Consider the following 70,656-nt stretch of genomic DNA (forward strand, 5'->3'; position numbering starts at 1 on the left):
GGGAGATGGAATGCTTTGCCATAGATTAAGCGATAGGGAGACATGCCAAGAATAGTCTTGTAAGCTGTTCTATATGCCCATAGTGAATCATGGCGCTTAATAGACCAATCTCTTTTGCTCGTGTTCACCACCTTCATCAATATGTTCTTGATTTCCCTGTTTGCTAGCTCAACTTGCCCGAAAGTCTGAGGGTGATAAGGTGTATCTACCTTATGCTTCACCCCATACTTGGCTAATAGGGTTTCAAAAGGTTTGTTGCAAAAATGAGTACCTTGATCACTGATTATGGCCTTGGGCACCCCAAATCTTGAGAAGATGTTCTCTTTGAGAAATTTGAGAACCACCCTGTGATCATTATGTTTATAGGGGATTGCCTCAACCCATTTAGAAACATAGTCCACCCCCACCAAGATATAAGAGTTACCAAAAGACATTGGGAAAGGTCTCATGAAGTCAATGCCCCAAACATCAAAGAGATCAACTATTAGAATGGGGTTTATGGGCAATTGATTTCTTCTTGTCAGCTTCCCAAGCCTTTGGCATCTATCACAGCTCCTACACATGGTGTGGGTATCTTTGAAAAGTGATGGCCAACTAAACCCTGATTGCAACACCTTCATGGTTGTTTTCTGAGAGGCAAAGTGGCCTCCAAATGCACTCTCATGGCAATGGTTGAGGATTCCTTGTTGCTCTTCTTCAGGGACACAGTTCCTTATTATTTGATCTGCACAATACTTAAAAAGGAAAGACTCTTCCTAATAATAAGCATGAATCTTTGCAAAGAAGTGCTTCCTGTCTTATGCTTTCCACTCTCTTGGAACTTCACCAGTAACTAGATAGTTAGCAATATGAGCATACCAAGGAGTTTTTTCTAGCAACATAAGTGATTCCTCAGGAAAGTCATCATTAATAGGTAAGACATAGGAATTGTGTGCTATAGCCAACCTTGAAAGGTGGTCAGCTACCACATTCTCCACTCATTTTTTTATCTCTGATTTGGAGATCGAACTGTTGTAGTAAGAGAATCCATCTAATCAATCTTGCTTTTGCATCTTACTTTGTCAATAAATACTTCAAGGCTGAATGGTCAGTGAAAACAATGATGAAAGACCCTACTAGATAAGCACGAAACTTGTCTAAGGCAAACACTACAACTAACAATTCTTTCTCTGTAGTTGTGTAGTTCCTTTGAGCTTCGTTCAATGTCTTGCTTGCATAATAGATCCCATAGGGTTTTCCATCTTCTCTTTGGCCAAGCACAGCTCCTATAGCAAAGTCACTGGCATCACACATCACTTCAAAGGGTAGTTGCCAGTTGGGAGCCTTCACTATTGAAGCAGTTGTCAAGAATTGCTTCAATTGATCAAAACTCTTTTGACATCTCTCATTCCATACAAACTTAGCATCCTTAGCCAAAAGTTCACAAAGAGGCTTTGAAAGCTTAGAGAAATCTTTTATAAACCTCTTGTAGAACCCTACATGTCTAAGGAATTGCCTTACTCCTTTCACAGTTGTTGGGGATGGCAATTTGACAATAAGTTCCACCTTTGCTTTATCAACTTCAATGCCTTTCTCGGAGATGATATGGCTAAGGACAATTCCTTGCTGTACCATAAAATGGCATTTTTCCCAGTTGAGCACCAAGTCCTTTTCAATGCATCTGTTAAAAACCGCTTCCAAGTTGACTAAGCATTCTTCAAATGTACTTCCATATATGGTGATGTCATCTATGAAGACCTCCATAATTCGCTCCACCATATCACTGAAGATACTTAGCATACATCTTTGGAATGTTGCAGGTGCATTGCATAAACCAAAAGGCATTTTTCTGTAAGCGTATGTTCCAAATGGACATGTGAAAGTGGTCTTCTCCTGATCTTCAACATCAATTTCAATTTGAAAATACCCGGAGTACCCATCCAAGAAACAATAGAAAGGATGGCCAGAGACTCTCTCCAACACTTTATCAATAAATGGCAATGAAAAATGATCATTCCTTGTCACAACATTCAATTTTCTATAATCAATACACACCCTCCAACCTGAAGTGAGGTGTGTAGCAATTTCTTCTCCCTTTTCATTTTGAACCACAGTAATCCCTAAGTTCTTTGGTACCACTTGAGTAGGACTCACCCAAGGGCTGTCAGATATGGGGTAGATAATACTTCCTTGAAGTAGCTTCAGAACCTCAGCTCACACCACCTCTTGCAAATGAGGATTCAATCTTCTTTGAGGTTGACGAATTGGTTTAGCTTCTTCCTTCATGTATATATGATGTGTACAAACCAAAGGACTAATGCCTTTCAAGTCAGATATTTCCATCCTATTGCTTTCTTACACCTCTTGAGAACTTCAAGTAGACACTTCTCCTGAGGACTAGTAAGAGATGAAGATATAACAACAGGGCATTGTTTATTCTCTTCCAGGTATGTATATTTCAACTCCGTGGGCAAAGGCTTCAGATTGAGCTTTGGGGTATCTTCTTTAGCAGCTTCTTGTGCCTCCTCTTTATTGAACAAAGGTAGAATCTCTTCTCTCATCTTCCAACCTTGTAGAGTAGCAAGCACATCAGAGGGTTCAGGCAACCCTTCTTCAAGATCCCCAAGACTTTCATTCAACTTGTCTTGCATTTTCTTATTACAATGCTCCTTCACTAGAGTGTCAATAATGCACACCTCTTCTGGACCCTCTTCTTCTTCCGGAGTGATTAGCTTTTTGAACATATAGAAGATATTGAGCTCCAATGTCATGTTGCCAAATGTGAGTTACATGAGTCCATTCCTACAATTTATGATTGCATTTGATGTAGCAAGGAATGACCTTCCAAGGATGATGGGAACATAATTCGTTTCCTTGATAATGGGGTCTGTGTCAAGAACAACAAAGTCTACTGGATAGTAGAAATTATCAACTTGAACTAAGACATCTTCAATTATCCTCCTTGGAATTTTCACTGATCTATCTGCTAGAGATAGAGTGATTGATGTTGGCTTCAATTCACCAAGTCCCAATTGCTTATAGACAGAGTATGGTAGCAAATTCACACTTGCTCCCAAGTCTAACAAAGCTTTCTCCACTACCTTTCCCCCAATCATGATTGAAATGGTAGGACATCCCGAATCTTTGTACTTCAAAGGGGACTTGCATTGTATGATAGCACTTACTTGCTCAGTCAAGAAGGCTTTCTTATTCACATTCAACCCTCTTTTGATAGTACACAAGTCCTTTAGGAATTTTGCATATGTTGGAACTTGTTTAATCATATCCAACAATGGAATGTTGACTTTCACTTGTCTCAATACTTCAAGAATTTCTGATGCATTTCTGATCCATTTTTTCCCATGCAAAGCTTGAGGAAAAGGTGAAGGTGTGTGTTTCTTCATCATTTCTTCCTTGATAAGTACTTTCTCCGAATTTGCATTCACTGTTGAATCATGGTCCTCTTTCCCTTCACTAATATCTTTCTTCTTTCCTTTGATTTCCTCCATCTTCTCTGTCTTTTCTTCTTCTTCCTCTTCAACATGTGGCTTGGGTGTTGGCAACTCAACCTTTTTACCACTCCTTAGAGTGATCAAGGCCTTAACATCTCTCACTTGTGAGGACTCTCCTTCATGAGTTTCCACTTCATGGATACCCTTGGGGTTTTGGTGAGGTTGAGAAGGAAATCTACCCTTCTCTTGTACTGTATTTAGGTTAGTGGGCCTTGAGATTGAGTATTAGAGATTATCTATTTTCTGAGATATGTCATTTTGCATGCCATCCATCATTTTATTCAATGTATTCTCTACACTGTCAATTCTTTGATTGAGTTGAGCATTGATGGATTTTTGGTCTCCAACAAAATCTCCCACAACCTTGCTTAGATTCACTATTGCTTGTTCAAGATTTGAAGCTTGTTGAGATGGTTGAGCTGGCTGTGCATATTGAGGTGCTCTTGGCTTCCAAGAGAAATTTGGATGGTTCCTCCAACTTGAGTTGTAAGTATTTCCATACAAAGCATTGTTGTTGGGCTTGAATTGTCCAATGACATTTGCTTGATCTCCAAACATCTCTCTAGCAATTGGAATTGTAGGGCACTCCTCCACCAAGTGCTCATAAGATTGACATGTAGGACATGGCTTGACTTGCACTGGTGTTTCAGCAACAGCTTGCACTTCATGCATCTTTTTTAGTTCTAGCTCCTCCAATCTTCTTGTCATAGCTGCAAACTTTGCCTTCATATCAACATCTTTATTCAAGGTGTACATCCCAGCCTTAGCATTGAAAGCATTCGGTTGAGACTTCATCTTTCCCACTTCTCCTTTGTTCAGTTCATCCCATCCCCTTGAAACTTCAGCCACATAACTCAAGAAATCCATAGCTTCCTCCGGATTCTTACTCACGAAATCTCCTCCACACGTTGTCTCGAGGAGTTGCTTCATTGAGGAAGACATCCCATCATAGAAATAACTGACCAATAGCCATGTATCAAAATCATGGTGAGGACAAGCATTGATGGCTTCCATGTATCTTTCCCAACACTCATAGAATTTCTCATTCTCTTTAGCTGAGAAGTTTGAAATTTGCCTTTTCATGTCATTTGTTCTGTGAGTAGGGAAAAATTTCTTGAGGAATTCAGCTTGTAAATCAGTCTAAGTACGAATACTCCTTGGCCTTAAAGAATTAAGCCAAATCTTGGCCTTATCCTTTAAATTAAAAGGAAATAGCTTAAACCTCATCAAGTTGATTGAAGCTCCTCCTTCTTGGAATGTATTACAAACATCTTCAAATTCCTTGATATGTGCATAGGGATTCTCACTCTCCATCCCATGGAAAGTTGGTAGAAGTGGAACAATATGCGGTCTGATCACAAACTGCTCTGTAGGGGGCACTATACATGATGGTGCACTCATACAAGGTGGATGCATGCGGTCCCTCATTGATCTGAATGCATTAGGATTGTCCTGGTGACCATGGTGACTATGCTGATCTTCAGGTATAGCTTCCATGATATTCAAGCTCAATTCCAACTCCTTGTTATGAGGTGTTTCACGTTTCACAAGCCTTCCTCCACTATCTCGTATCCAATTTGGCATACACAACTAGTATCAACTGTAACAAAAACAAAAACAAAAGAACACAAAAGAAAACAAGACTACCAAAAAGACTAAGATTAACTAAAACTAATTTAAAGGATATGTTAGAATATGAACAAGTAAAAGAAACGATTAAAAGAGTTAGTAAAATGAAAGAAAAATCACCAAACTTATGATGAAAATCACAAGTACTCTGAAAAGATAATATCACTGTGAAGTTGGCACCTTCCCCGACAACGGCGCCATTTGATTGCGTGCTTAGCTGGTGTACCTTGATTTTGGCCCTTAGACAGGAGTAATCAACAAAATTTTTAACCTATATCACCATGTACTAGGATAGCCTCAGCTAGCATAGCATAGTGGCTCTAGGATCGTTCACTAGGAAGGGTTTTCAACTTACTATTAACATTAATTCAAATATGAATTGGTGCTTTTTCATTTCAAGGTTAGCTTTAAAAGAAAACATAATCTTTGGTTGAAAAAGGATTGGTTTTAAGCTAACCAAAACTAATAGTAACTGAAATTACTAATAAAGAAAAGCGTTTCTTGGAGTTTTAGGATCACTGGGGTCAGGCTCCTCATGCAAAAACAGAGTTTCGATCACTTGAATATTTTCCTCGCATTAGAGAATTAACATATAGTTAATTCTCTAACCGGTGTGGTACAGATGCTTCCCTTTATTGGATTCAAACACTAAATCCCTCTCACTAATTCATCTTGCAATGGCTCATGCCTCTTACCTAGCATTTACCATTCAAGGTGATCATTAACCTTGGATTTCCCTTCTCAAGCTCGCAAAAGAAGAGATAACTAATGGATGTCTCCTTAGAGTCTAAAAGCTTACCAACTGTTGGCAATTCTAGAAAATCCTACCTTCAAGTCACCTCCCAAAGGCTCGCAAGAGGTAAACTAGTGCATCTCTATGGATGAAGATCACTTGCCTTACCAAGTGTTGGCCTAGGTGATTTAAAGGCTTTTTAAGTTAACAAAAAACATAGAAACCAATAATGGGTCACACTTTCTCTTCATTAATAGCTGAAACAACAAAACTACCAATTCTTGCATTCGGCACCTTACCCAGCTACCTTAGCTCCAAGAACAAAAAGTCTAGCCACTCATTCTCTGAGGAAACATCCTCAGAGCTTGTTGGCTAGTAAGAAAAATAGAATCAAAATGAGTAGGTAAGGTAGAGCAAAGCTCTGTATATTACTTCCTTCAAAACTATACAAAAAAGTTGTCTCTGAGAATAAGCTCCCGAGATGTTCTGGTAATGAAAATTACAAACAATATATATGAGGTTATTCACCCTTTTTTTCTTACTTATTAACTAAGGAATCCTATGATTGGTGGATTACAAGGAAATAATGGAGATTTAAACAACAAATATCTGAAGAAAAAAATCAAAAAGTGTTGGTCGCAAATATCTGGAAGCACTCAGGAGGATTTCGCAGGCATGCAAGATGGGCTACGAAATTTCGCAAGCTGAAGGTCTCCATTTCGCAGCGATCACCTTGTGATTTCGCAGCCAAAGGCTGATTTCGCAATTGCGAAATTGGTTGTTAACTTGGTGTGATTGGCTTCCAATGGCTATAACTTCTTCATTTCAACTCCGATTCGCGCACCATTTAAAGTGTTGGATTGCTGACTTCCCGAGCTTCAAAACGACATATAGTATGCATGAAATGGACTCCAGGAAGTGCTCCAAAAGTGTCCAACAGTTGCTGTCCTCTTGAATTCTTCATGTTAGATTTCTTTCTTTGCTTTCCCTCCTTGCATTCATGATTTGCTTTTGGCAAAAGACTATAAAGCTTCAAAGCTTAGGTTCTTCATAAAAATGAGCTTCCAATTGCTTTGCCATGGATTCCATAGAACTCTTCCTCAATCTCGGATTGCTTTGGTGATCAAAATACTATCAAAAACACCAAAACTTACACAAATTTGATTAGAAACGATTGCAAAGGTCCTTAATATGCTAATTGAGTTAAAAGGTAATAACTACTACTCAAAAGTGTTTAAAAGAGTTAGTTACAAGCTATAAATAACACTTTTTGAGTAGTAATTTATTACTACTCAAAATGTGTTATTTGATAGCTTGTAATTAATCCTTTTAAACACTTTTGAGTAGTAGTTATTTCCTTTTAACCCAATTAACATGTTAAGGACCCTTGCAATCAATTCTAATCACTTTGTGTTAAGTTTTGGTGTTTTAATAGCTTTTTGATCACCAAAGCTTTATGAGATTGAGGAGAGTTATTTGGAATCCATGGCAAAGCAATGGGAAGCTCAGAGGCATGAAGAACCAAAGCTTTGAAGTCCTTTGCCATAAACAAATCCAGAATGCAAGGAGGGGAAGCAAAGATAAATCTGCCATGAAGCATTCTTGATGACAGTCATGTCAGCCACTTTTTGAGCACTTCCTGAAGTCCAATTTATGCATGCTATATGTCATTTTAAATCTTATGAAGTCAACAATCCAATGCTTCAAACGGTGCGCAATTCGGAGTTGAAATGAAGGAGTTATAGCCTTTGGAAGCCAATCACTCCAAGCTGAAGGAAGCATTTTGCNCTTCGCCTCCTGCGAAGCCCACATCAAAGGAACGCCAGGCCAAGCCGACATTACAAACACCTCCGGCGAGGCGATATCTCACCAGATCAGGGGGTCGTCTCCTGCAAAAAAGAGCCAGGGTTGAAAGCTCAAAGCCCATCGATTTAACAGGACAGTCCCCTGTTCCCTCTCCAAAGCCTTCTCCGGTGCCATCTCCGGCACCGCCGGCGAAACCTCAAGCAAGCCAGCCGCCACTTTCTGAGTCCTAAATTCCGTCTGAGACAGCTCCTGAAGTGATAATCAGGCGTCCGATGCTCACTCAACCACAATTGAAGGCAATTTGGACTGCCGAGCTCGGCCATTTCACTCTGAGCTGTGTTTTGACACAGCCACCTTCCAATTGCGGTCGGAGCTTGCAGATTCATTCCAATTGCTGCGCAGATATCGCATGGAGCAGCTGCTGACCCCACGAGATTTCTTTTATCCTAGAGTAGCCATGGATTTTTATCAGTCCATGACTACTCAGCAGGTCAGAGATCCTACCTTAATCCATTTCACTATTGATGGTCGACATGGCATTCTAGGAGCTCGCCATATAGCAGAGGCCCTACATATACCATACGAGCCAAGCCATTTTGAGGATTGCAGAGCATGGCTAGTCCTCTCAGCTGGAATGGTGCATATCTTGTCCAGAGGAGCTTCTACAAATCCACATCTATTGAGGGGAGAACTTCCTCCAAGAATGTTTCTCATTAATGCACTCTTGCGTCATAATATTTATCCACTGCAGCACTGGACTCAGTGGAGAGGAGTTCTTTTAGAGGCCCTGTTCAGGATTTCTGAGGGATACTTTTTTGGCCCTCACCACCTGATTATGGTTGCCCTTCTCTACTTTGAAGAGAAGGTGCATAGGAAGAAGCTACCACGAGCTGATGTCATTCCACTCCTTTTTCCACTACTGCTGTGTCAGATTCTCAAGCATCTGGGGTATTCATCAGATCCTCAGCTGGAGCGCAAGTGCATATGTCGAGAGGTGTTTACTTTCGACAAGTGGACCAATATGACAGCGTATAGGATGGAGCAGCCAGAGCTTCCACAGCCAGCTCAGATACCAGCTGCCAAGAGAGCATCTCCACGTCTTATACCTGAGGGTATACCCATTGCTTCTCCTACCATAGCCAAAGCCCCTCCAGTTGCTCCAGCCTCATCACAGCCTTCTACTTCAACTGAGCCAAGGATGGCCATTCCCATTTCTGAGTATAGAGATTTATGCCAAGCACTGCAGACCTTGACAGCATCTCAAAGCAGCCTTGCTCAGGAGATGGCAGCTTTGCGAGCTCGCCAGGAGCAGATGATGACCACCCAGGCTCAGCACACTGCCATCTTGAAGCAGCTCCAGCATCATCTCGGTCTCCCATCAACCATTGAGCATCTCACTCCCACCACTGCAGTGCCACAGTCACAGGCCATAGAGCCTCAGGCCCCTCCTGAATCAGCTACTGAAGAGGCAGAGCCATCTGCCTAAGCCATCAGCTCCAGCATCATCCACATATCTAATCATATATATATCTATTATATATCTCTTTTATGTATTTCGTTTTCGTAAGTATGTTATGAAATCCCATCATTTTGATATCATATATGGGGATTACTTGTATTACTTTCTTTCTGATTGTACTCACATGATTAAAGTAATACAAATCTAGCATTTTTTTTTTTTTGTGAACTCTTAGCATTAATTTATTCTTATTTCCTTTGCTCACACCTTTTATTCTTTTTGAAACATGTGGTTTCTCCAATCAGTATTCGAAATTGATATCACTCAGGAGGCACCACTTCCTCCCTTTAATTTCAATCACCCATATCACATTGAGGACAATGCTCAGCTCGGTTGGGGGGGAGGGGGGAAATGAGGAAGGAAGTTTGCTAAGTTAAAGGAAGTATGCTAAGTTATTTTGGTAATTCAGCCTTATCTAGTAATTTAGTTGTAGTTTTTTTGCTTTTTACTATAATCTCCACGGATTATGAGGAAAATTTTCAAATTAAAATAGGAGAAACTAAACTTTTGCTTTTCATCTAACTTAGAGTTTGGATTATGCTTACTAAAGTGGTTCAATTGTTGAAATTTCTATTGAAATCAAGTTTAGTCCTTCCACTTTAAGCTATCCACACACTGTGCACAATAGATTCCGGTTATAGGATGAAAAACTATTTCCCCCTTGACTTAGAAAAATTTTGGGACTTGGTACCTTTGACTTCATTTAATAATATTGAGACACCTTATGAAAGGCCAATGAGCCTTAGAAAAAAAAAAAAAAAAAAGCAAAATGTTTGCTTGCCTTGAAACCCGAGCAAGGTCTGAGGGTATATGGTGAAAATCTTTAAAACCTGGTGCCCTAAGCCTTCATTGGTTAGGAGTCACCGACCTCAATGCTCGTTACAAGGGTGGATAGATGGAGTTAGCATATGGTAGGCACATGGGTATATGAAAAAGTCCGGGGAAAAATCAGAGGAGTTAGTGGTTGAAAGATCCTTAAATCTTGATGCCCTAAACCTTAATTGGTTGGGAGTCATCGATGGACCCCCGTTACATGGACAAAACAGAAAAGAATGCCCCTTAAGCCTTGTACCTTCTAAAAGAAAAAAAAAAAGGTGTGTTTTCTGCCTATTGAATTTGGTCAGTTTGCTAAGTGTTGAAAAGAGATAAGTTGGGGGGAGAGATTAGTTTAGCATGCTATATTCGGAAACTATCATCTTACACTTAGATTTTTGTGGAAGAATAAAGTTTAGTTCTTTGGAAGTGAAAATGATTTTAAAACTTCAATTTGCATAATGCATTCCCTTGATCAATAGTATTTAGCAAAGTTTTTGTTAGCTTCTATTGAAGTTTGAGTTTTATTTCTTTAATGTTCCATGTGAAAGTTTGATCAGTCATGCCACTTAAACAATTTTTTAAAGTGATTAGCATGATGTTGTAAATTATAGTATTGTTTTTATTTTTATTTTTCTCTCCTTCATTGCTAAGGGACTAGCAATATGTCAGTTGGGGGGAGTGATTACTACTCAAAATGTGCTATTTGATAGCTTGTAATTAATCCTTTTAAACACTTTTGAGTAGTAGTTATTGCCTTTTAACCCAATTAACATGTTAAAGACCCTTACAATCAATTCTAATCACTTTGTGTTAAGTTTTGTTGTTTTGATAGCTTTTTGATCACCAAAGCTTTATGAAATTGAGGAGAGTTATTTGGAATCCATGGAAAAGCAATGGGAAGCTCAGAGGCATGAAGAACCAAAGCTTTGAAGTCCTTTGCCATAAACAAATCCGGAATGTAGGGAGGGGAAGCAAAGAGAAATCTGCCATGAAACATTCTTGATGACAGTCATGTCAGCCACTTTTGGAGCACTTCCTGAAGTCCAATATATGCATGCTATATGTCATTTTAAAGCTTAGGAAGTCAACAATCCAATGCTTCAAACGGTGCGTAATTCGGAGTTGAAATGAAGGAGTTACAGCCTTTGGAAGCCGATCACTCCAAGCTGAAGGAAGCATTTTGCATAGCGTTGCGAAATCACCCTTTTGTTGCGGAATTATTTCGTAGCCTTTTTGCACAGTGCTGTGGATTTTCCCCTAAAGTTTCACAACGCGATGGAATCCAAACACCGCAAGTTGAAAGCCAACTTTGCAGCGCTGTGGATTCAGCCTTTTGTTGCGAAGTGATTTCGCAGCCCTTTTTGTGCATCTGCGAAATTTCGCAGACCTCATTTTCAACTGCGAAATGGTCCTTAGTGCTTCCCGATATTTGTAACCGACACTTGGAGATATTTTTCTTTAGATTTTTGTTGTTTAAATCCCCAAACTCTCTTGGTAAGCCACCAATTATAGGATTCCTTAGCTTTTAAGTTAGGAAAAAGGCTAAATGTCCATGTAATAGCTATTAGTGTAATTTTCATATAAATAGAGCCCAGAGAGCTTGTTCTCGGGGTGATGAACCTTTTGTAAAAGTTTGGAAGAAATTAAAATACAGAGCTTGAGCTCTACCTTACCTTATCACTTTGATTGTATTTTTCATTTACTTAGTTATGCACTCTTTGAGGAATTTTCCCCGGAGAATGAGTAACTAAACCTTTTAGTTCCTTGGAGTTAAGGTTGCCGGGAAAGGTTCCAAGTGCAAGAATCAGTAGCTTGTGGTTTCAGCTATGAATGAAGAGAAAGTGTGTCCCGTGAATGGTTTCTATGTTTTTAGTTAACTTAAAACACCTTGGAGTCACCTGGGCCAACACTTGGTAAGGCAAGTGATCTCTATCCATGGAGATGCACTAGTTTACCCCTTGCGAGCCTCTGGAAGGTGACTTGAAGGTAGGATTTTCTAGAATTGCCAACACTTGGTAAGCTTTTGGACTCTAAGGAGACATCCATTAGTTATCTCTTGCGAGCTTTTGACGGGTAATCCAAGGTTAAAGATCACCTTGAATGGCAAGTGCTAGGTGAGAGGTATGAGTCATTGCAAGTTGCATCAGTGAGAGAGTTTTAGAGTTGAAATCCAATTAAGGGATGCATTTGTGCAGCACCGGTTAGAGAATTGACTTTATGTTAATTCTCTAATGCGAGGAAATGAACCAACTAACCTGAGCTATGTTTTTGCATGAGGAACCTCCCCTGTGAACCTGAATCTCCAAGGAATGTTTTTCTTCATAAGTAATTTCCATTACTTGTTGTGTCGTTAGTCTAAGTCTAACCCTTTTTCAACCAAAGTTTGTGATTTATTTCTTAAGCTAACCTTGAAATGAAACAACACCAATTCACTTTGAATTGGTATCATTTTCAGTTTGAAAACCCTTCCCAGTGAATGATCCTAGAGCCACTATGCTATAGTAGCTTTTTCTTTGCTACCCTAGTTCATGGTGTAATAGGTTATAAATTTTGTTGATTACTCCCTCTATCAAGGAGCACCAGCTAGACATGAATCAGCTGATACACCAATTAGGCATGAATCAGTAATCAACTACACCTATACGATTGGTTATATCGTTGTCCTATCTGGTTTTCATGAAAGACCGCACCTCATATGATAGGTTCGACAATTCGGTGTTGATTTTAGCATAAACCAGACCTATATGACTGATCATGTTGTTGTCCTGTTTGGTTTTCGTCCTAAACTACACTTAGTCTGATCAATCATGACAACTTAGTTTCATTTTTGGCATAGATCACGCATGTACGATTGGTCACATCGTTGTCCTACTTGGTTTTCATCACAGACTGCACCCGTTTAGATTGGTCTCAAAGGTTTGGTTTTGGTTTTGACATACACCCCACCCATACAGTCGGTCAGGTCATTGTCCTGTTTGGTTTTCATCACATATTGTACCTGATCTGATCAATCACAATAGTTTAGTGTCATTTTCTGCATATACTGCACCTAACGATTAGTCATGTCATTGTCCTTTCTGGTTTTCATCACAAACTATACCTTGTCCAATCAGTCACGACAATATAGTATTATTTTTTGTGTAGACCGCACCTATAGGATTAGTCACATCGTTTTCCTGTCTGGTTTTCATCACAAACCACACTCGATCAAATAGGTCCCAAAAGTTCAGTTTTGGTTTCAGCATAGACCAAACCTGTACAATTCATCACACCGCTATCATGTGTTGTTTTTGTCATAGACACCACCCAGTCTGATCGAATAGGGTAACTCATTTTGGTTTTTGGCATAGAACGCAGATGTACAATCGATCACATCATTGTCCTATCTGGTTTGTGTCATAATTGGCACCTGGTCTGATCAGTCATTACAATTCAATATCATTTTCGACATAGATAGAACTTGTACGATTGGTCATATCATTTTCTTATCTGCTATTCGTCACAAACTGCACCCGATTCTATTGATCATGATAGTTCAATATTGTTTTCAATGTAGAATGCACATGTATGATCGATCACATCGTTGTTCGTGTCCCCTTCATCATAGGTCACACCCTGATTACTACCCAAAAAGTGTTATTTTACACCTTTAAGTCATTATGTTTTAAGCACTTTTGTGTAGTAATTCTCCATATTTATTTCAATTGGCATGTTAAGGACCTAGCAATGACTTCTAATCATATTTGTGGCTAGTTTTAGTGTTTTGACAACTTTTTGGATCATTAAGACAAGCCAACAAAAGGAGAGAAGTAAAGAGAAGCAAATGGAAGCAAAGAGGAAAACAGAGGACAACAGCTGCAGTCTTCTTTCGCACTTTTGGAGCACTTCCCGAAGTCCATTTTTACATGATATATACCATTTCAAAGCTCAGGAAGTCAAGAATCCAACGCTTCAAACCGTGTACAATTTGGAGCTGAAATGAGGAAAATATGGCCTTCGGAAGACAACTGCTCCAGGCTTGTGCGAAATTCGCACAACACCTTCAGCTTGTGCGAACAGTGTGCGAAATTCGCACACCACCTTCCAAATTCGCACAGCCCATGCGTGGTGCGAATTTTCCTCTGTTTCTGCCGACTCCACTTTAGATCTTTTCTTTTAGATATTTTTGTATAAATTTCCATTTTTCTCCTTGTAATCCACCAATCATAAGATTTCTTAGCTAGGAAGGTTGGAAAAACTTCTTTATATATATTCCCTTGCATCCGTTGTAATATAGAGATATATTATTGAATTATATAGAATCGGCGTACAAAGCCTTGCTCTGTTTTTCCTTCTCTTTCTTTCTCATTTTCTTAGTAGCCAAACATCCTTGGAGGATGAAATCCCCAAGGATGAGAAGCTAAAACCTTTTAAGTTTCTCAAAGTATGGATGTTATGTGATGGCTTGGATTCAATCCCATGAAAATTTCTCGCACCTGGAAGGTAAGGTAGTCGTTTTTCATTAATGGTTCATTAATGCAAAGTTTGATTTTTATTTCCTTTGGACAACTTCCAATGGCCAATACTTGATAAGCTTTTGGATTTCTATCCATTAGTTATCTCCTACGAGCTATTGGAAGGTGAGGTTTTCAATTCCAAGTTTTGCATTAATCCGTTAGAACCAATTTCAATGGCCATTGAAATGTGAGTTTATCACCTGGAATGACTTTGAGTTGCCAATATTTGGTAAGCTTTTAGCTTAGACTATTAGTTATCTCTTACGAGCCATTCAAAGGAAGTCTAAGGTGAATAACCATTGATGAAATTCAGTACCATCTGTTTGCCATTTTAAAGGATTAAAACTTGATTTGCTAAATCCATACGGTTCGGGAAGCAAGCATCACCATAATTGCAACCCAACGCGAGGAACCTATCCTGAGATTTCCAATTTGCATAAGAGCCAGAGCATAGCTATCCTATATTTGAGAAACTTGTTTTTACACCCTTTCATTTTAGTCTTTAATGTTAGCTTAAATTAGTTTAAATCTTTCTAAAACATTTACATCTTCTTTTTAAGCTAACATCCATAAGAAAATCACCTATTTTCCTAATTTGAATATCACTTGTGTTTGCGAAAACCCATCCCAGTGAACGATCCTAGAACCACTATGTTATAGTAGCTTGGCTACTTTAGTAATAGTATTTAAGGTATAAATTTTGTTGATACGCCTTTAAAGCTAAGCTACCATGAGTCGAATCAAATGGCGCCGCTGCCGGGGATGGTGCCACTTTACAGTGATATGACCTTTTCAGAGTACTTGTGATCTTCATCACAAGTTTGGTGACTTTTCTTTTCCTTTTACTAACTCTTTTTATTTGTTTATTTTCCTTTGTTCATGTTTTAGTATATCTTTTATTTAGTTTTTAGTTAATCTTAATAATTTTCTTTAGAATTTTATTTTATTTTGTTTTCTCTGTTTTTAATTTACAAATTGCTAGTTGTGCATGCCATGTTGAATACGAGATAGCAGAGGAAGCCATGAACTTCATCAGTTATGTGGCTGAATTTTCAAGAGAATGGGGTGAACCAAATGCTAGAGATATGGGAAGAATGACGTCTCAACCTGATGTTAAGGGTGAGATGTATATTTTGAATGATGACATAGACATGAAGGCAAAGCTTGCAGCTATGGAAAGGAGATTGGAAGAGCTAGAAATGAACCAGATGCAAGAAGTGCAAGCCATCTCTCAGACACCATTGCAAGCTATGCCTTGTGCCATTTGTCTATCTTATGAGCACTTGGTGAAGGAGTGTCCTACCATTCCAGTGGCGAGCGAAATGTTTGGTGATTGCAACACCTACAATTCCAATTGGAAGAAACATCCAAAGTTCTCTTGGAAACCACAACCACCTCAGTATCAGCAACCTACTCAAGCACCGCAGCAAGCCTCAAACCTTGAACAAGCTATGATGAATCTTAACAAGGTCATGGAAGACTTTGTTGGAGCTCAAAAATCCATCAACGCTCAGCTCAGTCAAAGAATTGACAGTGTAGAGAGTTCATTGAACATAAGGATGGATGAAGTGCAAAATGATCTATCTCAGAAGATAGATAATCTCCAAGATTCAATCTCAAGGTTTGCCAACCTCAACACAATGCAAGAGAAATAAAACTCTCCTTCTCAACCTCATCAAAATCAAAAGGGTATCCATGAAATGGAGGCTAAGGAGAGTAATAAAGAGGTTGATCTGCCCACATGCAAGCTAGAGCACAAGGAAGAAAGTGAAACAGAGAAAGAAAAGAGGGAGGAAATCAAAGGAAAGAAAAAGGGGAAAAGTACAGAGAAAGATGACTATATACAAGAAGAACCACAAAGGATAGTCATCAAGGAAGAATTGATGAAGAAATACATGCATTCGCCTTTCCCCCAAACTTTGTATGGAAAAATCATACAAACCAAATCTCAAGTGAGGGATGCAAACTTCATATGGGATCCGGGCAAGCTAAATCAGGATCAAAATTTTTTAATGGACTTAGTCTTTCTTAAGATAAGCTTTTGGATTTCTATCCATTAGTTATCTCTCACGAGCTATTGGAAGGTGAGGTTTTCAATTCCAAGTTTTGCATTAATCCGTTAGAACCAATTTCAATGGCCATTGAAAGGTGAGTTTATCACCTGGAATGACTTTGAGTTGCCAATATTTGGTAAGCTTTTAGCTTTAGACTATTAGTTATCTCTTACGAGCCATTCAAAGGAAGTCTAAGGTGAATAACCATTGATGAAATTCACTACCATCTGTTTTGCCATTTTAAAGGATTAAAACTTGATTTGCTAAATCCATACCAGTTCAGGAAGCAAGCATCACCATAGTTGCAACCCCAACGCGAGAAGCCTATCCTGAGATTTCCAATTTGCATAAGAGCCAGAGCATAGCTATCCTATCTTTGAGAAACTTGTTTTTACAACCTTTCATTTTAGTCTTTAATGTTAGCTTAAATTAGTTTAAATCTTTCTAAAACATTTACATCTTCTTTTAAAGCTAACATCCATAAGAAAATCACCTATTTTCCTAATTTGAATATCACTTGTGTTTGCGAAAACCCATCCCAGTGAACGATCCTAGAACCACTATGCTATAGTAGCTTGGCTACTTTAGTAATAGTATTTAAGGTATAAATTTTGTTGATACGCCTTTAAAGCTAAGCTACCATGAGTCGAATCACACCCTGCCCAATCGATCATGATAATTCAATTTCGTTTTCAGCATAGATTTCACCTATATGATCAGTCACGTCATTGTTTTTTCTGGTTTTCGTCATAGATTGCACATAGTGCAATCAATCATGACAGCTTAGTTTTAGTTTCAACGTATATCACACTTGTACAATTGGTCACATCATTGTCCTATGTTGTTTTTGTCATAGATCAATGTTAGGATAGAGCCCTTAAAAGCATGACATGATGTAATAAACTCTTGGTTTTTATTATTTATTTAATAAAGTTTCAACTCACTTTTATCTATCATTTTTCCATGCATTATATCTTATAAGCATTATAGTAGTTGTGTATTAGGCAAGTGATACAAGCTAGAATGCTCAAATAAAAATCAATGCAAATAAGAATAGAGAAGTGGAAATTAACTTTGTTACATCATGTCTTGCTTTTAAGGACTATATTTCAATATTTATGTAGTAGGGTGTTGAGTAAACTTTATAATTAAATTATGAGAGAGTCAATATTTTCCTATGTGTCCTAATGGTCCCAAGTCTAGCTTATATTCCTTGGTGACACATTGTTTAAGGGATACTTGGGTTCTTTACTCATATATTTGTATAAAGGTATTTTGGTAAATATGTAAGGTTGCATAAGAACTTATGAACGATTTTTCTAGATTGGGCTAATTAATTAATTGGAGCTTAATAGGTTTAATAAATTAGGACTTCATGGACTAGATTAAATAACCCAAGCCCAAAATAAGCTCAAGTCACTTAAGCCCACAAGGAAGTCTAAATAATCCCCTTAAAAGTTTAGGGTTAGACACTTCAGCCATTTTATCCTCCATAAAGAGAGCCCTAACCTCCATCCCTATAGAGAGAATTCCTCCATCTCCTATGCTAAGGTTTAGGAGAGAGCCATCTGACAGTAGATCATGAGGGGTATTCAAGATCTACATCATTCATTTCATTAATTGGAACTGATATGAGAACATGGGGATCAAAGATATGTTTTTTAGCACCTAGATCTAAGTTTTATGATTATAGTGTTGTTGTTGTCTAGATCTAGTGTCCCTAGGAAGTTAGTTGCATACACCCTTTTGATCCAAGGCTTGGAATGGAGTTTTCCATGAATTCCTACAGTATACTCAACCATCTATACTTGAACAACCCTAAGTTAAAACTGTTGATTATCTTGAGTCTTCAAAGGCTAATGTAAATCCTAAGAAGTAGGAAGAGTAAATCCAATGATGTTTGGAATAAAATTGTTAACCTAAACTAGCCATTTGAGCTCACTAACAAAATGAACAAAATATTCATCAAATTATTCAGCACTTTATAAAGGTTTTTATTTAGTAAAAAAATTAAAATTTTAGGATTAAATATACTAGTTCCCCTTGAACTATAGTTTGTGTCCCATCTTGGCCCTTAAACTAAAAAGGTCCCATTTAAACCACTTTAATTTCATAAATTGTGCCTAGTTGCTAATTAAATAGTCATTAAAAAACTAATGGGATGAGCTATTGAGCATGACATGCCATTGACATTGAAGTGCATTTTAGGGTCTTTGATGCCTATCCCTCCAAACCACTAGGAAGACGCGAGTCTCACATGAAACTAAAATTAGGATAAAAGTGGTATTAGGGTTTCATTACTCTACCATTTTGGGTTTGATAGTATCAAATATGTGATAACCACCTTAGGAATCCCCTTTCAAACCAGAGAATATGCAATGTAATGTCATAGTATGGTATCATCTCTACCCTTTCTTGGTTTTAATTTCGTTGTTTGTTTGTTGAGCATATCTTTTAGACTTGTTCTATTTGATGAAATTGATGCAAACTCATGGTTTTGTTGGTTTGTTTTCTCTTTCTCTTATTTAGTTTGTAAGGATATTTTATTTACATACCAAAATTTAATTTTGAAACACATCCAACCACAAAAAAGACAAAAGAAAAATAAATAAACAAAACTTTGAGGGTTAAATATGCTGGTTCAGCCTGAACCTTTATTGTGTTTGGAAGTGTGCTCTATGACCCTTTTATTAGATTTTAGTTTACCATACGTCTCTTGAATAAAGAACACTGTATTCCTTACTATTTGATTGTTTATTATTTATTATACACGATCCACCTTATAGAGTTCGGTTTTGATTTCTATTCCAAATGTTTATTGTGTAGGCCCACTACTACATGTAACTATTTTGAACATAAAAAATGGTATAGAACTTTTCCAATGAATATTTCATTTATTAGATATGATTTAATTTTGATTTCTATGTCAAATGTTTTCTGATTGCAAGCAAAGACTCCGTCTGAATTTTTAGGTTATGTTTGGTTCCCGAAAAATACTAAGGAAAGAAAAAAAATGCAAAGGAAAATGATTTTTTTTATGTTTGGTTGTCCTATGAAAAATATCAAAGAAAATCAAATATGATTAAAACTAATTAAAAACTTATGTATTTTTAAATTATTTAATATTTATATTGATGAGTTAAAATAAATAAAATGAGTTTGAAGTAACAAAAAAAAATAATTTATTCACTTTTAATCTGTTTTTTTATTTTCCTTCACTTTTTCTTTCCTTCCGCTTTTCCTTTGTATTTTCTTTCTCTTACATTTTCCTTCAAATTTTCTGGGAACCAAACATAGCCTTAAGGTTGAAAATTTATTACGGGCAAGGGAGGCAACTTTTAGATAGGGGTCCGTTACAATGAATGGTGTCATGCAGACTATATATTATTAATAGAAATTGATGACATAAAGGAAAATCTAGGTTACAAAGAAGCTTTGGATATATTCATTTAGTTCTTGGTATTGATGATTAATGTGGATTGAAAAAGGAGTAGTTGAAGTATACTTCAAACATCTAGATCAATTTAAGTTTATGGAAAGTGAAGCCTCTGGTATAGAGGAGACATACGAACAAGGGGGAAAGGATACTAGGAAGGAGGATGTGACAATGGTTGATGGTGAGAAAGATGAGGACATAAACAAAGAAGCTACTGTTGGGGATAAGGATAGTGAGGATAGTAAGGTTAAGGACTTTCTGAAAAGTGCATATGAGGAACCAGATGATGATTTGATTTTTGAAGCCAATATAGATCCTAGTGTTGAGTTTGGTAGAATAGGAAATAATAAACAAGCGGACAATAATGAGGGAAATGATAGGCCAAAAGATGCCTCCTATATTTTAAGTTTTAAGTTTCTTGTTTTTTTACTTTTTCATAACTGAAATTATTGATAACAAGTTCACTTTACTTATATTGGTTGATATCGAAAGGTTACTTTTATTAGGAAACAATTGTTTTTCAAGTTAAAACATATAATTCTATTCATCAATGTGGAAAAGTACACAAAAACAAAATTTTCAATTCTAGTGGAAAACAAAATGCAGCAATTATGATTAGGGGTTCATATGGTGAGCAATATGGACAGTTATGGGATTACCGGGAGGACATAAGGAGGGGTTATTTGGGAAGTACAATGTTTATTAAGTTAAAGTTGGGAGCCAATGGGAAACCAGTTATCCAATCCAAAGAATGTATGCATGTTACGTCTTTTGTGACTTTTTCAGGCACAGCCAGTGGGCAGTGCTATAGACCATACATGTTATCGTGTTAGGATAGAAATGAGGGACCAAAAGTTGGATCTTTCCTGAAAACATGTGAACTGGTATGGTATATCAGTAGAAAGTTAAAAACATATAGCAGGAGAAAGAAATGTCTTATTTTAGTTTGTAAAGCTATCCATGTTATGAAATGGTACAGAAAGTAAGGGAATAAGAACCAGAACCACTCACGAATATTAACAGACTGAGACATACATGTGGCTTACAAATAATTAAACTTTGTCTCCACCTCATTGATCGAACTCCATATGATATCAAATGATGCATAAACTAGAAGAGAAATAGACGAGTCCCAAGTGACACTACACATAACCTCTTTCACCTTTTGCCTGGAGAGTGCAGGAGAAGGCAGTGATTAGCCAGGGAAAGAGAGGAGAATGCAGAATTCCAAGATTCTTTTTCCAAAGTCCTCAATGCTCAAGATGAGTGACCCTGCATAGTCAGTCCCCAATTAACTCCAAGGAAGAAAGAAACCTGCACTGTCAAAATATCAAATGTTCCAAATCTTGATGAACAATCGAGTTGTGGAATCAGATTAGAAAGAATTATACCTGAAAACAAGTCAAATATCACCTCTCCGGCACTTCTAATTCATGGTACAGTAGTTGAAGTGCAACTTCAGATTAGAGTAGTGTCACCCATGTTCCTCACCCGCACTTCTACGGTCCTCAGGTCTCGGAGATGTTGTAAGATTTCTTGGAGAAGATCCATGCCCTTGTCTCCTTTCTTTAAGGAGCTGATACAATGCTTCATAAACTCCCTATCTGCTTCCAGAGCTTGTAGCCTTTCATATACATGGTCCACCTCCTCTTCAATTGCAAGTTTCTTGTGTTCCAGTTCAAATTGGGAAACTGAAGAGACCAGCATTCTAGCAGAATCAGATTCAATTTGTACTTCCTCTAATACCCCTTCTTCAGATTCAATATGGATTGCATCCAAAAGTGGAAGCAGGCTCTTTGCATTGGATCCCTTTGTCTTTTTTTCTGAATATTGCTTTCCACTCATTTCCTTGGGAAGTCCATTTGAGACTCCTTGTACTTCTCCACTTCCAAATCCACAATCCTCATCCAACTCCTTGCCATTGTGTTCTGGAAACTGTTCCATCTGTTCTACATCCTCAAAGAATTCTTCTTCATCTCCCAATGTGAAAAGCTTCTCCTCCAGTGCCTTGAGCTGTTCTAGAATACACATCCTCTCCTCCTCAAATTCTGCCAATGATTCTTCAAGTGTGCTCAAATGATTCACACATTCTAGCCCCATTTCATCCAAGTCTAGGGCTGCATCAGCAGGTGTACTATTGCTGTTTCTTTCTTGATGGCCACAGAAGCTACTATCTTCATCTTTCCCTTCTTGATTAAGATCAATAGAAAGCTTATCGCTATCCTCAGCATTGCTGCAAGTAGCAGAAGAGATTCTACTTCTTAGGCTCCCTCCATCTTTCCTTCTTCTCATCATTTTCTCTTTTGACTCATAATCCAAAACCTTTTTACGATGTATTTCTAACTCCTTCTCCAGTTCTTGCTTCTCCTTCTCTCTCTTAATCATGAGCTCATTTAGAAGCTGCAATGCTTCCTGGTCATACTCGGATTGTTCTTCCATCATCCTCTGGTATTGCAATGCTTCCATCTGCATTGCAGCCTTCTCTTCTTGAAGCCTGGTTATCATGGCCATTGTCTGGTTGGCAGCTATTGCAGACGCACTCCTTTCCTCTTCTAGTTCTGCATATAGAGCTCTAAGAGCTTTGCGTTCTGCTTCAAGCGCTGCTGAGAGGCGTTCAATGGTGAAAACTGTATCACTACCTTCCATCTCACTAATCACACTTCCATCAAATGAGTTCTCCATTACTGATTCTTTTTTATCTGGTAATAGTAATTCTTTATGTAGGTGGTGGAGGCCTTCCCTGAAAGTGGGTGTGCCAGAAAACCTCTCTTCCTCCACCTCACAGGCCTCTGAACATAGGGATAAATGAAGCTTTATCCCTTGTTGATTCTCTTCAGCAAAATTTATGCTTTCTCCCCTGGCAGCTTTCTCAGTGTGATTTAGACCTAACAAAACCAAACTTGCATTAGAATCCCACCTTGTAATTACAGGATGGCTTGTATGAATTAAGTTTTTTTCACTGATGGAGGCCATAAATTATGGAAGTAAGGCTTACCTTGGTCATTCTCAGCTATGAATGCATCAGGGCTAGTAATAATTCGAATGCTATCACAGATCATTAAAGGTTGATCTTCTCCTAGGTGTATGAGTAAGGGAATTGATTCTTGAGTTTGAGCTTGATCAGTTGGCTCATAATCAAACGCTTTCATGTCTGTCAAGATCTCAGATTTGATTTCATCACCTGACAAATTAAAACTGTCTCCTTCAGGAGCTGCTTGGATTAATAAAGTAGGACATAGATTCAACGGGAATATACAACAAATGTGGGAGAAGAAACAGATTTACAATTACAAAATGTAATGAATATAACAAATTGTTTATACCTGTAGGATCATCGGGTTCTTTCATAGCTTTAGTTTCTCTTTCGTTTGTATCAGTAGATACGTTTTGGGCTGCTTGACTAGTAATAGCTTGTTCAAATGCCTTGTCAACTAAATCTTCGTTTCTTCCATCTCCAGTATTTAGAGCCACAGAATCCTCAATCGCACCCATCTCCAAGCTTTTAAGCTCTTTGGAGATTGTCTTTTCTGCCTTCTCAGCATTAGTTATAAGTAGTGTTGCATCTTTTGAGATCCTGGGAATCTCTTCATTTGATTTGATGAGGGACTCAGAATGAAAAGTTCCATGATGCTGAAGTTCATGTTGCCTTCGACCTCCTTTAGTAAATTTGTATGACCTCTGGTTCTCAGTAGTTGAAGAATCAATCAAATGAAAAGGGATTATGCGATGAAATTCAGGATGGATATGAATCTTAGATTGCAGATTGATGATTTCAAGAGATTCATCCGCTCTGCAACAAGTTTGGATGCCAGCATCATCAGAAGATGGATGAAGAAAATCCTTAGAATTGGAATATGGCGGTGTGATTTTAGTACTGTCTGCTTTCTCATCTTCATTTCCTTCCTTGTCATCATATGGAAAGCTAATACTTTGGACATCAGAAACTATGAGCTGTTCATTTGCCAACACTTGGTCATTCCCAACATCGGCTTCCACGTTGTGTTTCATTTCACTTTGATTTTCGCAGTTGTCTGAGAAGTCATCTCCATAGATTTCACTGTGCATCTCTTCCACAATCAGGTTTCCCTTGCGGGAATATTCCAAAATGTTCCAGGAAGGCTTGAACAGAAAATAAGGAGGGCAGAATTTTGTGGTGAAGAGGTGATCACAGCAACAACACCTACGATCCCTCTCACCATTAATTGCAGCATTGTTGTGAGGCGTGCTTGAAAAGAAAGCCATTTGGTGTGAGATTTCAAATGGTTTTCCTGAGCAACCGGGGCGAGAGGAGGAGCAGTCGTTGCACATGTCTTCCCATTCAACCAATTTCCGATGATCCCAGCAGTAAGCCAGCTTGGAAATCTCAGAGGCATGGGCCTCACAAACAAGATGGTAGTAGGACTGAGTTGCGTTGGTGGCAGCAGGAGGCTCAAAGAGGTGATCCACTCTAGCACACCATAGGCAAGGTGGTTTAAGGCCAAAGTAGGCGGCAAATTTGGAGATGAGATAAGAGAGGAAAGAGTTGAGGAGAAGGAGAATAATGAGAAGCCATTCAAGGACTGCGTACACTAGAATTACAGTGATTTTGTGGGTGTTCATGTGAAGCATGGTTGCAAACTTGTTGGGAGCCATGGATGCGTTGCTGTTACTTGATTAGAACAAAGAAGGCAGGCTTTTTGAAGCCTTGACAACGCTTCAACTTCATGCCAGTTAAGTATTTTCCCTTTTAGTAATACTTCTTAGGCTCCCCATTTGGATAGTAATCTGGCCTGGCCTGGACTGGTGAGGACCACCACCCATCCATGAAAATGAATTGCTGAGCCCACCTGGTGTGGATCCGTTAGACAGGCGCTCATGCCTTTCAACTTTTGTTAATTTTGTCTTAGTTTTCCTTTTCAGTCTTTTTCTCTTTTTTATAATAATAATAATTATTATTATTTTCCATTTTAGCGTCCACTCTAGTCTCCCACTAAGTAGTAAATCATCAGGTCGACTGAATAATTCAAACCCACATGCATGTTCTCCAAGCAACTTTTCTAATTTAGTTTTATTTTTGTGACATCTAGGTTGAAAAGAATTTGCTAGAAATGATAAGCAACTTTTTCTGACTCAAAAAATATAATCTTAACAACATGTTTTACTAGAACGATTTGAAAATGGATGGTATGGGAAAGGATGAACGTAGCTGTCAAACATGGCTATGATGGAAAGGGAAGAATAAAGGAAAAAGGGCAATCAAAAGTAGGGAAAAGGAAGAAAGTTGAAATTAGGGGAGTGTGATGGTGACTTAAGAGCCTTTGTATGAAAAGAGATGGGGAGAAGTCGAGCCACTTTTTTTGAAGTTTTTCAAAAAGGGTCTTTCCTGGATTTACGAAATAAAAGAAAACAAGAGAAAATAATCTTATTGTTCTAGAATCCTACAGTTTCTCCAGAGACGCTCCAAAACATTCCTATGATGTCTACTATATACTATCTACAAAGTTAAAGGGTACGTAGGAAAAAATCAACTCTTCTAGAAGCTTCTTGAATATTTTGCCACTCTCGCAAACTCCAAAAAAATGCCCTGCGCAGCTTTTGTAACCTTCCTGCCCTACTATATATACAAGTAAGAAATGTCATTTGTGCAAACCCATGCAGCTCAACATGGGATATTCAAAGATTGGAAGCCAGCATACTGCACTCTTGGATAAGTCATTCGGCACCAAATGTAAAATTACTCAAATTTTCAACATTCCTATTCATCAATTGTTACCAGGTTCTCGGTCTTTACAATTCTAACAAAAAGACCAAATACAATACCAGAAAAATAAAAAGGCAAAACACTGATCAATTCTTCAACCATCCTCAGGAGTAAGCATTGATCAACTGCAGCGGATAATGACCATCTCTTTAAACATAATGCTTTCATAAAGTTATCAGTCATATTTGCCCCTCTAATGGAGAACTACAGTCGTGGCTAACTATCTTCATCTTCTCTATTGTAATAGTTATTTGGTTAGCATAGTTACCGTAAAGAGATCAGCATCATGGTTCCCAAAGTAATGCAGGATACAAGTTTCTAACCATGTGGTTCCATTTGAATCTCAGAAAGTGTAAGAAAGGGGAAATGAATATGCTGAAAATATAGAAAAATAAGTTGCAAATTCAGCATCTGGATTGAGTTCTAATTTATACTGTAACAAAATTATTCACTAAAAAGTCAAATTGGTCTATACCTTTATATAGTTCCAAGTTTGCCTCTGCACCATAAAAGGAAATTGGGAAGAAATCAAATGAAATGGGCAGACAGACTTGAATTCTCAGAGCTTGGACAGGTGAAAAAATATACGAAAGAAACACCAACCTTAAAACATATGACAAAGCTCTCTGTTTTACTTCAGCACTTCATTTCACTTCTTCAGATTAGTGGATTTACCATAATAATTACTTGGGCCATCCATGTGGATATCTACAGTATAATCATATGGATAATTCTTAGTCAGTATCTTCTACATCATCAGCTTCTTTCATTAGCTTTTGATTCATTGTGAACCTCCAACTGTCCCCTTCTTCTATTTCCCACTGTTTTTTCAGTTCATAAATAGCTTTTGATGCTGCGACAGCAATTGCAGGATTGCTATCTTCTGCCAGTCTCTGGAAAGAGTACAAATTATTGGTATTTTCTGTGATGAAAAATAAAAATAATTATCATAATTCTAAATCAGTTTAAGAAATTAAGCACCTGCAATGCTCCCATGCCTGCATTTCCAAGAGTCCACATGGATGGGGCTGCTGCCAATGCATTGGCTAATGCTTGTCTACAAATAGGAAAAATAACAGCAAAAGAAGGAAAGAAAATGAGAGACCTGACAAGAGGTGAGGCATAAATAATTGGAAATAAATCAGGGAACTAGGAAATGATAACATTTCAAAGATGTTCTAAGGAAAACTGGAAATAGCTACTGATTCTAAGAGGCTTCCATGCCAGAGATTTTTTGTTGCATTACCAAAATTCCATTCAAACTTATATTTAATGGAAATACCAAACCTCATGATGTTAGTGGAACATCAATAATATCAAACAATATGATGTTCAAAGGAACATTAATGGCAATGCCTGTGGGAGTGGTGTTGAAGATTCTAAAGAGAGAGAGGCAATAACAGGATTCCAAGAGGATTAGTAACAAGAGAGATAAAATCCAATGTTTTTAAAACCAGACCGAATCCGCCAGTTACTAGCAAAAGAGATAAAAACCAACATTTTTGAAACCAGACCACCCTGGCCAGTGGGACTTGTTGAACCACTGACCAGTCATGTCTTTGGTTTGCTTCACAAAGGAGCCATTTTTGGACTCCAATTGCAGCAAACTGGCCGACCAGCCAACCTAAGTGGATCAGTCAGGTCCTGAAATGGGTGAGAAGGGTTTAAGAGACTAGGACTCGAACAAGAGAATTTTTTAAAAATGGAGAGATCAGCCAACACTACACCAATCTTTCTTTTAGTTATAAGATTTATATTAAGTATATTGAGTTTTTTGACATCCACATCCTTTGTTACATATGAATAAAATTTTATTTTACTTTTTGACTAATGATATAACTTTTTAATAATTAAATATTATACTTTATCATTTAATAACATAAAAAATATTATACATTTACATTTTATCTTTATAATTATTCATCATGCTAACTTTAAAAATACAAAGTTTCTCATTATTACATTTGTGCTGAAAAGAAGCTATAGGAGGTTCATGAGCTCTTTCCCAGGAGAGATCACGTGACTGCTCATTTTAAACAACTCCCATGAGATGAAACATTTAAACACATTCTGCAATTTGAATTATATTATCAGGAAAAAATAAAGAAATGGGTGTGCTTGGTATCGGTAGGTAGGAGAAGACCTCACCTAGTATTGACATCAGGAGAACTTGAACACTCTGCCAACAGTGAAACACTGCTTTTACCATCCATTGCATCAAGATCGATAAGAGTTGTAACTAACAACTCAAGCTGTTCCAGGTATGAAAAAAATAGATAAAGAAACAAACATTAACCCCAAGCCTACATAATTGGCTCAATCAGATTAAAACAATAGTAAACATTAGATTCAAACCTCTTCAGGATCAGTATAGTCAATTCCATCAGCTTCAGAGAGAGCCGAGGCCATACTCAAGTAAACTTCCTGCACATTATCAAATGTGAAGGTGTAACTGCTATGATCCCAGATGCATTCCGAGGACATGCTGTTTATATGGCAATAAAAAAGGACCTGAATAGCGGTAATGCGATCAGTGGACACTTCCCCAGGGAAGAAATCAAGAGTTTTTCCATTCTTTTCAAGCATTATATGTCCCATTGTGTCATTAGATGATGGAGTACCTTTTTTCCTATAAGGGAAGTTGATGCCAAGAATATGTCAAAATAAAATTAAGGTTTTAAGCCTCAACTAACTTTACTATGAGTCAGAGAGAACAAACACAGGATGCACCATCAGAGAAGGAACTTACAACTTGTACATTTTGCTCACCATCATGTCATGGATATTTTTTACAAACTGTGAAACCACAAAAAGAAATATATTTAAGTATTAAATCCAAGGGGGAATAGTGTTTATCGAAGCAAACTTTCATTTTTCCATCACAAATACAAAGTAGAGATGAATCCATAAAATCAGTTCTAAAAGATAAATCAGTTTACCTCTAAGGCCATTAGGGCATCTTCCATTGCACGTTGTTTGGCACAAAAGTCAGCACGGCGCAAATCAGCCTGAGAACAAACAAACAGGTAGCTTTAAGAGATGTCATATTATCTTGTAATACCTGAAAGAGTTAAATTGGTGGTTTCCAAGCGTGAAAGACACAAATTCATCCACAAGAATACAAACATTAGTGGAAACAAGGTTTTCCCTTTAGATAGATTGCCTGTTTCATTTTTGTATCATTCCTATTTGTTACAGCTATTCCTCCTTTCCTCTGTTTAATCTACCTTTATAAATTCCTTTATGCTCCCTCTTGAGAATCAAGGTTTTTCACTTTATGCAAATATCTTACATTGCTCCTAATCCAAAAGTCAGTTGCTCATATTTCTAGAGATTCCAGATTCCCCTAGCTTGTTGGATCCCTGATGATGTTAGAGTTCTGCCCACTATGAGCAAGCCAAGACTGAGAAGATTTGTTAGAACCACCCAAAAGCCCAATTTCAGCCAAGAATAACTAAACCATTCACTACCTAAACTCAAAGATCTTACCGATCACCCTCCTTAAATCTAAAGTGAAAAGTATCCAAGGAAAACATCATGTCTAGCAACACAAGAGGATCTCTAAATATTGACAATCCCACCTGAGGCTTCATCAGAGGGAGAAGTACCATTCTTTGTGGGAAGCTTCCAAATGTCTCAGACAAGATATTTGTCCATAACTTCCAACCTAGTTTCTTGGATCAAAATCAAACCAATGAAACTCATTATTTGTAATTTATAGCTCCAACCAAACTAGAGTTTTTTGCATGGGAAGATTCTAAGGGAAAGGTTTTGACTTTGGATCTGCAGAAAAAAAGAGGATGGTCTCTAGTAAATTGATGTTTTCTTTATAAGAAAGATGAAGAGCTAAATTACATCCTTTTGCATTGTGCCAGAGCTAGTGTTATGGAATTTGGGGTTTTCCTTGTTCAGGGTTGCATTGTTAATGTCAAGTTTAAGGTTCTTTGTGAGAAAAAATGGAAGAAGGTTTGAAGGGTTATCTTGATGTGAGTGTTTTGATCTCTCTATTAGGAGAGGAATTGGAGATCATTTGAAAGCAGAGATATGTCTAATCAAGCACTTAAATCCATGTTTTTTCGTAATATTTTGTTGTGGGTTAGGATGTACATAGATGGGGGTCCCCTAGCCATTATAGATTTTGTAAATTGGTTAAAGTGTTCATGAAAGGGTTTTTTTGCTTTGCCTCTTAACGTCCCTTTTCCATGAACTATGTACTTTGGTGTGCTTTTGATAGGTGCTGTTAATATATTTTTTTATTTGCCTATATAAAAAAAATGTTGATATGTTAGAATGGAAGCTAACTAAAAATGACATTTTCTGGTATAATCTTTCTACAAAATTTCAAGTCCAAGGGAGAGAGTCTTTTTCCCCATCTAAAGTTGTGTGAAAGGCTACTTGGGAGAAAAACTTTACTTTATATCGACTTAAAAGGCAGCTTGGTCATTAGTAAGTTGATGTTTCTTTTGAATAGGTAAGAAGTCAGTTAACCATATTCCCATTCATTGTATCGTGGTGCACAGCTTATGATAGTTGGTGTGATCTCTTTTCAATGTGTTGTGGTTGTTTCCTCGCTTATTGAGGAGTTATTTGTCATATTAGCATGGGATGAGGTTTTGGAGTATGGTTACACCCCATTTGTTTTGGTCTATTTGGAGAGATGTAACAAAAGATGCTTTGAAGGCTTCAAGAGTTCAGGGAAGTGATAATGAAAAATCTCTTTACATGTGCTTTCTTACCATAGTCTAATTTGGTATCATATTGAAACTTTTCATCTTTTCTGGATTTAGTTGACTGTTAAGGTAGGGGTTAAGGTGTTGTTGGTGCCTTAGGCACTCATCGCATACCCCCACTGGGTACATAATGTACGACCCCATTTGTAAAGCGCTTTTCAATAAATCATTATTGCCTTTGAAAAACTCTGGCTAGACTTTCTATGCAAATTACTTACCATTGGAAAACCCTATGAGTTAAGATTCTAATGCATATTATAGAGCTTTATCAAAAGTTGAATAGAGTAAGTTATTACATCATTTCTAGAAGTGGTCCTACTAGATTGACCATTGTTACCCTGTTAGGTTTTTTTTTTTTTACTTCCTAGATGAATGGTCAGTCCCTCCATGAGTTTTGTAGGAAGTCTTCTATTATTAGTCAAATAAGGTTTAAGACTAACATTTATTTTGGTCATGCTTTGAGAACCTATGCTTGGAGAATTGTTTCAAGTCTAAGACTATGTCAGTCCTTTGTCTTCTGAGGTTGATTAGTTTTAAATTGTCGAAGATAACTTTAAGGTTTAATCAAGATTTCTTTCTCCAAACTCCAAATCTCTTTAGTGGATAGCATTGAGTTGTGAATTGCAAGTCTTGTTGGACTCCTAAGTGTAGTGACTTTTGTGTATCTCTTTGGTATTCCTTCTAGGTTTCTTTTCTTGACTTTCATAATTTCACTATCAGTTTTGTAAAAGAGAAAATCCAGTATCACAATTTAACTGATCTACTAAAAAAGCACAAGGTACATTTGGGTAAATTAAATGGCCCCTAAATGAAAACCTATATGTAGTTTAACTGTAAACTTCTTCCCACATGAAGTTGAATTCAGCAAAGCATTGTAATGTTTGCAACACTAGCATGCAAAAGCCAACAATGCCATAATCCAAACATGTTGGCTTAGAAGATGACTGCATGGTTGAGAGACATGAAAAAAGCAAGTACTTCATCACTTCCTAAGTAGTAAACATTGCCTTCGTCAAATATAGTTAGAAAGGGCTCCCATTACTCACACTCCACAATTAGAGAATGAGGTAAAGACAAAACATGAAAGCATCAAGAATCGGAACACAAAATATTTCCAATAAAACTTGGGACTCGTAAGACTTTTGGGGCACTTAGATTGTAATTAGATAACAAATTTTCAAGTAACTAATATGAGTTATAGCAAGAGATCAAAACAATTTTATGGACAACCAGAATGGGACAAAAGGTTTGAAGAATGCTAAGATCATCTAAAATTGTCATGTAGCACTTGTTTCCAAAATTAGCCACCATCACAAATGGCACTGAATGAATGAGATGCACAATGGATTGATAACTCAATCAGGAGCCAGCATGAGACTGAATCCACAATTCATAGCATGTGTGGCAAAGAGATGTAAGACTTAATGAAATTTGAACCAATGTGGGGATATTTTGGAAGGTGTCTCAAATTCCTATTTAGTACATATTCCTTTGGTAAACAATTATTATATTAGAATATTTCATATATTGATATTTTCTTGAGAAATAAATTTACTAATAGAATAAGGAAAGATGATAGAAATATCTTTATGCATGAGTGGAAAAAAGTCATAAAATTGAGATTAGCATGTGTTTAAGTTTGTACCCAATAAATAGTGATGTAAGGAAAAACGGAAGATACCCAATAAAGTAAGTTATAGATACTAGAAGCGGGGAAACATGAAATTGTTTTAGATTCAAGCATTGTATTTGTTTTCTCTTTCTTCTGTAAATTCTCTATGGTAAGGCAGATGATCTTCTCTTATCTGTGGATTTTGGCATATGACACCCAGCTGCATTAAAACCTCATGTACCATTGTGTTTGGATTTGTTTTGTCTTTATTGCACTAACATGTGGCATGAAGCTTTCATTGGCACAACAAATTAAGATATTTCAGGATATACATAACCTTAAAGATACGCACAACCCTTGAGAGAAACTTCCAATGTTGAGATAAGGAATAATAACAATCTCCATACATTAATCCATCACCCATTTCCTCTTCCATAGCAACAATCCAAGTACAACCATAATAATTTTCATTAGAGTTTGGTGCACCTCATGAGCAAATAGAAGTAATGCTCTTTTTAATAATACATACTACTCAATTCTGAGGAATCGAGGAAATGTGACCCATGTATTAAGTGGACTAAACTTTTGTGTATAGTTCTCCTTGTAGAGTGGAGGAGTTTAGTCATTACTTTGATCAGTTTCTTATATTTTGTGAGAAGGACCCCTCATCCTTCTCATGTGCTTTTTTTCACAATTTATATATCTTTTGTTTCTGATCAAAGGAGAAAAAGGCAAACAAACAAACTCAAAAGACTTTTGGCAAAGCGCATCAGAAGATGGGAAACATCATTAATGATATCAATGTATGAAAGTTTCAACATCATTGATGCTCATATAATCTGAGGCCAGAGAAAGTACAATCAATCCATCGTGACCATCAATAAGGTGAAGTTAATTGCAAATTGATCAACAAATTTACCAACTAGAGCAAAAAGCTATGCCAAACCAATTTTATCAGGACTAGGATCATATTTTATATTAGTGCAAGTGGAAGGGGTGCTGATCTTTAGAATTGGATTGAGAATAACATAACCTAAAGACAAGCTAATTGTGAGGCAGAAGTCTAATCACACAAGATTGAGAAATAAGGTAACCTAGGAATAAGCTAATTGTGAGGCAGAAGTCGTCTAATCACACAAGATTGAGAAATAAGGTAACCTAGGAACAAGCCAATTGTGAGGCAGAAGTCTAATCACACAAGATTGAGAAATAAGGTAACCTAAGAACAAGCTAATTGTGAGGCAGAAGTCTAATCACTGAGATTTCAAATTTTCCAGCCATTTTATATATTCTTGGGGTAAAAACACATCTTCTAGAAGCCACCACTTCCAAACATATTCACAAACATCTTTAATTGTAATCATGACTAGTGTGTGTACCACTATTTTATGACCCTAAAAATAATGTACAGAACTCACCAATGTCCAATGACTTCAAAGCACAAATGAGACACTAGACTATGTAGAGAATACTGCCACTGATAACAGCTTCTAGATCTATCCCTGGTAGAAAAGGGGGAAGAAAGAAACCTCTATTCTCTGTAGACTAAAATTTTGAGGATAAGGGTAAAAAATTTTGTGCTTTTCTCCTCAGCCCTTCCAACAACCAAATAGAATTATTAAGGCTTCACCCAAGACAATATAAAAAGTTAAAAAATGAAGAAAGAAAAATCAACTCCTCTTCCAAGCTAATACAATGACCTAATCAAAGTTAAATTAACAGAGGTGGCACAGGAAGTAAGAAAAAGCAAGTAAATCGCAAAATTAACTGCATGATAAGCAATTTTTTGTTCTTTCCAACTTTCCAATTTTATTTATTATTATATTTTTAATGATCTTTCACCTCACATCTAATTGTTCAGGACAGATAAAATTCAAATTGTCCAATAAATTTAAACATCTTCATCAATTACTTCACTCCAGAATAACAAGCTTCAAAGAAGAGTGAGAATTAAGTAATACAAAGAAGGTAGAGATACCTCCAATGCTCCATCACTCCAATGCTTGTCAGCTGCACTTTTCAATCTAGACTGCGCTTTGTCTTTCAAAATCTGATAAGTACACAAAATTGAATATATATTAATAACAGAGAGCGCATGCATGAATTTTCTCCAACAGAACCAACAACTGAGCATATAGATATACATACAGTAGCAATATGATGAAGACGTTCAGCCTTTTTCTTCACACCATGGTCAATTTTCTCAGTATCTTCTCTTGCCCGAGCTACAAATGGAAGGTTGATTTAGGAAAACCATATTTTTCATACAGACACAACAGAAATCATTCTTTTTTTATGTTCTTTTATTTGGAAATTTATACTAGATCAAAGAAAACATATATGGCGTTATCATATGTGTTGATGAATCTAATCGAAGATACCAGAGAATTCACTCCCTAATTTCCAAGATTTTATAGTTGCATATCTCCTGCTTTATTTTTTCTTACTTGTAGGGTAGAGGATTTCTAGGAATTAATCAACCTTCTAATAGTGTGTAATTCAGTTTCCTAATTTTGTAGGATTGTACATCATAAATACTGTATCATTTTGTTAGAAATGCATGAATAAAAATCCTTCTTTCCCTTTATTTAATGGTGTTGAAGAAAGTTAGGAAGTTAGTTAGGTTTTTTACGTTTTCCTTCAATAAAATCCAGTAACAAACTTGGAGTAGATAGGACCTTTCCTAATTTTTCTCTTTACTTAAGTTAGGATTCTAGGCTGCTAGGAGTCACACTTCATTAGAATTCTAGGCTGCTAAGAATCTCACTTAGTTAGGATTCTAGGCTGCTAAGAGTCCTATTTATTTCCTGTTGTATTTCCAGAAGAAGTTAATAAAAAAGGGAAGAATTTGGATTTTCTTCCAAACAGCTTTTAAATGGTCTTCATTATTGCTGATTTCCAGTGGCCTTCATTGTTGCTATTCTCAGCCTCAAGGTCTTCATCATGGTCACCATTTTTTCTCCTCTTAGTGGGCCCTCTTTATCATTGATCGGTTTCTATTTCACTGAACACTATGTCAAAAATTGCAGAAAATTCAATCTCAAACATTGCATTCCAAAACCAACCACTTAGGAATATCAAGAAGAAGATTGTCAAACCCTGTTCCAGTCCAAACCTAAAAATCCAAACCCATGAGAGGTACTAAATGTAACCTTAGTCGTTTTTGTTTGGCAACAGTGTTTGAGGACCTAAATTTTCCAACAACTTTTAGGAAAGGAGTTAGAAAATGCATCCAACACCCTGTATCTAACATCATATCTTTTGATAAGATTTACCCTCACAACATAAAGCTTTTATTACCCAATTAAATCTTATTAAAATTCTACTGTCTAAAAGACGCTTAGGAATGAAAATTGGAGGAAAACTATGGATATGAGTGCACTTGAAAAAAAAAAAAAGACATGGGAGGTTGTTGAATGACCTAAAGAGAAGAAACCAGTGGGTTGTAAGTGAGTTTTCTTTGTAAAATATAGGACAAATGAAAACTTAGAGAGATACAAAGCTAGACTTATAGCTAAAGGCTAACACATATGGGGTGAACTAGTAAGAAAGCTTTGCTCCAGTCAAAGACGAATCCTATACAAGGATTATTGACCTTAACAGCCAATCTTGGTTAATCTTTACAACAATTTGATGTTAAGAATGTCTTCTTGCATTTTGAAACACCTCCAAGGTTCAATTATAGATTTAAGGCTAATGAAGTATTCAAACTACGAAAAGCATTATATGGCCTAAAACAATCTCCAAGAGCATGGTTTGGAAGATTTGCAAGAGCTATGGGAAATTGAAAGTTCTGACAAAGTGAAGGGGATCATATTCTCTTTATCAAATAGTCAACAACAGGTAAAATCATAATTTTAATTATTTATGTGGATGATATCATCATACTAGAGGATGCTATTGAAGACATGGAAAAACTTAAGAAACAATTGACCATGGAATTTAAAATAAAAGACTTGGATAAGCTCAAGTATTTCTTGAGAATTGGAGTGGCTTGTTCAAGAAATGGAAACTTTATTTCCCAACTAAAGTATATTCTTGATCTTCTCTAAGAAACCAAGATACTTGAATATAGGCATACTGACACACCTATTAAGCAAAATCAAAGGTATTGTATTAATAAGAGACGCTAAAATAATGGCCCAAAATGTACAAGAAAAGGGCACTCACCCCCTTTACAGCTGAAACAAAAAGGAAACCTATCCAAACAAGATGTACAAAAAACAGCCCCTCCTGGGAACCCACCTAATCAATAAAATCTATTAATGTCGAAGGATCATCTTCTATAGACAGTTTGGTCTCCAACCAAAGTAAATAAACAAAAGAAGCTTTTAGCCTTTGCAAGGACAGTACCCCATCTCCAACACACCTATTAAGCAAAATCTTAACCTTAAAGAAACATCAAAAGATGCAACAATAGATAAGGGGAGTCGCTAGAGGTTAGATGAGAGATTTATTTATCTCACATGAAACCTAATATAGCTTATGCAGTGAGTATAGTAAGTTGGTTCATGCACTCCTTAAATGAGACTTCCTTACAAGCTATGCCCAGAATTTTATAATACCTTAAATCCACTCCAAGCTAGGAAATACACTTCTAAAAAAATAAAGTTGAGTATGAAGGCCTACACTAATGCAAATTGGGCTGAATAAGTAACAAACCGCAAATCAACCTCTACATATATTCTTAGAGGAAATTTAGTGATATGGAGAAGTAAGAAACAAGTTGTAGTTGCCAAGTCTAATTCAACAATGTAATTCAGAGTCATGCACAATAAATTTGTGAACTACTTTAGCTGAAAATAATTCTTGGTGATTTGATAGTGAAGTGGACGGGGTCTATGAACTTATATTGTGATAATAGATCAACAATCAGTACTACTCATAATCCAGGTCAACATGATTGTGCAAAACATGTTGAAGTGGATCTACACTTTATCAAAGATAAGCTAGCCAATGGACTAATTTGTACTTTACATTTTAACAAATGGGCAACATTTTGATATTGTAACAAAGGGTTTACCAAGTCACTTATTTTAGAAGATAACTAGCAAGTTGGGAATGAAAGAATATCTACTCACTAGCTTAAAAGGGAATGTTAAAGAATCTAAATGAGATTACTAGCGAATTAACTCCCCAATTTCCGAGATTGTATAGCGGCATATTTCTTGTTTTATTTTCATGATTTGTAGGGAAGAGGATTTCTATGAATTAGCGAATCTTCTAATTTTATGCAATTTAGTTTCTTAATTTTGTACACTATAAATATTGTATCATTTTGTCAAAAATGCATAAATAAAAATCATTCTTTTCCACAATATGGTATATCAACAATGGTAGGAATATTTTTTTCTAGACTGGTATTGGGTATATGTTCTTTTTTGTCGGTGATGATAAATCACCTTTTATTAATTAGAATCCCAATGAGAGATTTTTTTTTATAAATACTCACTCCCTTATGTGGAATCTGTAGGGTGTTACCATCTAATGTTTATATATAATAGAAAAACTATTCCTGTTTCCAGTAATAATTGAAAGATGATATTTTTTGGGTTATTCTAAAGATGGTAAGTTTTCTAATAAAGTAGCTATTTGGTTCATTGGTTGAAATTCTCATCCTAATGCCATGTTATTAAAATGGATTTGAAAACTGAAACTTATCCCTTATATTAAGGTATTCTTTGGCCAGTGATTGATAAAAGTTTACCAAGGATTTTCTTTCTCTTGGGATATTTGGGATAGAATCAATATTTTGAAAACCAAACTAGACCGGCCAGTCTAACCGGTCCAATCATTGACCGGTGGTCTCTCCAGGCTGGCTCATCCAGTCTGGTTCCATACGAACTGGTCAACTATTGATTGACCAAAATCATGTTTTGTTTGCCATGCCAATGGCCAAATCTCCTTCCTTGCAAGCCCACCATATCATTTGATGTTTCTTAAAGTTGTCTTGGGTATTTATACCAAACATGGGATCTATTGGTTTCCAATGTGGGATAGGTTTTGGTTATATTAAAATGAAACTTTGCATTGTAAAGATTTGAACCTAGGACCCATGGTTATCAAAATAAGTAAAGGACCACTCAGCTACTTGGCTGCTTTAATAGATAACATGGTAAATATTTATATATATATATATATATCCTTGTTTTAAATTTTTATCATATAAAACATTTAAACAAATATAAATATTTACATCTACATTATTTTATAATAATTATTAATGATAAATATGAAAATAATATAAATTAATTAATATAACAATTTTTAAAATTTAAAATAACAAAATACATAGATATGTAATTAAATTAAATATTATAGTTTTCTTTTCACCTTTGTATTTAAATATTATACCTATTCCATTTAATATATTAATACATTTATATTTATCTTTATCATTTAATTTGATATATTAAAAGTAAAATATGAAATATTATTAAAAAATCTAATTATATATACAATTTAATTTCTTATAATTATTTTTAATTTAAATAAAATATAAATTATATATTTATGACGTCATCAGTTTGACCACGGTTCAACCACTAGTCCAACCAATAAACTGTGAATTGGTAACTTTTTTGGTTCAACGTTTGGTCCAGTTTTAAAAGCATTTGGTAGAATTAAAACTTTAAATCTTATTTAAAATATTTGGAATCATAAAAATAAGGTGATTTTCTAAGGGAAAGTTGCTTATCCTTTTCTTGTCATAGAGACCCAACTAAGAATTTCATTAACATTTAAGATACATTTTAAAATTTTGATATTGAAAGTTCTAATATGAAAGTTCTAACAAGATTTTGATATAGAAATTTGCTAGGTCTAGAACAACAAACGACTAGAAAGGTCAATAATTAGAGATCTTTATGGTCACTTGTGCCTACAATGACAATGAATATAGGTGTGTTACCTTTGGTTACCTTCTCAGGGGCAAACTATGTTAACAAGGTATTAGATGAATTAAAAATCAAAGAAGACTCAAAACTTGTGATAGATGCACTAAATAATGTTGTTGTAACTCTCAATAATTCACCACCTTCCCCACCCAAAAAAGAAAAAAGAAAAAGTCCATACAAATAAATTTCAAGAAGAAGAAATAGAGGAGAAGAAGAAGAAGCTGCAGAAAGGAATTTTTCTTTGTATTTTGTTAACCGTATCAGAGGGCTATTACAGAGAGAGAGAGATATCTTACACTACAAGACAAAGAGAGCTCACACATTTGTACAGGTGTCATGTGAGAATATCATATAACTAAACCCCACTAAGTAATACATTATTAGTTCTGACATCCCCCCTCAAGACCACAGGTCTTGGGAGAACCATGAGCTTGCTGTGCAATGCAAGAAATCGCTAAGTAGGTAGTGCTTTAGTCATTATATCAACAAGCTGGGATTCAAAAGGAGTGAAGTGAACAGCCAAGGAGCCATTGGAGACCTTTTCATGAACAAAATGATAGTCAATCTCCACATGTTTTGTCCAAGAATGTAGAATGGGATTAACAATAAGGTAACTGGCACTAATGTTGTCACAAAACAGCAATGGTGGAGGAGAAAATGGGATCTACAATTCATGAAGAAGAGACTCCACCCAAGTTAATTCAGTAGCAGCATTAGCTAATCCTCTATACTCAAATTTTGAGCTTGAACGAGAAACCACTTTCTGTTTGAAGGAGCTCCAAGAGATCAAGCTTGAACCAAGTAATGTGCAATAGCCACTAGTACCCCTCCTATCATCAAGGCATGAGGCCCAATCAGCATCAGTATAACATGTTAAGGAGAGATCTGATGAAGCAGCAATGGAGAGGCCATGGGAAATAATGCCATGTAAATACTGAAGAATTCGTTTCACTGTTTGCCAATGCACATTGGTAGGACAATGCATAAATTGACGAACCTTGTTTACCGTAAAACAAATATCCGGACAAATAAGGGTGCAATATTGAAGAGCTCTAACCACACTACAGTAGAGAGTAGGATCCTCAAGAGGTTGGCCTTCATAAATGAACAATGTGCACAAGTCATTGGAGTAGGTAAAGGCTTGGAGTGTACCATAGAAGCTTTAGCTAAAAGATTTGATATGTAATTCGCCTGACTAAGATGCAAAGAATTTTTTGTTCAATGAGCTTCAATACCAAGAAAAAAATAGAGATCTCCAAGATCTTTGAGTGTAGACTGAGAGTGAAGAGTGGAAATTGGATTAGTTATTAGTTGAGAATTAGTTCTTGTAAGCAATATGTCATCCACATAAATCAAAACAATCGGCATATTTGCACCAGAGTGAAAAATAAACATGGAGGAATCACCTTGAGACTGTTTGAAACCCCAACAAGTCAATGAGGAACTAAGTTTAGTATACCCAGCCCGTGGTGTTTGCTTAAGACCATAAAGAGCCTTTGGAAACTTATAGACATAAAATGGATTATTTGAGTCAACAAAGCAGGGAGGTTGCACCATAATCACGTCTTCCCCTAATTCACCATGTAGGAAAGCACTATGCACATCCAATCGCTTAACGAGCCAATTCTTAGACATGGCCAAAGTAAGAACAATCCGAATTGTGGTAGGCTTAACCATTGGACTAAAGGTCTCAAAATAATCCAATCCAGCAGTTTGGGAATAACCCTTAGCAACCAATCAAGCCTTATGTCTCTCAAGACTGCCATCTGGTTTGAGTTTAACCTTGTATACCCATTTACAGCCAATGGGTTTGCAATGAGGTGGAGCAGGTACAAGGGACCAAGTGTCATTAGCCTGCAAGGCATCAAACTCAGCTTACATTGCCTATTGCCACACAGAATGTTGAGAATCCTGTTGGTAAGTGGTAGGCTCATTCAGAATGGAATTTGAGGTAGCTAAAGTGGAGAGGTTATATAATGTGGGCTTATGAATACCATGTTTAGACCTGGTGAACATGGGATGAATGTTGGAGGAAGTAGGAGACCGATGGATGATGGGACTTTGTGGAGAAATGGATGTATCAGAAGGACACAATGGTGATACAACAGAAGAAGGGAAAAGAGGAGGAGGAGGAAGAAGGGGAGAAGAATCATAATTAGGAAGGAAGTTGGAATTGGTAGAAGATGAAGAAGAATTTAAGGGAATGGAATGTGGGCTAGACTGATGGTCACTAGGTAACTTGGAATAGGAAACAAAAAATGGGGTAGTAGGAGAAAGTGGTCCAGTTTGGAAGGATGTAGATGAGGATTGTGGACTGGTGGTAGAAGGAAAAGAAGAAGCAGGAAAAAAAAAATGAAAAAATGAATAGCTATACAATAAGAGATAATAGAAGGGGAAGATGTGGACTAAAGCTTTTTGAAAGGAAAGTCCAATTCATTAAATACAACATGTCTTGAAACATTAATGTGACTTGTAGAAACATCAAGACACAAGAAACCCTTATGCTAGGAACCGTTACCCCAAAAAACACACTCAGTTGATCATGGTTACAACTTATGAGAGTTATACGATCAAAAGCAAGGAAAACATGCAGAACCAAAATTTTGAAGGAATTGTAATCAGGAATTTCCTAAAAAAATGATCTCAAAGGGGCTTTTGAAGTTAAGAATAGATGTAGGAAGCCTATTGATGATATGAACAGTAGACTGAAACGCAAATGGCCGATATGACATAGGTACTCTAGAATGAACCAGCATAGTTAATCCCATTTCAACAACATGACGATTTTTTCTCTCAACTCACCCATTTTGTTGGAGAGTATAAGGACAAGAGACTCGATGAGAGATACCACAAGAAGCCAAGAAAGTGGAGACAAATCTACACTCCCCTCCCCAATCGGTTTGTAATATTTTTATCTTAGCATCAAATTGGTTTTCCACAAGGTTTTTGAACTGAAGAAAAATGGACAACGCCTCATCTTTAGTTTTAAGTAGGTACAACCAGCTAAAACGGGAGTAATCATCAATAAATAGCAAAAAAAACATCACTCACAGAATAAATAGGGGAAAGACCCCAAAGATCATAATGTATTAACTCAAAAGAAAACTTAGGTCTAGAATCAAAGTTTACAAATGGAAGCTTGTGGCTTTTAGCAAACTAACAAGAATTACAGAAATCCACATCAAAATGTATGATACTGGAATTGCAAAGATTTAAAACTCTTTTGACAATCTTGGAATTGGAATGTCCTAAACAATGGTGTCATAGGTTTGCTTCTTAAGTGCTGGAGAGGAAGACTTTGGAGAGATTTGATGTACGAGACTTTGAAGCTGAAGAGACTTAATAAAGACCATTAACAAGCTGGCCCTGCAGAAGAACCTTCTTCGAGACCTGATCTTTCACAAGAAAGAAGTAAAGATAGAATTCTACAAATGCAGTGTTATCAGCATAAAGTCTGGACACGCTTAAAAGATTGTTTGAAAGAGTAGGAGCATACAAAATGTCATTCAATTTGAGAGGAGAAGAAGAGGAGAAAGATAAAAAAAAAGAGAATTACCAGAATGAGAGATGGGAATTTTCTTACCATTGCCAACCATAACCTGTTCATTGCCAATAAATGGAGTTGGATATTGTATCATGGAGATATCTGGAGTAAAATGATGTGTGGCTCCAAAATCCATGAACCAGGAGGGATCCCTTACAGGAGAAGTTGTATCAAAAGAACTAGGCACAAGAGAGGATGTTGGAAGTGGGGAATCAAAAGTGCAGGTAGTATTAAAATTCTTTGGAGATGGAGGCTGATAATGAAGGTTTCCTCTATGGTAGCAAACAAGAGTAGTATAGCCAGATTTGCCGCAGATTTGACACTGTGGTTTTGGACCATTCAAAGAATTAACAAGTTTCAATAGCCAATTGCAAACAAGCGGATTTCCTTGAGGTTTACCTAAGATACTTGGGTGAAAGGAATTCGTAGCAAGAGTAGCAGGAATAGAGAAATGGGGTGTTGAATTGGAGAAGTGGGATGGGTGTTTGAAGTGTTTCTTGTTATAATGAGAAGCAGTCAACTGAGTCTGAGTAGTATGAGCTTGAATCTAAACATTGTTGGCTTGCATAACTGTATGTTGTTGCTCAAGTCGAAACTCGTACCTCAAAAATAAACTATGTATCTCCGCCATACTGGGCAAGTCAAATTGATTATTCACAGAGGTGACCATTGTTTTAAAAAGGAGACCGGACCGGCCGGTCCGACCAGTCGAACCGTCGACCGTGAACTTTCCGGTTCGGTCCATCTCAATAAACCGTTTCGTGGTTAAATCGGTATTGAACCGTTCAAACCGACGGTTGAACCACCGAACTGAACAAACCGGTCTGACCATAATTGTTACAAAAATTTGTTAACTATTAAAAGGCCCATTATCCATCAGGCACATTTCCATGCCCAATACTTTCAAAACTGAAACTAATTAAATTTGGTCCAAGCCACTAGGCCCAATCCAATGACAAGCTTATAAAACTTAAATTTGGGTCATGTTTCCAGGCCCAATTTGTTGGCACATTTGGCTTGGATGTTGAAGGTATTTATAGGGCACTTAGAGCACATAGAATTCATGCGCTTCCGATGTGGGACTGGGATTGGGACTAAATAGAGGCAAAACATTGCTTCTTTGAGGGTTGGACAGATCTCAGAGTTTGAAGCCTTTGAACCATTGAGCATTGCACCATATTTATTAAATGATGTTGTTAAAAAATATATATAATAAGAATCTAAGATTAATGTTTTTATTTCAAATTTTTATCATATAAAATCTTTAAAGAAATGTAAATATTTAAATTCCTGTTTATTTTTAAAATAATAATATAATAATAATTATAAAAAATAATACAAATTAATTAATAGAATAATTTGAAAACAATAAAATACAAAGACAAAAAGATAAAATTAAATGTTATAAATTTTTTCATCTTAAATATATCTTCATTCTTAAATATTACATATTTCTATTTAATAAAATTTAAAATATTAAATTTTATCATTTAATTTAATATACCAAATATAAAAATCAAACATTATTAAAATTTGTAATTTTCTATATTTTAAATTTTTTATAATTATTTTTAATTTTATATAATATATAAATTATATATTTATTACATCACCAGTTCGACCGCCAATCTGACCAGTGAACCGTGAATCGATAATTTTTTCGGTTCGATGACCGGTCCGGTTCTAAAAACATTGGAGGTGACAAAGGCATTATACTCAGAGTGAAGACCGTTAAACATGTAAATCAACTGATCCTCTCTAGAAACCGGTTCTCCAATGGCAACTAAGCTATTACAAAGTCCCTTAATTTTTTGATTATAATCCAAGGCAAACATACCACCCTTCTTTAAAGACTGAAGTTGGGTGCACAGCTCAACAAGTCTAGCCATTGAAGCTGAGGCATAGATCTAGCCCAATGCTAACCATATTTCACTAGCAGTGTCCTATCCCACTATTTGAGTTATGACATTCTCAAATAAAGATGCATAGAACCACTCATGATAAGCCTATTATACCTTTGCCATAGAGAGTATTTTGGATTGATAATGAGCTGCCGCAGATCAAGAAACTTTAGAGGACAAGGGTGGGTGTTGTCGAGAAAACCTTCTAATCCATTTGCAATCACAACATTGAGTAGCTGATTTTTCCATATCAAATAGTTGTCTCTGTCAAGCTTAATAGTAAGTGGCTCATTTGGAGATGGAAAAGAGGTTTGAACAAGAGGAAAAGTTTGAGCTCCGATGAGTTGATTTTGGGGATTTGCTTGAACTGATATTTGGGGGATTTAAGCAGTGGAAATATTTGTAGGGTTAATAGAGGAAGTATTCTCAGATACATTTCCGGAGGTGGCCATTTGGATCAAATGAAGGAAGCTTTGATACCAAGATAAATTTCAGGAAGAAGAAACAGAGAAAAAGAAGAAGCTACAGAAAGGAATTTTTCTTTGTATTCTGTTAACTGTATCAGAGGGCTATTACAGAGCGAGAGATATATCTAGCACTACAAGACAAAGAGAGCTCACACATTTGTACAGGTGTCATGTGAGAATATCCTATAACTAATCCTCACTAGGTAATACATTATTAGTTCTAACACATACAAATTTAAATCACCTCTTCTCAACACCAAAACAAAATTAAAAATAATAATAATAATGAAAAATTCATCAGCACAAATAAAAATGAAATATCAAAATATCCTTTTATGAGGTTCAAACAATGATTACTTGCATGTAAAAATGTAGAATCTTTTAGAATGCTATGTAAAGGGAAGAACGTAATTCCAGAATCTAAAATAGAAAATTGAATGATCACAACTTAATATGGCATCAACCCTCTAAAAATGAAATAAAAAGAACTCATCACCACAAGCTTTCCTGAAATTCTAAGAATAATTCCACCCATGAAGAAAAAATGTAATAATTCCAGGTGCTATGGAAAAAAGAAGGCTCATTCCACATGCTTTGTTGATATAAAACTGAATTATTCAACTTTATTGTGGTGTCCAGATGTGCATTGAAGCAAATATAGCACCAAGAGACCACACTGGCACTTTTTTACAATACAAAGAAAAGAGAACTTACCATCAAGCTTAAGAAACTCTGACCCAAGAATAGCAACATCTTGGCGTGCACGGGCATCCAACCTCATTATGCCACTAATGAAAATTAAATTACTAAAGCATGAGCAGACATCTCCAGATTAACATAAATTCAAAGGCACATAACATGATAAGGAATGTGAAGGAAACTATAATATGACATAGAAAAGATAATTTAATAAAAATAACTAGTACCCCAAGCCAGCTAAACCAAACCAAATGTCTGAAGCTAACTTCTCCACCATATAGAGAAGTTTCATATTATAAGTGGAGTTTTAGCTAAGCATACTAAACCTGAAGTACCATATGCATACAAATTAGTCATGAACATTGCAGATTTTGCAAACCATTTTCACATTAATATGTTTAAGCCAAAAAGACAATATAGCGCATGTGCATTACCGAGAAAGCAAGACCATGTCATTACGAGCCCTTTCATTTACAAATTTTGCATCATTGTAGACAAATTTACAAGCTTCAGCTAAACCCTGATTTGAGTGAATGATTCTTTCAGGCATGACCAGATTCTCGTCTTCCTCATCTTCAAGTTGTACACTGATTACAACAGGATTACCATGAATAGACAGATAAGATATCAGCACCAATAAGTTTCAAATGATGGATAAATCACAAAATAAAGGAGTGATAGAACTGAAAACAGTTGGTGGATAAGCATAAGTTCTTGGTCTGCACCAGTTGATGGATAAGCATAAGTTCTTGTTTGAAACTAAAGGGTATCATTCATTGCCATGAGTGAAAAAAATGGCACTCACAGTAATTGAATAAAGATATTAAAATTAAACACTAGTTAATTTGGCAGGTGAAACAGACTCAAGTTTAGGAAAAAAAATTATTGTCCAGTAAATTGGAAGTCCAGCCAATTATAACTGGTAATGCAGAAGAAGAGGTAATCCCAGGGATAGCCATACTGATTCATCTGTCTTTATCAATTACTTTTCTTCATCCAAGAGATATTAATGTCCCTTCTTCACCTTCTATATAACTATTATTTCTACACACAAAAGTTAGGAAATGCCACTTTATCTAAACCCCAGCTTCTTAAACAATGTAACTGCTATTAACCCTTCTGAACTATGTATATTGAAATTTCTATGTTCTGTTGACACAGAAATGAGTGCTGTGTTTTAACACGGACATAGGATTTTTAACAAAGGAAACTCCTAAAATTTAGACAAGAGAACAGGACAAAGTCATTTGAGTGCATAGTAGAAACTTATAAATTTGGGTTTGTTTGTGGATGTGAAAGTACCAAAGAGACCTGTTGAATATAATGTATTTATAGTGTATAACCTTTCCTTGTTAATATAGGACACATGTATGGTAGTTAGGACTCCTAGCCTTGTATATATATATATATTTCTCAATTGTAAGTAGATTATTACATTAATGAGAATTAAGGTCTTTCTTCTTTCTCTCTCTCTCAACATGGTATCAGAGCCAAGGAAGAAAACCTAATTCTTTCCTGTTTCCCGTGTCATCAACTCCGGGAAACCTTCCGGTGACCGTGTTTCATTCCGATCACCTTCCCCATCTTCCAATACTTTCCGGTCATTCGGATCGTCGACAGAAACTACTCACCGCCGGCGAACTTTTCCGGCGAACTTTTCCGGCGAATTTTCCGGCGAATTTTCCGGCGAACTTTTCCGGCGAACTTTTCCGGCGAACTTTTCCGGCGAACTTTTCCGGCGAACTTTTCCGGCGACGTATTTTTCCGACACCGACTATACCAGAAGGAGCGCCTGGAGGAGATCTACAACTTTTGTGAAGGCACCGGCACCAAAATCCCATCCACGCGCCGTCCACGCGCAAATTTCCGGCCGGCGGCTGAATCTCACGCGCCGGCGCGTGAGGGCGCGTGAGACCTTTTCCGGCGACGCGCCTCCTCCTCCAGCTTCGCCTGACGCCGACCAGCCTCCCTACCTCCCTGGTTCTCCCATCCGAGCCCTGCACATACCTCTTTTGGGGATTTTTGTCTCCGTCGGCCCTCCAAACAGTCTTTCCGGCGAAGCTCCGACTACTTTTTCTCCACTCCAATCCCTGCACGTGCCTTGGGAAGTGTTCTTCTACCTTTCTGGTGGTACCACGCCGCGATCTGAGGCCGTCTCCCTTTTTCGGTGGTGCCACGCCGCAATCTGAAGTCGTATTAGGGCTCTCTTCGATCCAAACATACTTCATTCTCCAGATAAGTAGATATGACTACTAAAAATTCCATTTTTTCCGCTGTTATATCTGGATCTCCTATGATTACTTCGGAGAAATTGGTTGGTAGTGACAATTATCTTTCCTGGTCTGCGTCTGTTGAACTTTGGTTTATGGGTCAAGGATATGAGGATCACTTGATTACACAGGAGGCAGATATCCCTGAGGTTGACCGCGTACAGTGGAGGAAGATAGATGCACAGTTATGTAGTGTATTATGGCAATCGGTTGATCCCAAGATTCTTCTTCATCTTCGGGCCTACAAAACTTGTTTTAAATTTTGGACTCGGGCCAAAGGATTATATACAAATGATATCCAGCGTCTTTATAAGGTGGCTTCTGCTATTGTCCATCTCAGCCAACAGGACTTGGATCTATCTACTTATATTGGTCAGATTGCCTCTCTTAAGGAAGAGTTCTTGACGGTGATGCCTCTTACTCCTGATGTTGGGGCTCAACAAACACAGCTTGACAAGTTCTTCATGGGTCTTACTCTTATTGGCCTCCGTCCGGATCTTGAGCCTGTCCGCGATCAGATTCTTGGTAGTTCATCAGTTCCGTCCTTGGATGATGTGTTTGCTCGCCTCCTCCGTATCTCCTCCACTCAGACTTTGCCATTTGATAGCACTTCAGATTCTTCTGTGTTAGTTTCTCAAACTAACTCTCGAGGAGGCCGTAGTGGTACCCGAGGTAGAGGTCAACGTCCTCATTGCACCTATTGCAATAAACTTGGCCACACTCGCGATCGTTGCTATCAGTTACATGGACGACCTCCTCGCACTGCCCATGTGGCCCAGTCCTCTGATTCTCCGCTGCCTCAGCCTCCGAGCTCTTCCGCATCTCAGGCTTCTGTTGCCTCTGTTGCCCAGCCTGGTAATGCCTCTGCCTGCCTTACCCACACATCTTCTCTTGGACCCTGGATTCTAGATTCTGGAGCTTCTGATCACTTATCTGGTAATAAGGATCTTTTCTCCTCTATTACTACTACCTCTACTTTACCTAATGTTACCTTAGCTAATGGTTCTCAAACTGTGGCTAAAGGTATTGGTTTGGCCCTTCCTCTGCCTTCTCTACCTCTCACTTCTGTCCTTTATACTCCTGAATGTCCTTTTAATCTTATTTCCATCAGCAAAATCACTCGTACTCTTAATTGCTCTATTACCTTTTCTGATAAATTTGTGACCTTGCAGGACCGGAGTACGGGGAAGACGATTGGCATAGGACGTGAGTCTCAAGGCCTCTATCACCTCACCTCGGATTCATCTCCTGCAGTTTGCATTTCCACTGATGCTCCTCTCCTCATTCACAATCGTCTGGGCCACCCTAGTCTCTCCAAGTTCCAGAAGATGGTTCCTCGTTTTTCCACTTTATCGTCGCTTCCGTGTGAGTCGTGTCAGCTTGGGAAACATACTCGTGTCTCGTTCCCAAAGCGTTTGAATAATCGGGCAAAGTCTCCTTTTGAGCTTGTCCACACTGATGTTTGGGGTCCTTGTCGGACTGCGTCTACTTTAGGATTTCAGTATTTTGTCACTTTCATTGATGATTATTCTCGATGTACTTGGTTATTTTTAATGAAAAATCGAGCTGAGTTATTCTCTATTTTCCAGAAATTTTATGCTGAAATCCAAACCCAGTTCAATATTTCTATTCGTGTGTTACGCAGTGACAATGCCAGGGAATATTTTTCAGCCCCATTTACTTCGTTTATGTCTCATCATGGGATTCTTCATCAGTCTTCTTGTGCTCATACTCCTCAACAAAATGGGGTAGCTGAACGCAAGAATCGACATCTTGTTGAGACAGCTCGTACTCTCCTCCTCCATAGTAATGTTCCTTTTCGTTTTTGGGGGGGACGCTGTTCTTACCGCTTGTTATTTGATTAATCGTATGCCCTCCTCTGTCTTACATGATCAGATTCCTCACTCCCTTCTCTTCCTGACCAACCACTTTATTTCCTTCCTCCTCGTGTCTTTGGTTGTACTTGCTTTGTTCATATTCTCACTCCTGGACAGGACAAGCTTTCCGCCAAAGCCATGAAGTGTCTCTTCTTGGGATACTCCAGACTTCAGAAGGGTTATCGTTGTTATTCCCTTGAGACTCATCGATACTTATCTCCGCTGATGTCACCTTCTTTGAGGACTCACCATTCTTTTCCACCACTTCTGAGTCTCTTCCTGTTTCTGAAGTCTTGCCTATTCCATTGTCTCCCCACCTGATGCTATGCCTCCTCGACCACTTCAGGTTTATCATCGTCGCCCTCGTGTCGTTGCTCCTCTCCCTTTTGCTGAGGCACCTGCTGACTCACTTCCTATCCCTTCGGCTTCACCTACCCCGGCTCTGCCTTCTCCTAATGACTTACCCATTGCTGTTCGGAAAGGTACTCGCTCTACTCGTAATCCTCATCCTATTTACAATTTTTTGAGTTATCATCGTTATCTTCACCCTATTCTGCTTTTGTTTCTGCTATATCCTCTGTTTCTCTTCCCAAGAGCACCCATGAAGCTCTTTCCCATCCAGGCTGGCGACAGGCAATGGTGGATGAAATGGCTGCTCTGCACTCTAATGGCACTTGGGATCTTGTTGTTTTACCCTCGGGTAAATCTACCGTTGGCTGTCGTTGGGTCTACGCAGTTAAGGTTGGTCCTGATGGTCAGGTTGATCGCCTTAAGGCCCGCTTAGTTGTTAAAGGCTATACTCAGGTTTATGGTTCTGATTATGGTGACACATTCTCTTCCGGTTGCCAAGATTGCTTCTGTCCGTCTGCTTCTCTCCATGGTTGCCATGTGTTCTTGGCCTCTTTATCAATTGGATATTAAAAATGCCTTTCTTCATGGTGATCTTGCCGAAGAAGTTTATATGGAGCAACCTCCTGGTTTTGTTGCTCAGGGGGAGTCTGGTTTAGTATGCAGGTTACGCCGTTCTCTATATGGCTTGAAACAATCTCCTCGAGCATGGTTTGGCCGTTTTAGTTCTGTTGTTCAAGAGTTTGGCATGCTTCGCAGTACAGCAGACCATTCAGTTTTCTATCATCATAACTCTTTGGGGCAGTGTATTTATCTGGTTGTTTATGTGGACGACATCGTCATTACAGGCAGTGATCAGGATGGTATTCAGAAACTAAAGCAACACCTTTTACCCACTTTCAGACCAAAGACTTGGGGAAACTCAAGTATTTCTTGGGAATTGAGATAGCTCAATCCAGTTCTGCTGTGGTCCTTTCCCAAAGGAAGTATGCTTTAGACATCCTGGAAGAAACCGGTATGTTAGACTGTAAACCGGTAGACACACCTATGGATCCGAATGTCAAACTTGTACCAGGACAGGGGGAGCCTTTAGGAGACCCCGGGAGATATCGACGGCTCGTAGGTAAATTGAACTATCTCACCATTATCGTCCAGACATTTCTTTTCCTGTGAGTGTTGTTAGTCAATTCCTACAGTCACCATGTGATAGCCATTGGGATGCTGTAATCCGCATTCTTCGATATATCAAAAGTACACCAGGCCAAGGTGTGTTGTACGAGAACAGAGGTCATACTCAAGTTGTTGGTTACACAGATGCAGATTGGGCTGGCTCACCCACAGATAGACGTTCCACTTCAGGGTACTGTGTTTTTATTGGAGGTAATCTAATATCTTGGAAGAGTAAGAAACAAGATGTAGTGGCCAGATCTAGCGCTGAAGCCGAGTATCGAGCTATGGCTTTGGCAACATGTGAACTCATATGGTTGAGACATCTTCTTCGAGAGTTGAGATTTGGAAAGGATGAACAGATGAAACTCATATGTGATAACCAGGCCGCATTACATATTGCATCCAATCCAGTCTTTCATGAAAGAACCAAACATATTGAAGTTGACTGTCATTTCATTAGAGAGAAGATCGCATCAGGATGTGTTGCTACAAGTTTTGTTAATTCAAATGATCAACTAGCTGACATCTTCACTAAATCTCTCAGAGGTCCTAGGATTAAATATATTTGTAACAAGCTTGGTGCATATGACGTATATGCTCCAGCTTGAGGGGGAGTGTTGAATATAATGTATTTATAGTGTATAACCTTTCCTTGTTAATATAGGACACATGTATGGTAGTTAGGACTCCTAGCCTTGTATATATATATATATTTCTCAATTGTAAGTAGATTATTACATTAATGAGAATTAAGGTCTTTCTTCTTTCTCTCTCTCTCAACAAGACCAAAATAAGAAATAAAATAAATAGTTCACAGTAGTTTCCTCAAGAAAAATACTCTTGACATTGTTTGAAATAAGTGAAGATGAATTGTTTTGCAAGTTTCTAATAGGTGTCTGTTATGGTATGATGGTGGATATCATGTCAACAAGTGTCAAACAGACCAACCATTGATTGGGAGAAGTGCAATGAACGATTTTGACTGCCAGAAGTGTCCTACATCTTATTAGGAAGATTCCCAATAAGCAAGTAAAAAGGTCATGATAATTATTTAACAACATTCAGATGTACATAAACCTGCTTAAAACCTGAAGATTAAAACATTCCATGTTAAACAGAAGCAAGTGTTTCGAAAGAACAGACTGCATTAAAACTGCAAAAGCAGGATACATCTCCCTACTAACACTTGGTGTTGGATGCCAGTCAGCAAGACAACCATGATAATGTACATATGTGAAATCAGCTTGGACACTTAAATACTGCAAATATTTACATCAAAACTGAGTAAGCAGTGTGTAAGGCCTTATGAGTAACAAACCCATTATAAAATTATTACCCTTTTTCATTATGGTTACTGAACCTTTTTTGAAGTTATTGTTTTCTTCATTAAATTCATATCATTCTTCCACATGTGTATTTATATATGTGTGTGTGTATTTATATATGTGGGTACGCCTGAGTGCGTGTGTGTGTGTGTTATGCAAGTATATATATATACATGCATATGTGTAATCAGTCAGGGAATTCATAAACACACGGATATATAGTCCTGCCATGTTTGGATGTTGTCCAAATGCCGTTGTCAAAATGCAATAAGTGCCCGTTTTCAAAAGCCAGTGCCAAAGTGACATCCTTTCTGACTTAACAATTGAAGTCACAGAAAAAAAAAATGAAACTACAAGAAAAAATGTAATATATATAGATTAACAATACTAAAATTATCAGAATTTTTGTAGTTAATTAATATTACCTTGGTATATCAGAACAATCACTATAATGTTCAACACATTGTTTTGCTTCAGTCTTATGTGTCCCTGTTAACCAGCATAACACAGAAGATCCCCTAGAGGAAAAATAATGACCAGTTTTTCCACATATGTGCCAGAAACCCTTGTTGGAAAATCTATATCTAGCAGTCAAGAGATGTCCACTGCTCTGTCGCCTAAGCTCAACTCCTTGATTTTTAGAATGCAACCCACAATGTTTTATTGATTTGGAAAATGAAGAAATAGTTCCTCGCGATTTAGAGATACTTGTCCTGTCAGTCGCCACAGGACTACTTGAAAACTTGCTCGCAGTTAGTGCCATTGGAAGGGTCAATATAAGAAGGAAATAATACTAGCCAGCATTTCCTTTACAACACAAAGCTGAATAAATACAAAGATGTAATTAGGAAGTGTCATATGCAATATCAATTTTTAAGCAAATGATCTTGGAGACGATGAACATTGCAATTATAATTAAAGATTTTGTAGCATAACAATATAGTAGAATAATTCATACCACAAGCATCAAATACCCTGAAATGACCAAAAATTTAAAACATTTATGCTCATTTTTAAAACATAGCAGGAGTTTCAATATAAAATGTTCACACATGTCAATCATCATATAGGAAAATCAGGATGAAGACTAAGCTAATGATTTCATTGCACCTCTTAGAGGAAAGCTCATCATGTGATACACTGGCAAACAAGATCTGTATTTTTCAGTTGAGAGTGAATATTATAAGAGCAATCTCACAAGCAGCCTGTCGAAATTAACTAGTGGTCATACTGTAATTGTTTTTTTATATATATAGATAAAAAAGATGTATATATAGAAAAGAGGAAGCACCAAAAGCAGTGCCCTCAGAGTATATAAAGAGTATACAAAAAAAGCCAAAAGGCTTGAACCGAAAGGGAAGGGATAGAAACAAAAAACATCAATTGCCCTTACTTAGAGCCTAACCAATCAATGAAGCTTACAAGCAAAGAAGGGCTCAAAACTATAGAGACACCCTAACCCAAAACCAAAGATTACATACAAAAGAATTTTTCAATCTTTGGAGCAAAAGCTCCTCATTATCAAACGCTAACATATTCCTTTCCTTCCAGACTGTCCAAAATATACATAAAGGGATCATTTACCAAGCCTTTTTACAAGTTTTCCCCACCAAAGCCCCATGCCACCCAAGAAGAGTTTTTTTCCACTGAACAAGAAAGAATCCAAGCCACACCAAAGAGGGAGAAGAGAAGATTCCACATAATCTGAGTGCACAATGAGGAAGAAGGTGATCCACCGTCTCTACTTCAGAGAGGCATAAAAAACACCTATTTGCCAACGAGTGCCCTCTCCTTTGAAGTTGGTCCAAAGTTAAGACTTTCCCCTAAGAAGCCTCCCAAGCAAAGAAAGCCACCTTAGGAGGCACACTCGCCCTCCAATTACTACCACTAGGGAACAAAAGAGAATCTTCAGGCTCCAAGATGGAATAAAGAGACTTGACCGTAAAGGTGCCACACCTCGAAGTTGTCCCAATCACTCTATCTTCCACCTCCCTTTGCACCCTAAAAACTTGGATCTTTTGCAAAAAAGCCTCCACCAACTCTACCTCCCAATCATTAAATGCCCTTGAGAAAAAGAGGGGTCCAACCACCCCCATCACCATCAGGGTTCCAAACATCCGACACCCAAGCTTCCTTAGACAAAGAAATGGAAAATAAGAAGGGAAGGACTCGGGAAGGAGTCATCTTCAAAATTGACTTTGAAAAGGCTTATGACCATGTGAGTTGGGATTTTTTGGATCATGTGTTGGAGAAGAAGGGGTTTAGTCCTAGATGGAGAAAATGGATGAGTGGTTGTTTGTCCACGGTATCTTATGCAATCTTAAAGAATGGAAAAGCTAAAAGGTGGGTCAAGGCATCTAGAGGCTTAAGACAAGGCGACCCTTTATCCCCTTTTTTGTTTACTTTAGTCGCAGATGTACTAAGCAGGATGTTATTGAGAGCAGAGGAAAGAAATTCGTTGGAGGGTTTCAGGGTGAGTAGAAACAGAATTAGGGTGTCCCATTTGCAATTTGCAGATGATACCATTTTCTTTTCTAACACTAGGGAGGAAGAATTGCAGACTCTCAAGAGTTTATTGTTAGTGTTTAGGCTTATTTATGGGCTTAAGGTTAACCTAGACAAGAGTAATATTTATGGCATCAATCTTGATCAGAATCATCTTTCTAGATTGGCCAAATTGCTTGATTGTAAGGCTTCTGGTTGGCCTATACTCTATCTGGGTCTTCCTTTGGAAGGGAATCCCAAGGCTTATGGCTTTTGGGATCCAGTGATTGAGAGGATCTTGAAAAGATTAGATGGGTGGCAAAAGGCTTATTTATCTTTTGGAGGTAGGATAACTCTTATCCAATCTTGCCTCACCCACTTACCCTACTACTTCCTTTCCTTGTTTAAGATACCCGCTTCAGTGGCTACAAAAATTGAGAGATTGCAAAGGGATTTTTTATGGTCAGAGGTTGGGGAAGGTAAAAGAGATCATCTAGTTAGTTGGGATGTAGTATGTAATCCGAAAGCAAAAAGGGGTTTGGGATTTGGGAATATTTCTTTAAGGAATCTTGCTCTCTTAGGGAAATGGTTGTAGAGGTACCCTAGAGAGGGTTCAGCTCTATGGCATCAGGTTATTTTAAGCATTTATGGATCACACTCTAATGGTTGGGATGCTAACACTTTAGTTAGATGGTCACATCATTGTCCTTGGAAGGCTATTGCACAAGTCTTTCAGGAGTTTTCCAAGTTTACTCGGTTTGTGGTAGGAGATGGGGAAAGAATTCGGTTCTGGGAAGACTTGTGGTGAGGGGACCAACCTTTGGGATCCCAATATCCAAGACTATTTAGAGTAGTCTCGGATAAAAATATTCTTATTTCTTCAATTCTCGGTTTTACTCATCCTTTCTCTTGGAACTTTAATTTCCACCGTAACCTTTCCGATTCTAAGATAGAAGATTTAGAAGGTCTCATGCGGTCACTTGATGGTTTGCATCTATCACCTTCAGTTTCAGATGCGAGATCCTGGTCTTTATCTTCTTCAGGGCTTTTTTTAGTCAAATCTTTCTTTCTAGCCTTATCCCAATTTTCTGGTTCTCCTTCAGTTTTCCCTACTAAGTTTGTTTGGAATTCTCAAGTCTCTTTCAAAGTCAAGTCCTTTGTCTAGTTAGTGGCACACAAAAAGGTAAATACTAATGAATTGCTACAATTGAGAAGACCCTATAAAGCTCTTAATCTTGATATTTGTAAACTGTGCATGAAGTATGGAGAATCAGCAAATCATCTTTTCCTACATTGTTCTTTGACGATGGGGTTTTGGCACAGATTATTTCAGTTAGCCAAGATGGATTGGGTTCCCCCGAGGAGCATTTTCAACATGTTGTGATGGTTTTGGTTTATGTAAGAGATGGATAGTTTTGTCGCAAGCTGGGAGCATCGCTTTAATTTGGGTTGTGTGGCAGGAAAGAAATGCGAGGATTTTTTAGGATAAAGCAAGGAATTCAAAGTATCTTTGGGATTCTATTCATTTCCTTGCTTCTCTTTAGGCTTTTTGTTCCAAGGTTTTTAAGGGGACTCTCTTAATGTGTTACAACTTGATTGGATAGCAGTGTGCAATTCCAAAGGGTTGGTCTAATCTAGAGAGTTTGTATGTTTTTACTATGTATTTTCTTATTTTTGTATTCTTGTAGTTTAGTTTTCTTTGGTGGGAGGATTCCCCATCCTTCTCTTGTACTTCTTTTTTCTATCAATATATCTCTTTGTCATTTCCTATGAAAAAAAACAAAGTGGCTCATCTCCACACCACTTGTCCATCCAGAATCTCACTCTCTACCCATTACCCACTTGGTAGGCCAACCTACCACTCAAATAAATCCACTCCTTCCTAATTGTTTCCACAAACCCACACCATACCTCTCACATACCACTTGGTCATACTGTTTGGCAAAAAAATCAAGAAAATATTGTTTGCAGACAAGATTCAACAATTGAGCTAATTTTGAAAAAAATTGGCCAAATAATCATCTTTTTTTTTATTTTTTGTTCACTCTAATTTCTTATTTTTAAAAATTAGAAAAAAAATTCAAAAAAAATTATTTTTAATTTTTATCATATTTATCCCTTAGTTATTTTATTTTAAAATTTTAAAAAAAGATAATGAAATTGTAAAGAACTGAAATATAAAAAATAATAAAAAAATAAGGTTTCTAATATTTTATAAAATATAAGTTTTAAATAAAAATAAATTTCATAAAATAATTATAAATACAACTCTCAATAATATTATTTAAATAAAAAAAATGTCAAAAAAAAATTAAATAGACTATTAAAATGCACTTTCAAATAATATATTTCACATAAAATCTTACTTAAAAATTTTGAATAATTTAATTTGTTATTCAAATTTAATAAAAACGTTTCAATAAAATTAATAATTTCATTGACAGATTTTATTTTTTTTTCCTCCAATTAAATGAATATAAATGGATGGAAATAAATTTAAGATAATTTAGAAGAAAAGTAAGTAAATACAGATTGATTGACAAGAATTTGAGTAATTTTAATTAATTTAAATTTATTTACTTTCAAGACCCTGTATATAATTTTAAGTTAGTTTTTTTAATATAGATTTTTTGGGGGTAAATTTGATCTATTTTACAAATGCAATGTGTTTTTTTGGGTAAATTTAAACTATTTTATAAATGTAATGTGTTTTAAATATTTAAGTGTAACATGTTTTCAAATAATACAATTCAATGATGTAAAAGTTTTAACTCTGCACTAATATTCATTATTAACTTTTTAAACTCATTTATCTGTTATAGTCTTGACCAATGTCACTAATTTTATCATACATATATTATTTTGTTGAAAACTAATTTAAAAAATGTTTACCTTCACATTAATATCAAGTACACACTTTCAAAATTCATATTTCTTATCAGTACACATTACATTATTGCCCAACATCACAAATTTTTATAATACATATATTGCTGTCTTAAAAAGTGCAATTTCAATATGCTTATTATAGATTATTTTAGAATTGCTTAGTCTTTTCTAACATTTCAACGAGTTATAATCAATTTCCATTCCACCAATTTTTATTTTTTTTTCCAGAATTTCAGTCAAATATTTGAGTAAACCCAACTATCTATATTTTGTGAATTTCCTATATTTTCATCTTTAACAGGAACAGGATACAGGAACTGGAAAACCACATGCAGAAACAAAAGCAAGGACTGATGTCACAAATGTGAAACAGGGAAATGAATAGGAATGAAATAAGAAACTATGGGAAACCTGATAAGAAACTCTATAAAGCTAATATGAATGCTGAAAAAAGTTGAATGGTAAATTGAAATATGAACTTCAGTGAATGATTAGAGAAACTTCTTGGAAATGTTCATGAATCATTATGGGGAAAAGGATTGAGAAGCATAAAATTGAGGGATTTTACCGGAAATGCAATTCTCATGAGTTCCCTGGTGTTTCTAAAGAGTTCCCAAGGGTTTATTTTCAGAGTTTTACAAAGCTTTGCCCTAAATTTTCCTGGTTTTGAACAGAGGTTAATTTTTTAAGCAACCAAGGCCCAACATGATAATAATACCCCCACATCAAACACCTTGTTGTTGTCATATGACCATGTTTATATGTTATGCTAGGTTTTTGGAGGTTGCCTTGTCCACCATATCAACCTGCTCTAAACATGAACAACCAAGTTTATGTCCTCATTACTCTTGTCCATAATGCATGTTCTTGCCCCCATATCATACAGATTTTGGCTTCTTAACCTTTTGCACTACTACAAATCATATAAATTGGTTTGAAACCGGTTAACAGGCTCAGTAAATGGAAAATTACAAGGCCTTTGTAATAAAGCAGAAAAAAAAAAGGGGGGTGGGGGGTGTTCCTTGAATCTCAGAAAAGTTCAATTTTCCATGTAAGAAAAAGCTCCAGATTTGGGCACAAAATAAATCATGGGTACAGACTTAAAAAAATTAATAAAATAATAATAATAATAATCTATCTTGAACCAGGTGGTTTTGTTTTCTTCAAACAGTCTACAGTAGCCTTGTTGAATAGTGGTGGTATAGCAGAGTTTGATTCAAAGTTGCAAACAAACTAAAGGGCAAAAGAGAGGGGTGGCACTTAACGAGAATCAGAAAGAGAAGGGGTTTCACACAGTAATCATAAATGAAAAATAGCAAAGAAACTGAAAGAAAAATAAGGGAATGCAGAGAACTGACCTTGGTAAGGGAGAGAGCCAAAATGGCAGAGTCCAGTGAGAGACAGAGGAGGAGGCGGGTGGGGGCCAAGTAAAAGGGGGAAAATCAACTCCTTCCACAAACTAAGTTTGTGGCCCCAGAATTGCCACCGCACTTGTGGATGCCAATCATTCACCCACTTCCTCCTGCACTCCCAACCCCTTTATGCTTCTCTGCTCACTCTAATTTTGAAGTAAGGTAATTTTAAATGTGCTGTTCTAATTTTAAAGCTTGTGTGAAAGTATTTAATGCTTTGAAATGATTTTTAATAAAAAAAATTAAAAATAATTTAAGATAATTCTTAAAATAACATTAAATGGGTATCAATTAAAAAAAATCATTTTCTTTTTTAAAACACTATTAAAAATATTATTAAAACTATTTTTTTTATTTAGACTTAAATTTTAATTATTTTTTTATAAAGTTAAAAGGTTTGTTTCAGATATTTAGGCCAATGGTCCCTTGTGAATCTTATATTTTTTAAATAATAATAAATAAGAAAAATTTTATTTTTTTAATTGCCATTTAATTTATTTTTATTAATATAATGAGATATCCTATAAGGGGTTTTATTAGTTGATGTGGCTGTATGTGTGTCTATTGGTTAATATGTTTTGCCTGTGACAAGGGAAAGGGAGGGAGGGGGGAGGACGATATTGACATGTTGCACCGAGTGCCTCTTTTTTTTTTGAGGATGAAGGAGAGCCATGAATAGTGGATAAAATCTCAGTTTTTTAAATTGTAGCACATTCAATCCTCTTCACTTGCCACCTAGTTAAAAATAATAGGAAAAAGTGTCATTTAATATAATAACAAATTAATTGATTAAAATTTGGGAATATCATGCAACCATTCATCACCAATAAAAAAAATTATGCTTTTACCTTTTCAATTTTAAAGTAAAGTGATAAAAAATATGATCGTTGCATGCACTCTTTATGAATTTGTTTCAAAATTACACTCAAAAGTTGAGGATAAGGACACTTACTATTTATAAAAGTTGTTGTCAAGTATACCAATTATTTTAGGGAGAATTGTGTTTTGGGCCCAACTGGGCCTAAAAATTAACATTTGGTCCTTCAACCACTCATATTTAAGCCCAAGGATATAAAATAGTAATTAACAAAAATACTCACTTGACTCATTTTTGTCTTTATTCTACTACTTGCCACTCTTCTTTCTTATTTAACCATTTTTGGATTTTTCATTTTTTTAAAACTCTTTTATAAATAATTGAAAAATTACATTATATTTTATTTTTAAATTATAAAGAAACAAAAATTATATTAACAATTCAAAGACTATTTTGGAAAATATTTTCTAAAAAAATATTAATTTAAATAAATAAAAATTATCTTTTACATTTATTTTTATAGTTTACATTTTAGAAGTAAATAATTTAATGATTAAAATACCATTTAAAATAAATATATTCACTATTTTAATTTTTTTTATACTAAAAATTATTTTAAAGTTTTTTTTTTTACTATTATAAAATAAAAAGTTCAATTTTTATTTTTTTAATCTTCTTCTTTCCTTATTTTAATAACTTTTTGAATATGACTTTTAGTAATAAGTTATATGAAATGCTACAAATTTGTTTATTAAGGATTTTTTTTAATGATTTGAATTAATTGAAAATTTATTAAAATAAGAAAAAGAAAAATAAAGAAAGTGGATGGATTGAGAGTTTTTATTTTAAGTACTTGATTAAAATGATGATGGATGGAGAGTTTTTATTTTAAGTACTTAATTAAAATGTTTTCATATGACCTAATTTTAGAAGTGGATTATATCAATACATAGTAGAGATTTATTTATTTATTTTTATATAAAAAGGGTTGAAAGGCATATTTACTTGTTTTAGATGAAAACAAATAACTAAAAATTATATAGATTATATTTGAGTTTGGTTTTAAAATATTTTTCTAGTTTTTATTTTTATTTATTTTTATTTTCTATATTGTCTCTTTTTGAAAATATGTTTAAGTTATGACAAATATGAAATTTGTGTCATTGTACAAGGATATTACATTAATTGTACAAGGGAAATGTGCTAAGTGTACAAGGGTGTATAAAGCTCCTAATAGGTTTTGTACGATTTTTAAACAACTTGAATTTGATATTAAGACGATTATTGATAGTTTTTTTTTTTCTTTTTTTTACCAAACTATTTCATTAAGACATTCCCTACAAAAATTAACACATAAGAAATAAAATTGAGTTATTTGAGTTCTTGTATAAGGGTATTACACTAACTGTAGAAGACAAATTTATTAATTGTACAAGGGTGTACAAGATTACTTTTTGTTATGGATTTCAAGTGATTTTGAAAAACTTTACTATTTTTTTCCACTCAAAGATTTTTTCCCCCACTCAAATTCTCTCACTCAAGAATTGTTTTGAATTTTATTTTTAAATTTCATCATCAAAATTTTGTAATTGCATATTTTGTTTTTATAGTTTTAGCAATGTTCTTTCTTTTCACTATTTTTTTTTTTTTTTTTTTTTGTGAAATTTTATCCAAATGAATCTATATTTAAAATTATAATCATATTTATCAAAAATTTTACTTAGATTATCTTTAATTCTTTTAATATATTTATACTCATTTATTTAAAAAATGAAAAACTAATTTTTTTTTTTTTTTTTTTTTGTAAACATGTTCTATTACCTTTCAAGTAAAAAATTAGATAAGTTTGAAAATCAATAAATAAAAAAATTAAATACCGCTTTCAATAATTTTTAGATAAAAATTTATATAATATATTTTATTTGAAACTTAATATTTAAAGTTTAACTAAAAAATTGTATTAACAATTTTCTTGTTGTGGGTCAAAATACTTTACATTAATCTATCTAGATAAGAAAAATTATTAATATAATATTAGAACTTCATATCTTAGTTATTTTTTTGCAACAAATTTATCTTTTTAAAAATTTTAAAATAAAAACATTAAAAATTAAAAAGCTATATATATATATATATATAATAAAGTGAAGTGATAGTTAATTTAAAATTTTTTTAAAATATGGTTAATGTAGAAAATATAAAAAATAATTAAAAATAAGAGAAAAATATAGATGAAAGGGTAATATAAATTTAAAATAAAAAATTAAAATTAAACTAAAAGATAAATACAAAAAGATAAAAAAAATATTTGAATGAAAAATCCCAAAATTTTTATCATTACTTTTAATAAGAGCAAAAAGATTCAATATCTTTAAAAATGAAAAATAAAAAAATATTATTGCTTTTTATTTGACATAAAATAGAAATATATATTAGAATAAAAAGGAAAAAAAAAGTTAGAAATGAGTAATAATTAATAGGGAATAGAAAAGGAAAAAAAAATACAAAAAAAAAATTAAAATTCACACTCACTTGTAGGCATATAAGGGATAAGGGTATTTTAGGAATTAATGAAAGACAATATCCTTCATCTTATTTTTCATACTTTGTTTGGGTTTTTGGCTTAAATATGAGTGGTTGGAGGACCAAATGTTAATTTTTGGGCCCCGAGCCCAAAACACAATTCTCCCATCATTTTATTTATTTATTTCTCTTACATCAACTCTCCCACATATCTCACCTCACATCACGTTCTTATATTTTCCTTTAACATTTGTTTTTTAATATGCTAATGTATTATCTCATAAAACTTCTTTAATTCTAATTTTTTCACTCTCTAATCTTCCCATATTTAATGATTTTAATTATTTTTTGGACATATTAATTTTAAAATGGTAATATATATAAATACTTGATATAACAAATTAAATAAAAATATTATCCCACAAATAATATACTTGATGATTTTAAATATTAATTATAATAATGCATTTGATAAATCAAGATTTAAATTTAAAAATTACATTTTATTATTTAGAGGTTTATAATATAAGATTTTTTATATTAATGCAAAATAAAAGATTTATTTATTTTGTAAATTTTATCACATGTAAAAGTAAAAGTAAATTTGTAATACTAATTTTTTTATTATTATTATATCAAAATCACAGTAAGTGGTGATGTTTTTATCTTTTTTCTTATGGTTTTAACTTGATTGTTGATCTAATTTTTTGTTTTATTAAAATCTTTAATTTTTTAATTAAAATAAATTTAAAAGAAAATATATTTTTTTCATAAAACAAATTGTAGTTAACCTTTTATATTAATTTCATAAAAAATGGGTACATCCTTAAGAAAAATAGGTGCATCCATTCCTAGGGGAATAGGGACCCATATCTCCCTTATTATGGTCTATATATTCATTTGGGGACTCTCGATAAGTGATTGGAGTTCCTCTCCCATCTCGAAATAAAAGTTGAAACCCTTAGGTACACCCATTCTCATGTGAATCGAGACACTTATCTACCTTCTCATGGTTCATATATTCCTTTGAAGACCCTTGAAAATGGATTAGAGGTCGTTCCCCATCCTAGAACGGGCTTTGGAATCCTAGGTGTATCCTTAAAAAAAAATTTGGCACATTCAATCTTTGGGCTATCAGGACCCCTATATCCCTTCCCGTGGTCCATTTGATCTTTTGGGGACCCTTAGGAAGTAATTATAAGTTGTTCCCTACCTCGAAATGCACTTTCGAACCCTACGTACATCCTTAAGAAAATTTGGTACATCAAATCCTTGGACTTCCGGGACCCCTATCTCATTTCTCAAGGTACAACTATTCTTTTAGGGACCCTTGGGAAGTGATTGAAGGTTATTCCTCACCCTAAAATAGACTTTTGAACCCTAAATGCATCTATAAGAAAATTTTGTATATCTAATCCATAGACTACCGAGACCCCTATATCATTTCTTATGGTCCATTTGATCCTTTGGAGACCCTTGGAAAGTGATTGCAAGTCATTCCTCATCTTGGAATGGACTTTGGAACCCTAGGTACATCCTTAAGAAAATTGAATACGTCCTTAAGAAAATTTGGTACATCTAATCCTCGAGCTATTGGGACCCATGGTCCATTTGTTCCTTTTGAGACCCTTGGGAAGTGATTGGAGGTCATTTCCCACCCCGAAAATTTGGTACCAAATTTTCTTAAGGAGGTACCTAGGATTCCAAGTCCATTCCAAGATGAGGAATGACTTGCAATCACTTCCCAAGGGTACCCAAATGATCAAATGGACCATGAGAAGGTATATAAGGGTCTCGGAGGCCCGACGATCGGATATACCAAATTTTTTTAAAGATGTACCTAATGTTCAAAAGTTCTTTTTGGGGTGAGAAATAACTTTCCATCACTTCCTAAGGGTTCTTAAATGAACAAATGGACCTTGGGAAGGGAGATAAGGGCCTTAGTAGCACAAGAATTAGATGTACCAGATTTTCTTAAAGATTTACCTAGGGTTCCAAAGTCCATTCCGAGGTGGGGAACGCCCTCCAATCACTTATCGAGGGTCACTAAAAGAACAATCAACCTTAACAAGGAAGACGGGGTCTCGGTAGCTCAAGGATTGGATATACTAAAATTTCTTAAGGATGTACTAAATTTTCTTACAAACTTACCAAATTTACTTAAGCATGTACCTAGGTTCCAAAGTCCATTTTGAGATGGGGAATGACTTTCAATCACTTCCAAAGGGTCCACAAATGATCAAATGGACCATGAGAAGGGATATAAGGTTTCGAGTATCCCGAGGATTGGATATACCAAATTGTCTTAAATATGTACCTGGGGTTCAAAAGTCCTTTTTGGGGTGAGGAATAACCTCCAATCACATCTCAAGGGTCCCTAAAGGAACAAATGGACCTTGAGAAGGGAGATAGGGGTCTGGATAGCCCGATCATTAGATGAACCAAAATTTCATAAAGATATACCAAATTTTCTTAAGAATGTACCTAGGGTTCCAAAGTTCATTCCAAGATGAGGAACGACTTGCAATCACTTCCCAAGGGCCCTCAAATGATCGAATGGACCATGAGAAGGGATATAGGGGTCCCAGTAGCCCAACGATCGGATATACCAAATTTTCTTAAAGATGTACCTAGGGTACCAAAGTCCATTCCAAAGTGGGGAACCACCTCCAATCACTTCTTGAGGGTCCCTAAAGGAACAAATGGACATTGGGAAGGGAAATAAGGGTTTTGGAAGCCCGATAATTGGATGTACAAACTTTTTTTAAGGATTTACGTAAGGTTCCAAGTCCATTCCAAGATGAGTAATGAATTGCAATCACTTCCCAAGGGTTCCCCAAATGATCAAATGGATCGTGAGAAGGGATATAAGGGTCTGGTAGCCTGACGATCGGATATACCAAATGTTCTTAAAGATGTACCTAGGATTCCAAAGTCCATTCCAAGGTGGGGAACTACCTCTAATTACTTTTTTAAGGTCCCTAAAGGAACAAATGGACCTTAGGAGAGGAGATAAGGGTCTTAGAAGCTCAAGGATTGGATGTACCAAATTTTCTTAAGGATGTACCTAAGGTTCCAAGTCCATTCCAAGATGAGGAATGACTTACATCACTTCCCAAAAGTCCCCAAAGGATCAAATGGACCATGCAAAGGGACATAGGGGTCCTGGTAGCTTGACGATGGAATATACCAAATTTTCTTAAAGATGTACTTAGGGTTTCAAGTCCGTTTCAAGGTGGGGAACCACCTCCAATCACTTCCTGAGGGACCCTAAAGGAATAAATGGATCTTGGGATGGGAGATAGGTGTCTTGGAAGCCCAAGAATTGGATGTACCAAATTTTCTTAAGGATGTACCTAAGGTTCCAAGTTCATTTCAAGATAAGGAACGACTTGTAATCACTTACCAAGGGGTCCCCAAATGATCAAATGGACCATGAGAATGGATATAGAGGTCTTGGTAGCCCAACGATCGAATATACCAAATTGTATTAAAGATGTACCTAGGGTTCCAAAGTCCGACCCAAGGTGGGGAACCACCTCCAATCACTTCTCGAGAGTCCTTAAAGGAATAAATGGACCTTGAGATGGGAGATAGGGGTCCTGGTAGCTCGAGGATTGGGTTTACCAAATGTTTCGTAACGATGTACCTAAGGTTCCAAGTCCATTCTAAGATGAGGGACGACTTGTAATCACTTCCTAAAGGTTCCCAAATGATCAAATGGACCATGAGAGGGGATATAAGGGTCTTAGTAGCCCGATGATTAAATATACCAAATTGACTTAAAAATGTACCTAGGGTTCCAAAGTATGTTCCAATGTGAGGAACCACTTCCAATCACTTCTTAAGGGTCCCTAAGGGAACAAGTGGACATTGGAAAGGGAGATAGGGGTCTTGGAAGCCCGGGGAGTGGATGTACCAAATTTTCTTAAGGATGGACCTAGGGTTCCAAATCCATTCCAAGATGAGGAATGACTTGCAATCACTTCCTAATGGTCCCCAAATGATCAAATGGACCATGAGAAAGGATATAAAGGTCTTGATAACTTTACAATCGAATATACCAAAGTTTCTTAAAGATGTAGTTAGGGTTCCAAAGTTCGTTCCAAGGTAAGGAACCACCTCCAATCACTTCCCAAGTGTCCCTAAAGGAACAAATGGACCTTGGGATGGGAGATACAAATCCTGGTAGCTTGAGGATTGGATGTACCAAATTTTCTTAAGGATGTACCTAGGGTTCTAAGTCTATTCCAAGATGAGGAACGACTTGCAATCACTTCCCAAAGGTCCTTAAAGGATCAAATGGACCATGAGAAGATATATAGGTGGTCCCGATAGCTCAACAATTGGATATACCAAATTGTCTTAAAGATGTATCTAGGGTTCAAAAGTTTGTTTTAGGGAGAGAAACAACTTTCAATCACTTCTTAAGGATCCTTAAATGAACAAATGGACTTTAGGAAGGGAGATAGGGGTCTCGGTAGCCCGAGGATTTGATTTACCAAATTTTCTTAAAGATTTACCTAGGGTTCCAAAATCTATTCCAAGGTGGGGAACGACCTCCAATTACTTCTCGAGGGTCCGTAAATGAACAAATTGACTTTGAGAATGGAGATAAGGGTCCCAATAGCCTGAGGATTGAATGCACCAAATTTTCTTAATGATGTACCAAATTTTCTTATTGATATATTAAATTTACTTAAGGATATACCTAGGGTTTCGAAATCCATTCCGGCATGGGGAAGACTTGCAATTACTTCCCAAGGGTCCTTATATGATCAAATGGACCATGAAAAGGGATATAGGGTTCCTAGTAGCCCAAGGATCGGAAATACCAAATTGTCTTAAAGATGTACCTAGGTTTCAAAAGTTTGTTTTGGGGTGAGGAATAACCTCCAATCACTTCTCGATGGTCCCTAAAGGAACAAATGGACCTTGGGAAAAGAGATAGGGATCTTAGTAGCTCAAGGATTGGATGTACCAAATTTTCATAAAGATTGTTAGGAAAATTAGGCTAATCCAACCTATAGTAATCATCCTAGAGGGGGAGTGAATAGGGTGATGGTCTCTTTTTGTAAATTTAAACTATGTGAATGTAAAAGACAATTATATGCAAGTATAAAATAAACAATATAAAAATAATTGCATATAAATTAAAAGAGTAGGGAAGAGAGAATGCAAACAGAACATTTTATAGTGGTTCGACGCAACCCAACCAACATCCACTCTTCTCTAGCTTCAATCCTAAGCTTGAGGTTCCACTAATTCAAGACTTCCAAACCAAGCCTTCAAGCAATACAATTGGATTATGGTTCTAATCCACCCTCTTGGACTTTTGGCTCCAAGCACCCTTTACACTTCTCAAGAGATGCCCCACTCTTGAACAACCACTCAAGTGATACCCCACACTTGAGAAACTTCCTCTCAAAGATTTACAAATAAATAATCTCACAAAATCCTAGTACAAAAACTTTAAGCTCAAATGATACAAGCAAACTAGGATTGAAAGGTGCACTAATGATATGCAAGTTTTAGAACAATGATGCACTCAAAACACTCTCCCAAGGCTCAAATATATTTTAGAAAGGTTTGGGAAGGTTAAGCTTAATAAACAATGAAGATTGAAGCCTTTTTATAGAAGAAAATGACCAAACTAGCCATTGGGGGTTCAACCGGTTGACTACCCGTTAGCATTTAATGCTTGACAGGTGACTGTTGGACCTCAACTAGACCTCGACCGGTTGAGGTTCAACCTTGACTGGTTGGACAACCGTTCTAGAAGAAAGAGAGAGTTTTTTTGCACCACTGATCGGTTGAGTTGGGAGTCGACTCAGACCTCGATCGGTTGAGCTAGGGGTTGACCCAGACCTAGACCGGTTGAGTTGGAGGTCGCCGATTCCTCATCCGGTTCAACCGGTTGAGCCATTTTTGGCTCAACAACCAACTTTTTCAACTTAAAACCTTTTAAACAAGTTTAAAAAACATTTGATACAAGGTTTTAGTTGAAAACATGAAATCATCTAATTTTAAAAATATTTAAAACAAAATAACTCTTGGATGATTTTGGTGCATAAGTAAAGAATTTAATGCATGAAAATTTTAGTGCACCAACAACCTTACAAAGAGATCTTATGAAGTTTGGGTCTTGAAAAACACTTCTTTTTGAGGTGGTCTTCTTCTTCATGATTTCTTCTTGGCTTGATTTGTCTTTGTCATTGCCACTTTGAAAATCGTCTTGCCTAAACACACTTGAAATATAATCGTTAGTTCAAAACCTTGTTTTGTTATCATCAAAAACGAGATTAACCAAACCTTGGTTTCACAAAGATGTACCAAATTTTCTTAATGATGTACCTAGGGTTGCAAAGTCTATTTTGAGATGAGGAACGCCTTGCAATCACTTCCCAAGAGTCCTTAAAGGATCAAATGGACCATGAGAAGGGATATATGGGTCTCGGTAGCCCAACAATCGAATATACCAAATTTTCTTAAAGATGTACATAGGGTTCCAAAGTCCGTTCCAAGGTGGGGTAGGACCTCCAATCACTTTTCGAGGGTCCCTAAAAGAACAAATGATAGGAAGAGAGATTGAGGTTCTGATAGCCCAATGATTGGATGTACAAAATTTTCTTAAGGATGTACCAAATTTACTTATGGATGTACCTAGGGTTCCAAAGTCTATTCCGAGAAGAGGAACGACTTGCAATCACTTCCCAAAGGTCCTCAAAAGATCAAATGGACATGAGAAAGGATATAGGGGTCCCGATAGCCCAACAATCCAATATACCAAATTTTCTTAAAGATGTACCTAGAGTTCCAAAGTCTGTTCTGAGGTGGGGAATGACCCCTAATCACTTTCAAGGGTCCCTAAAGGATCACATGGACCATGAAGGATATAGGAGTCCCGGTAGACCAATGATTGGATGTACCAAATTTTCTAAGGATGTATCAAATTTTCTAAAGATGTATCAAATTTTCTAAAGAATGTTCCAAATTTTCTTAAGGATGAACCGAGGGTTCCAAAGTCTCTTCTGGGGTGGAGAACGACCTCTACTTACTTCCCAAGGGTCCCCAAAGAATCAAATAGGCCATGAGAAGTGATATAGGGGTCCTAGAAGCTTGATGATTGGATGTACCAAATTTTCTTAAGTATGTACTTAGGGTTCCAAAGTCTATTCCGGGGTGAGGAACGAACTCCATTCACTTCTTAAGAGTCCCCAAAGTATCAAATAAACCTTGGGAAGAGATATAGGGGTTTCAGAAGCCCAATGATTAGATGTACCAAATTTTCTAAGAATATACCAAATTTTCTTAAGGATGTACCTAGGCTTCCGATGTTTATTACGGGGTGGGAACCACATCCATTCACTTCTCAAGAGTCCGCAAAGTATCAAATGGGCTATGGGAAGGGATATAGGAGTCTTGGTAGCTCAAGGATCAGATGTAGAAATTTTCTTAAGGATATACCTAGGATTCCAAAATCTGTTCCAAGGTGGGGAACAACCTCCAATTCCTTCCCAAGGGTCCCCAAAGGAATATATGGACCATGAGAATGGAGATAGGGGTCTTGGTTCGGCTAGGAATGGATGTACATAGGGTTCCAAAGTTTGTTCTAGGATGAGCAAAGCCCTCTGATCACTTATTGAGGGTCTCCAAATGAATATATAGACCATGATTAGGAAGATAGGGGTCTTGGTTCCCCTAGGAATGAATGCACTTAATTTTCTTAAGGATATACTTATTTTTTATGAAATTAATATAAAAGGTTAAATACAATTTTCTTTTTTTATGAAAAAAGTATTTTATTTTAATTAAAAAAGTTAATGATTTCAACCAAACAAAAAGTTAGATCCACGATCAAATTAAAATCATAAAAAAAGAAGAAGATAAAAGCACCATCACTTATTGTTACTTTGATATGATAAATTTAAAATAAAAATAAAAATAAAAATAATATAAGTAATAAAATACT

At 36.2% G+C, this 70,656-nt stretch overlaps 2 protein-coding genes across 6 annotated transcripts; both read right to left on the reverse strand.

Annotated features, from left to right (window-relative positions):
* Positions 1 to 20,896: 20,896 nt before the first annotated feature.
* LOC117929716 (myosin-binding protein 3) lies at positions 20,897 to 24,828 on the reverse strand. Of its 3 annotated transcripts, none has more exons than XM_034850100.1 (4): positions 23,304 to 24,828; positions 22,976 to 23,161; positions 21,372 to 22,865; positions 20,897 to 21,294 (listed from the first exon to the last, which is right to left on the reverse strand). In XM_034850100.1, the coding sequence occupies exons 1-3, from the start codon at positions 24,610 to 24,612 to the stop codon at positions 21,439 to 21,441; spliced, it is 2,922 nt and encodes a 973-aa protein (XP_034705991.1). In that variant the 5' UTR covers positions 24,613 to 24,828; the 3' UTR covers positions 20,897 to 21,294; positions 21,372 to 21,438. The 3 variants fall into 3 exon arrangements, with proteins under 3 accessions (XP_034705991.1, XP_034705990.1, XP_034705989.1); XM_034850099.1 differs by having other exon boundaries at positions 20,897 to 21,252; positions 22,976 to 23,191; XM_034850098.1 differs by having other exon boundaries at positions 22,976 to 23,191.
* Positions 24,829 to 25,667: 839 nt separating this feature from the next.
* Positions 25,668 to 59,397, reverse strand: LOC117930107 (senescence-associated protein AAF, chlorolplastic). 3 transcript variants are annotated; one of them, XM_034850570.1, is made up of 15 exons: positions 59,291 to 59,396; positions 52,985 to 53,381; positions 46,004 to 46,156; positions 45,585 to 45,658; positions 34,211 to 34,287; positions 34,041 to 34,112; positions 28,660 to 28,728; positions 28,470 to 28,516; positions 28,232 to 28,349; positions 28,076 to 28,144; positions 27,869 to 27,972; positions 26,702 to 26,777; positions 26,324 to 26,613; positions 26,196 to 26,219; positions 25,668 to 26,095 (listed from the first exon to the last, which is right to left on the reverse strand). In XM_034850570.1, exons 2-13 carry the CDS (start codon positions 53,320 to 53,322, stop codon positions 26,455 to 26,457), a joined length of 1,356 nt encoding a protein of 451 aa, XP_034706461.1. In that variant the 5' UTR covers positions 53,323 to 53,381; positions 59,291 to 59,396; the 3' UTR covers positions 25,668 to 26,095; positions 26,196 to 26,219; positions 26,324 to 26,454. The 3 variants fall into 3 exon arrangements, with proteins under 3 accessions (XP_034706461.1, XP_034706463.1, XP_034706462.1); XM_034850572.1 differs by lacking the exons at positions 25,668 to 26,095; positions 26,196 to 26,219; positions 26,702 to 26,777 and having other exon boundaries at positions 26,556 to 26,642; positions 59,291 to 59,397; XM_034850571.1 differs by lacking the exons at positions 25,668 to 26,095; positions 26,196 to 26,219; positions 26,324 to 26,613; positions 26,702 to 26,777 and adding an exon at positions 27,648 to 27,790 and having other exon boundaries at positions 59,291 to 59,397.
* Between the last annotated feature and the right edge of the window lie 11,259 nt (positions 59,398 to 70,656).

Source organism: Vitis riparia, chromosome 14 (assembly GCF_004353265.1).
Source record: "Vitis riparia cultivar Riparia Gloire de Montpellier isolate 1030 chromosome 14, EGFV_Vit.rip_1.0, whole genome shotgun sequence".
NCBI classification, from domain to species: domain Eukaryota; kingdom Viridiplantae; phylum Streptophyta; class Magnoliopsida; order Vitales; family Vitaceae; genus Vitis; species Vitis riparia.

Coding starts and splice junctions, on each gene's coding strand:
- LOC117929716 (XM_034850099.1), bottom strand. CDS start 24,612: ATGGCTCCCAACAAGTTTGCAACCATGCTTCACATGAACACCCACAAA. Junction 23,192..23,303: donor AGAACCCGATGATCCTACAG/GTATAAACAATT, acceptor TAATCCAAGCAG/CTCCTGAAGGAGACAGTTTT. Junction 22,866..22,975: donor CATAGCTGAGAATGACCAAG/GTAAGCCTTACT, acceptor TGGTTTTGTTAG/GTCTAAATCACACTGAGAAA.
- LOC117930107 (XM_034850570.1), bottom strand. CDS start 53,322: ATGGCACTAACTGCGAGCAAGTTTTCAAGTAGTCCTGTGGCGACTGAC. Junction 28,729..34,040: donor GGAGTGATGGAGCATTGGAG/GTATCTCTACCT, acceptor GTTTGTTCTCAG/GCTGATTTGCGCCGTGCTGA. Junction 26,778..27,868: donor TCTCCTGATGTCAATACTAG/GTGAGGTCTTCT, acceptor TCCTATTTGTAG/ACAAGCATTAGCCAATGCAT.